General features: G+C 44.6%; 1 protein-coding gene across 3 annotated transcripts; it reads left to right on the forward strand.

Moving 5' to 3' along the window:
• Positions 1–29557: 29557 nt before the first annotated feature.
• Positions 29558–60620, forward strand: ATF1 (activating transcription factor 1). 3 transcript variants are annotated; one of them, XM_040340809.1, is made up of 8 exons: positions 29559–29820; positions 49529–49624; positions 51128–51253; positions 51343–51440; positions 52663–52781; positions 55853–56026; positions 56164–56323; positions 59258–60620. In XM_040340809.1, the coding sequence occupies exons 2-8, from the start codon at positions 49535–49537 to the stop codon at positions 59400–59402; spliced, it is 912 nt and encodes a 303-aa protein (XP_040196743.1). In that variant the 5' UTR covers positions 29559–29820; positions 49529–49534; the 3' UTR covers positions 59403–60620. The 3 variants fall into 3 exon arrangements, with proteins under 3 accessions (XP_040196745.1, XP_040196743.1, XP_040196744.1); XM_040340810.1 differs by having other exon boundaries at positions 29559–29801; XM_040340811.1 differs by lacking the exon at positions 51128–51253 and having other exon boundaries at positions 29558–29820.
• Positions 60621–61416: the final 796 nt, after the last annotated feature.

Below are 61416 nucleotides of genomic sequence, written 5' to 3' on the forward strand. Positions count from 1 at the left end.
TTCAGTGTCTGTAAGTGAAAGTATGAAGTAGCTGAAACTTTTGGCAGGGCATGTGAATTCAAAGGGGAAAAGGATGTTCTCATTGACTTCATTGTTAAAAAAACGGTCTTAAAAGCTAAAAATTTATAAAAGTGTAAAAAGTAGGAAAAAACTTGAACAAGTCCCATCATTTGCTGAAAGAGACGAACATTTTTACAGTTGAATGGTCTCAATAGCTGAAAGTATGCCGAAGTTACGCAGAACCAAAAAACGTAAGGAATAATAAGATTACTAAATTTACGGATATCAATACTGGAAATGTTTATTAAAGCATTCACACTAATTAAGATTAATACATTTACGGGTATCCATACTAGGAATGCTTATTAAAGCATTCCCACTAAGTATCACACAGGCATGATTTACAAGCAGTAGTGGTAATAGTAATACATAGCATAAAAACACTTGGGGAATACTTTACAGCATCAGTAGTGGTCATAGTAGTCAATAGTGTACCAAAAAATTGGGACACAGGTGTCTTGACTGAGCTGTAATAGTAGTAATCACTCGGGCAAGAGGTGCCATGATGAACAGCAGTCTTAATAAGAGTATATAGGGTGTGAAATAACTGCTGACATAGGTGTCTTGACTGGGCAGCAGAAGCAGCAGTAGTAGTATTAACAGTAGTAGTTGATACAGAGTCATATCACATGGGCAGGAGGTGCCATGATGAACAGCAGTAGGAATAGGAGTATATAGAGTGTCAAATAACTGCTGACATAGGTGTCTTGACTGGGCAGCAGCAGCAGAAGCAGCAGTAGTATTAACAGTAGTAGTTGATACAGAGTCATATCACATGGGCAGGAGGTGCCATGATGAACAGCAGTAGGAATAGGAGTATATAGAGTGTCAAATAACTGCTGACATAGGTGTCTTGACTGGGCAGCAGCAGCAGCAGAAGCAGCAGCAGTAGTATTAACAGTAGTAGTTGATACAGAGTCATATCACATGGGCAGGAGGTGCCATGATGAACAGCAGTAGGAATAAGAGTATATAGAGTGTTAAACAACTGCTGACATAGGTGTATTGACTGGGCGGCAGCAGCAGCTGAAGCAGCAGTAGTAGTATTAACAGTAGTAGTTGATACAGAGTCATATCACATGGGCAGGAGTTGCCATGATGTACAGCAGTCTTAATAAGAGTATATAGAGTGTGAAATAACTGCTGACATAGGTGTATTGACTGGGCGGCAGCAGCAGCAGAAGCAGCAGTAGTAGTATTAACAGTAGTAGTTGATACAGAGTCATATCACATGGGCAGGAGTTGCCATGAAGTACAGCAGTCTTAATAAGAGTATATAGAGTGTTAAACAACTGCTGACATAGGTGTATTGACTGGGCGGCAGCAGCAGCTGAAGCAGCAGTAGTAGTATTAACAGTAGTAGTTGATACAGAGTCATATCACATGGGCAGGAGTTGCCATGATGTACAGCAGTCTTAATAAGAGTATATAGAGTGTGAAATAACTGCTGACATAGGTGTATTGACTGGGCGGCAGCAGCAGCAGAAGCAGCAGTAGTATTATTAACAGTAGTAGTTGATACAGAGTCATATCACATGGGCAGGAGTTGCCATGAAGTACAGCAGTCTTAATAAGAGTATATAGAGTGTTAAACAACTGCTGACATAGGTGTATTGACTGGGCGGCAGCAGCAGCTGAAGCAGCAGTAGTAGTATTAACAGTAGTAGTTGATACAGAGTCATATCACATGGGCAGGAGTTGCCATGAAGTACAGCAGTCTTAATAAGAGTATATAGAGTGTTAAACAACTGCTGACATAGGTGTATTGACTGGGCGGCAGCAGCAGCTGAAGCAGCAGTAGTAGTATTAACAGTAGTAGTTGATACAGAGTCATATCACATGGGCAGGAGTTGCCATGATGTACAGCAGTCTTAATAAGAGTATATAGAGTGTGAAATAACTGCTGACATAGGTGTATTGACTGGGCGGCAGCAGCAGCAGCAGAAGCAGCAGTAGTAGTAGTATTAACAGTAGTAGTTGATACAGAGTCATATCACATGGGCAGGAGGTGCCATGATGAACAGCAGTAGGAATAAGAGTATATAGAGTGTTAAACAACTGCTGACATAGGTGTATTGACTGGGCGGCAGCAGCAGCTGAAGCAGCAGTAGTAGTATTAACAGTAGTAGTTGATACAGAGTCATATCACATGGGCAGGAGTTGCCATGATGTACAGCAGTCTTAATAAGAGTATATAGGGTGTGAAATAACTTCTGACATAATTGTCTTGACTGATCCAAAGGAGTCATGGGAGAAAATCATGTGGTCAGATGAGACTATAATATAATTTTTTGATCATAATTTCACTAACCGTGTTCGGAGGAAGAATAATGATGAGTACCATGCCAAGAACGCCAACCCTAATGTGAAGCATGGGGGTGGTAGCATCATGCTTTGGTGGTGTTTTTCTGCACATGGGGCAGGGTGACTGCACTGTATTAAGGAGAGGATGACCGGGGCCATGTATTGCAAGATTTTGGGCAACAACCTCCTTTCCTGAGTTAGAGCTTTGAAGATGGGTCGAGGCTGGGTCTTCCAACATGAGAATGACCCAAAGCACACAGCCAGGATAACCAAGGATTGGCTCTGTAAGGAGCATATCAAGGTTCTGGCGTGGCCTAGCCAGTCTCCAGACCTAAACCCAATAGAGAATCTTTGGAGGGAGCTCAAACTCCGTGTTTCTCAGCGATAGCCCAGAAACATGACTGATGTAGAGAAGATCTGTGTGGAGGAGTGGGCCAAAATCCCTCCTCCAGTGTGTGCAAAGCTGGTGTAAAACTACAAGAAATGTTTGACCGCTGTAATTGCAAAGAAAGCCTACTGTACCAAATATTAACATTGATTTTCTCTGATGTTGAAATAGTTATATTCAGCACTGTAAATACATCAGGTCCGGGGCTTCATCAGGGAATGCATGGCAAGGGACCCTTCAGCGCCCTGAACCGACGACGGGTGCCAGAAAGTCACCGCCGATCCAGGACTCATTCATCTTTATGAATGTGAGTCTGTCCACGGAGTCTGTGGACAGACGGGTCCTCTTGTCCGTGACCACCCCACCTGCCGCGCTGAATGTCCGCTCAGATAGTACGCTGGAGGGGGGGCAAGACAATAACTCCAGCGCATACTGAGCGAGCTCGCGGCAGGTGTCCAATCTGGCAACCCAGTACTCCATGGGGTCGTCGGTGCTCATACTGTCAGAAGCACCGACGGACGCCATGTAGTCTGCCACCATGTGGGCCAGCCGCTGGTGGTGACTGCTGCTGCTGCTGGTGGTGGTACTGGGTCGCTCGGTTTGGAAGAACATCCTCATCTCTTCCATTAGGTCCCCTGCTCGGCTGCAGCTGGGTGCAGCCACCTGCTGGGTGAGATGAGGGGGGACAACTGGAGGCCGGGGAGTTGCCTGCTCCAACCGTCTGACAATGGCTGCCTGCAGTTCCTCCATCCGGTGCTGCCTCCGGCTGGCTGGGATGAACTGCTCCAGTTTCCCCTTGCACCTGGGATCCAAAAGGGTGGCCATCCAGAAATCATTCCTCGTCTTGATGGTCTTAACCCGGGGGTCCCTCCTGAGGCATCTCAGCATGTGGGCAGCCATGGGGAAGAGCACAGCCCGCTGTGACTCCTCAATGCTGGCCAGGTGAATGAGGTGCGACTCTTCATCCCTGAGGCGCTGCTGGTCAAACTCAGACATGCCCAACCCCCGGACTATCGGTGCCCCCAACACCGGCTCTCCCTCCTGACCAGGCCCTGACTCCGGGACGACACCAGCAACCACCTCCTCCTCCTCTTCATCATCATCCTCCTCCTCCTCCTCCTCCTCGTCCTGGCCCTGGTCTCGGTGGAGCATTGCTGACTCCTCCTGCTCCACCAAGGCACTCTCCCCAGCCTCGAGCAGGCGATCTAGTGTCCTCTCCAGCATGAACAGTATTGGCAGCACGCTATTGAGGCCAATTTGCTCACTGCTGACCATCTTGGTCGCCTGCTCAAAGGAGGACAACACTTGGCAGACCTGGTTTATCTGCCCCCACTGCGCACAGGCGATGAAAGGGAGTTGTGGTGAAGCCCTCTCAGTGCCTAGTTCCATCAGGTACTCCCTCACCGCCCTTTGCTGCTCCCACAACCTCTTCAGCATGTGGAGGGTGGAGTTCCACCGCGTCACACTGTCCACAATCAGCCTGTGAAGGGGCAGATTGTACTTCCGCTGCAATTTGGACAGGGACGCGGTAGCGGTTGGGGAGCGCCTGAAGTGGCTGGCAATCCTACGCGCCTTTGCCACAATGTCACTCAACCCTGGATAAGTGCGCAGGAACTTCTGCACCACCAGGTTGAGGACATGTGCCAGACAGGGCACGTGCGTCAGACTGCCAGCATGGAGGGCGGCGAGTAGGTTGCTGCCGTTATCGCAGACAACCATACCTGGCTGGAGCCTTCGGGGTGTCAGCCACTTCTGGACCTGAGTTTGAAGTGCTTTCAGCACTTCTTCTCCAGTGTGTCTCCGGTCCCCTAAACTAACAAGCTGGAGCACGGCCTGACAGCGCACGTGCCCCACACTTGAGTAGCTACGGGGGCGCTTGCTGGGAGGCTCAGCAGCTGCGGAGACAGTGGCTTGAGGGAGACCAGCAGTTCTCCCCTGGACACCCCGGGGCGGCACCACAAGATCGGTTGCCGACGATCCCTCACCGACGCCTCGGAGGGAAACCCAATGGGCCGTGAAGCTGATGTAGCGTCCCTGCCCATGCCTGCTGGTCCAGCCATCCATTGTCAGATGAACCCTGTCGCTGACAGCGTGATCCAGCGACAGGGTTACATTCTGCACAATGTGCTGGTGTAGGGCAGGGACACCAGTCCTGGCAAAGAAATGGCGGCTGGGGACACGCCATTGGGGTTGGGCCTGCTCCAACATCTGCCTGAAGGGGTTGCTGTCAACTATGTTGAGGGCAGCAGATGTTGGGCAATAACCCTTGCCAGGAGCCCATTGAGGGAACGCACACGTCGGTCTCCAGGGGGGAAGGGAGTGGTGCGGTCAAAGGCGTCTGAAATCGACGCCTGGCGCCGGACGGCAGTGCGGGACACAGACGTGGAGGGTGCTGTGGAAGTAGAGGTCTGGCTGCCGGTACCAGTACCTCTACTAGAGGGAGCGGGGGGGCATGACCTGCTGGAAACAGATGAAGATGTGGCAGGGGCTGCTGTACCCTGCTCACTTGTGGTGGTGGCGCTGCTACCACCACCACGCTTCATCTCGTCATACAACGCCCAGTGGTTTATCCTCAGGTGCTGGTTCAGGGCTGTGGTACCCACCCGAGCCAAACACTTCCCTCTCTTCACCCTCACTTTACAAATCCGGCAGATGGCCACGGTAGGGTTGTCTGCCACCAGGGTAAAGAAATTCCAGACAGGTGACTTCAGCACCGCCCTCCTGTCAGATGGGGTGACGCTTACTTGCACCTGCTGGGACTCGGTGCGCACAGGTGGAGCTGCCTGCTGCTGCTGCTGCTCCTCCTCCTGACACCTCCTGCTGCCATCACCAGTGGAGACCCTGACGATGGTCTCCCTGGTGGTGACCTGGCGCACCGTTTCACCAGGGTGCCTACCTTCCCCGTCGTCACTGACGTAGTGAGCCGACGCGTCAGATGGCAACCATGATGGGTCACCCTCTTCGCCCCCAGAGATGTCAGACCAAGGGCTGAGATGTGTTGGTCTGAGGGAACCACGTGACATGGAGCCTCTAGCCTGGCTCCGCTGTCCCCTCACCCACGCCTGGGTCTGACTATGTGCTGCTGTTTCCTGCACCAAAACAGCAGCACCAGTTTGAAGGGATGTCTCTGGGATACTGCCAGCAGGTATCCCATCCTCCTCATCCATCCCTTCAAAAAGGTCCTGACCATCAGGACAGAGCTGGAGGTCTGCCTGATGCATGGCCTCCCCCAAGAGATCCCTCTCACTGTCGCTGTCGAACAGTAAGATGCTGGACTCTTGGGGGCTGGGGGGGGGTAGTACAGGCACCGGTGTAATGGTGGTACTACTGTGAGTCGGGACCGACGACTCAGTGGCACTGCTGTGCCCCATGTAGTCCACCACTACTTGAGCCTGAGATGGCAATATCGGGCGGCTGCCCGATGGGAAGAACTCCCGGATCAGGTGTACTCCCCTTGCACCCGATCCTCTACCACTAGTAGGGGCACGAGAGGTACCCCGTGCTGGCAGCGATCCAGCACTGGGAGTAACTCCCCTACCCCTGCTGCCACGGCCACGGATGCCGCTCATTATTGCTAATATGTGTGTGGGGGGGGTAAACTTTATTGGGGGGGGTAAATGTGAACAAAATGTGTTTTTGTGTATTTTTTACAAGACAGGCACGCAGACAAAGACGTACACAGACAGCTACTAAACTATAAGAAAAGTAGTACACCAGACAAGGACTACAAAATTAAAGAAAAAAAAAAAAGCACTAAACAAACACTAACTTTTTTTTTTTTTTAAACACAAAACACAGACACTAAACACACACTAAGCTAAGCTAGATGAAATAAATGTACACTAACAGTGTGTACACTTACTACACAAAATTTAACTAAACTGAACACAAAACTTTAGGGAAAACTAAACAAAATGTGAACTGAGATGCCTATCAAATATCACTGAACAGCGAACCTGCAAGATCTAACAGTAACACAAGATGAACAAAACTTAGCTTTTAGAAAAGCTCTTTTATAAAGCTCAGCAAAATGTGTTCTGAAATCTCTTGCAAATATAACTGAACAGCGAGGATTGCAGGATCAAACAGTAACACAAATGAAAAAAACAGCACAAAACAGCACAAAACGTAGCTTTGAAAAAAGCTCTTGGGTCTATTGCTTTGAAAAAAGCAGTTGATATACAGTGATACCTCGGTTCACGAACTTAATTCGTGAACTGACTCTGGTCGCGAACCGAATTGGTCGCGAACCGAGGCACATTTTCCCATAGGGTTCAATGTAAATCCAGTTAATCCGTGCTGACCTTTTTTTGGGGGTTTTTGAAGCACAAAAATATGAAAAAAATTACAATACACATTAGTACAGTATAGTAATGTATAAAGAGAGGACACTAACCTTGCTTGAGATGACTTCTGGCATGGAGGAAGGCAGGTGGGAGGCAGTTATTGTTTGGTGGGAGAGTCCCCCTCCATAAGGACATCAGGGGTATCTCCTTCAGTGAACTGTACAATACAGCAAGGACAGTACTGTAGTACAGTACAGTACTGTATGTGCTAAAAATCACACCAAAAATCAAAAAATCACTCAAAATGTTTGCAGAGTACTCACAGTACTTCTTTCTGTGTGTCTTCTTCTCTCCACGGTCTTCCTACAGAAAGTCACGACCATGTGACAGCCTGGAAATAGCATTAAAATGGCCGCGGCTCCTGTTCGTGAACCGAGGCGGAGTTCGTGAACCGGAGCATATTTTTATGAACTTTCCTGTTCGTGAACCGAGTTGTTCGTGAACAGAAGCGTTCGTGAACCGAGGTATCACTGTACTGGAAAAGATCCACTGGAATCACTAAATAGCAATGCTGGTGATGATCTAAATCAATCAAGAACAAAGACACAGGAAACCAGGAACACAGAAACAGCCTCCACACTCTATAGCCAGCTTCTGAATCTGCAATGAAATGGTGCTGGGAGTGAGCTTATATAATGTCCATGCAGGCAGGTTCCTATTGGTTGTTAACCTGTGACGAGTGTGGAAGGAGAACTCTGATTGGCTCTGATGCAAAAGGGCGGAGCAAATAATCGCGCAATATTCCTATTGCCGAATATTCGCATTGCGAATATTCGGCAATATAAAATGATCGCTTCAGCTACTCGGCCCAATGGCTCTAATCATACCAGCAATGCTTTCAGACGTCTATGGAGATCACTAGGATGTGATCTGTTTTAAAAATGAAACTGTAAAAATCGCTCTGATGCGGAAGATCGGGGCGAGGAAAATAATCGCGCGATATTGCGTTTGCCGAATAATCGCATTGCGATCTTTCTGGAAAATTCAATGAACGCTTCAGCTACTCGGCCCAGGGTCTCTAATGATACCAGCAATGCTTTTAGACGTCGATGGAGATATCTAGGATGTGATCTGATTAAAAAAAAAAATTGTAAAAAATCGAATATTCGGAATTGCGAATATTCACCGCGAATTTCGAAATATAACGCGATTTCTCGAATATGCTATATTCGAGTCGAATATTCGCAATGCGAATATTCGTGAGCAAAACTAGTCCCAGGGTGTCCAGGAAATGTGGGATGTCATCCTTATTGCGCAGTGTGGCCTGCTTGTCATCCTTGGTCACCTGGAGATAAAAAGGAAATCCCCAGCGGTAAGGCAGTCCTGCTTTTTGATCGCTGTTGCAGCCAGGCCCAGGATCTCCCTGAATACATCCTCCAATGTAGGGACAATATCCTTGGGAGCAGTGGCTTCTGGCAGGCAGCGTAAGCGAATGTTGGCCCTCCTGCTACGATTCTTAAAATCGTCTAACTGGCACAGTAAAGCTTCTATTTTCCGGTCCTGGGCGCTGCACCTGTCTTGTAGCATGGAGATGGCTGGCAAGGCCTCATCCAGTCTCTGTTCCACAGATTCTATTCTAGCCCCCAGGTGATTAGTGTCCGCTTTGAGCTGTGCTATGTCAGCTTTGAAGGCCTTCTCAACTCTGGCAGTGAATCTTTCTAGGTCCTCATGTGTGGGGGAGAGACCAGATATGTCGCTTTAAATCCCCATCACTCAGGACATCCACCATGTCGGGGCCACGGTCTTGGGAGGTAGAGGATCCCGAGGAAGGTGGGGCAGCAGTGTCACTCACCTGTTCCAGAGAGGGGATCTGAGAATCCGCGAGCCGTTGCTGCTGAGCTGCAGCTTTCTGTGCTGCCTTGGATGCCTTAGTTCCCTTCGGCGTTGGCGCCATCTTGGAAGCCTCAGGGCCCGGTCCGTGGGTCCCGCCAAAGAAAGCCTCCAGCTGTTTCTGCCAAGTCCCCTCCGCCCTCGACTGCTGGGAGAGTACCCACCGTCCCTGGGACATAGTTTCTGCCGTTGTGGAGGTGAATCGCCCCTCCGTGCTGGTGGAAAATGCAGAGGTGTACGAGGAGCTGAGGCAATGAACGTCCTCGCTCCTCCATAGCCACGCCCCCATATTTTCCCCTTTTGAGATATATGGTAATTGTTTGAAAACACTTAATGGGTGTTTTTTTGTTTGTTTTTATTCCTCTGCATCCAGAGAACAATTCCAGACATAGAATTCTGTGAATCTTAAACACTGATACTGTATACCGTGTGTAAAGTATTTAAACAGAACATATTGTTAAACCAATAAAGATGTTTTCAAAATCCTTTGTTTGTCATTTATTCTGTTAAAGCTGAACGCAGAAGTATTAATACAGCTTTATTATAGTCTTCTCCTACTTTGCACCAATATGGAGTTTTTTCTACTTAAGCAGTCACAGAACAATTTCTCTGCAATTGAGTGGGACCACTGGTCATGTAATTGCCCCTGTATGGTTTATTCCAATCAGTGGTGATGTTAGTACACTGGTCTGCTGTGGGAGGTTCTGGGTTGCAGAGACTTTCAATATTTTCCTCCCCACTTGGTATAGTTGATGAGCAGAAAAAGTCAGGCAGATCACACTAATGATCACTAATCTAGATAATGTATCTCTCTGAGTATTAAAACATATATATATATATATATATATCTTTTATTATAAAAGAAAAAGAGGATAATATAAAACTAGTGCGATATGTGACACCATTTTTGATAAACAATAATGATGGCTAATGAGCAGTTTCCCCTGTGGCTGTCAGTGAGTAGGTCCGTCCACAGGCCCTGTTCATTATAGTGGCAGGTTCCCAGCGGCTGCACCTATTCACAGCACTCTGCACAGTCAGTGATTACCTGCTGTGATTACAACTGGACACAGACAAAGTAGTAATCGTGAACGGGGCCGGCAAGCAACCCCTACCCTCTGGGAACTACTGCTGCTACAATTCGTACCAGCTCTAATCGCCAGTGTGAATGTAGCGTATGTGCTGTCTGAGGAGGTAAAGGGGAGTTGGGGGGGGGGGGGGCAAGCCAGGCCACGCCACCCCACCCCAGCACCTCCTGTGCCAAATGTCAAACTCTCTGGGACTGCAAGTTGGACACCTCTGGCTGAGGAAAAAATAAATGTTTTTGCATATTTTCCTATTAACCAAATAAAATACAAAACCGTGATATGCCCTGGCCATCCATAACATTATGACCGCTTACAGGTAAAGTGAATAACATTGATTATCTTAATACTATGGCATCTGAAGGTGGGTGACATATATTCTGTAGTAAGTGAACATGGATTAATTGAACATCCCTTCCGTGATATGTCTGTGCCCAATATATATCAATCCCCAAACATGGTTATTTACTCTTCAGCAGTTGTATTTATAATAACCCCACACAATGGGGTTGATTTACTAAGACTGGAGAGTGCAAAATCTGGTGCAGCTGATTGGCTACCATGCACCGCTGCACCAGATTTTGCACTCTTCAATTTTAGTAAATCAATCCCGATGTGTCAATATACAGTATACAAAAAGTGAGAACTTCAAATCTCTCACAGATACAACACTCAAACCTCGAATAAAACAATGTTTTAAAACATAAATTATAAAAAAAAGTGCAACATCTTGAGCTCCAAAATAAATATTCATAATCTCCTTCACTTTGCTTGTGCAGACATATACGTTTTAATAGGTGATGAAAAGACAAAAAATTCAATTCGTTCAAACGAAGTATAATTAAATCTTGTCCAAAAAAAGCCCAGTGAATCTTCATTAAATGGTGGCTTCAATCCCTTCACCCATTCTTTGGAATCTCACCAGAAATATTTGCCCGTCTCATTACAGATCAGGCTAACAGGGCTTGTATCTCCCTTTTCTGGTTTAGACAATCCACCAACACAGCCTCTGAAGCTGCAGTAATCCTTCACAGCTCTTAAAAGACCCCACATGAATGAATCAGATCATAGATCATGTAATACGGTTACCACATTCTTTATTACACATCAATAATTTATAATCATATCTCAAAATTAAAAAAACAGGCTCAGAGACACTTTAGGGGCTCAAACCAGCAAACACTGTAGCAGATCAACACTGCTGATCCCCAGCACTCAAAGCTAAGCAGGACTCACACTGAACTCCTTCAGATAGCAATGCAGTTGTAAAAGAACCCTATTTTTCTTTTTTTTTTTTACCTTTATTATCACCTGGTGATCCAGCTGGTAACCCTTCCTAGTTTATGGTGTCTCCAATTTGGATGGATGTGCAACAGAGACACCACTGAACAGCAGTATTGTCAGTCTGTGGCGAGAGTAGTTCAATGTGCTAGCAGCGTTCATTGTACTTTAAATAAGCTATTCCCATTTTGAAGTCAAACTCCAGATAACACTTTTCAAGTCATTACAGCAATAGTTTTTATCTTTTGGGATAAAAGGTTTGACACACAGGATTAAAAACTGACCATTGTAAGCACCCCTGTAGAGGGCTGCTGTTAGAAATCTTGGGGCCCCGCCCATCTGAGAAAAATGCAGCTTTGTCTTCAGGGGAGCTGCACATTTTTACCATACACCCAAACACCAGTGTAAATGAGGTCTAGGGTCCCTTTCACACAATCAGTCTGATCAGGTCCACTTGTCAGTTCTTCAGGCGGACCCAATTGGACCCTCTATTCACCTCTATGGAGTGGCAGATGTAAACAGACTTGTGTTTATTTACACCCGCCTACTTACAATCCAATTCGCTAAAAAAAAAAAACGGAAAGGAATCTGTGCTCCATCTATGCAGATCGGATCAGAGGGCAGTCGGGTGTAAACAGACAGTGTAGTCCAGTTACATCCAATCGCCCATAGAGCAGAGTGGGCTTGGTCTGCAAACTGAGCAGACACAGACCTGTTATCTGCCCGCTCTGCTCTGATCAGCAGACAAATCCCCTGCTGAGCAAAGCGGCATCCACTCCAAGTGTGATAGGAGCCTAAGGATGCATTTTACTATTCTTCCTTCAATTATCATTGTCATCATGATACTCGCACAGTACCGGTGCTGTAGCTCAAATCACCTGTACTGTGTGACTATTAGGGATGAGCTTCGAGTTAGAGTCGAACTCATGTTCGACTCAAACATTGCCTGTTAGGCGAACAGCGAACAATTTGGGGTGTTCGCGGCAAATAAAAAAAATGGCATGAAGTTCCCCCCAAAATCCATACCAGACCCCTTATCCGAGCATGCAACCTGGCAGGCCGCAGGAAAAGTGGGGGGGACGAGAGAGCGCCCCCCATCCTGAACCGTACCAGGCCACATGCCCTCAACAATGGGAGGATGCTTTGAGGGTCTGTGACCCCTCAAAGCACCATTTCCCCATGTTGATGGGGACAAGGGCCTCATCCCCACAACCCTTGCCTGGTGGTTGTGGGGGTCTGCGGGCGGGGGCTTATCGGAATCTGAAAGACCCCTTTAACAAAGGGGACCCCCAGATCCCGCCTCCCCATGTGAATTGGTAATGGGGTATATTGTACCTCTACCATTTCACTAAGGAAGTGTAAAAAATTGTTAAAAAAAAACGCACACACCGTGGAGAAAGTCCTTTGTAAAAAAAAAAAATAAATACAGCGGTGGTAATCCACTCTCGGTCTCCACTGTCGGTATCCTGTGACTGGTGATCTCTCCGCCGGGGTCCAGCGATGAGAAGATCTCTTCATCCACCGGAGACAGCCCGGCGAATGACGCGGCTTCAGCCAGTGACAGCTCTTATGTAGGTGAGGGCGGGGCCACCCGTCACCTGACCCCGCCCCCCTCTGACGCACCCGGCCTGGGCTCTCCCTTGCGTCAGAGGGGGATAAGGTCACGTGACGGGTGGCCCTGCCCTCACCTACATAAGAGCTGTCACTGCCTGAAGCCGTGTCGTTCGCCGGGCTGTCTCCGGTGGAGACAGGCGATGCGTGCGCTGGATCCCGGACCTGGATGAAGAGATCTTCTCATCGCTGGACCCCGGCAGAGAGATCACCCGTCGCAGGATACCGACAGAGTTGGAGCGGAGACCGAGAGTGGATTACCATCGCTGGATTTTTATTTATATTTTTAATAAAAGGACATTCTCCACGGTGTGTGTTTTTTTTTTTTACAATTCTTTACACTTCCTTAGTGAAATGGTAGAGGTACAATGTACCCCATTACCAATTCACATGGGGGGATCCGGGATCTGGGGGTCCCCTTTGTTAAAGGGGTCTTCCAGATTCCGATAAGCCCCCGCCGGCAGACCCCCATAACCACCGGGCAAGGGTTGTGGGGATGAGGCACTTGTCCCCATCAACATGGGGAAATGGTGCTTTGAGGGGTCACAGACCCTCAAAGCATCCTCCCAATGTTGAGGGCATGTGGCCTGGTACGGTTCAGGAGGGGGGGGGGCGCTCTCTCGTCCCCCCTTTTTTTCCTGCGGCCTGCCAGGTTGCGTGCTCGGATAAGGGGTCTGGTGTGGATTTCGGGGGGGGGACTCCACACCATTTTTTTTTAATTTGGGGTGGAGTGCCCTTTAAAATCCACACCAGACCTGAAGGGTCTGAAATGGATACTTGGGGGGGAACTCCACGTCATTTTTTTTTATTTGACGCAGGGTTCCCCTTAATATCCATACCAGAGCTGAAGGGCATGGTAATTGAATTTGGGGGGATCCCCACACTTTTTTTTTTTATGAATTACTTTTCTCTGAATTGCCGGGAGCCGACAATTCATTATAGCCGCAAGTGATTTTAAATGACTTTTTTGCCTTCAGAAATGACATTTTTTGCAGGGACAGTTCTAAGCATGGGAAACAAGCGCTACTTCACAGGCATACTATACACCCCCCCCCCCCCCAGGTACAACATTTAAAGGAATATTTAACTTTTATTGTTTCACTTTAAGCATTATTAAAATCACTGCTCCAGAAAAAACGGCTATTTTTAAAACTTCTTTTTTTGCATTGATACATGTCCCCTGGGGCAGGACCCAGGTCCCCAAACACTTTTTAGGACAATATCTTGCATATTAGCCTTTGAAATTAGCACTTTAGATTTCAAACGTTCGAATCCCATAGACTTTAACAGGGTTCTAAAGTTCACACAAACTTTTGGTCTGTTTGCAGGTTCTGGTGCGAACTGAGCGGGGGGTGGGTGTTCTGCTCATCCCTAGTGACTATCATCATGAATGATGATAGTGATGATCACATTTGACTGGAGGTCGACCGATATATATTCAGGCCGATATATCGGCCGATATTTGGCCGTTTTGGAGAAATCGGCATCGGCCAATTTTTTTCCCAAATTAGGCCGATTTTTAACATGGCCGCTAGCGGTGCCACGGCTCCGGAGCTAGGCGGATTGCCGCCGCGGTCACAGCATCAGGAAAGGCCGCGGCTTCGGCCTAGCTCCGGAGCCGCGGCCATCTTGGTACACCCAGCGCGGCAACCAACCAGCGGGCCTTTAACAGCCAATCGGCGGCCGCTGCCGACATCCACCACTCTGGGAAAAAAACATCCCCTGACGTGCTGTGCGCTCTGCCTACAAACCCCAGAATGCAGCGTGGGCCGGCAACTGCCGGCCCGCGCTGCATTCTGGGGTTTGTAGGCAAAGGCAGGACGCGCAGCATGTCAGGGGACATTTTTTTTCCAGAGTGGAGGATGTCAGCAGCGGCCGCCGCCGATTAGCTGTTACAGGCCCGCTCTGCCATCTGGGGATTGTAGGCAGAGGCGGGGCAGCACGTCAGGGCCAGGGACATTGGAACTTTCTTGTGCTGGGAGATGGAACGGAGCCTGGAGCGCTCCGCTGGTGGCAGTGAGGTGGCAGTGAATGATATTGGGCTGTACTAGTGGGCACTGATGAGGTTCAGCACTGGTTGGCACTGGTGATATGCACTGGTGGGCACTGATGAGGATATGCGCTAGTGAGATACACTGGTGGGCACTGATGAGCATATGCGCTGGTGAGATGCACTGGTGGGCACTGATGAGGGTATGCGCTGGTTGGCACTGATGAGGTGATGCACTGGTGAGATGCACTGGTGGGCACTGATGAGGTGATGCACTGGTGAGATGCACTGGTGGGCACTGATGAGGTGATGCACTGGTGGGCACTGATGAGGATATGCGCTGGTTGGCACTGATGAGGTGATGCACTGGTGAGATGCACTGGTGGGCACTGATGAGGTGATGCACTGGTGAGATGCACTGATGAGGATATGCGCTGGTTGGCACTGATGAGGTGATGCACTGGTGATATGCGCTGGTGATATGCACTGGTAGGCACTGATGAGATGCACTGGTGGGCACTGATGAGGATATGTGCTGGTTGGCACTGATGAGGTGATGCACTGGTGGGCACTCATGAGGTGGCACTGGTGGGCACTGATAGACACCAATGAGGTGGCCCTGATGGACACTGATAGGCTGCACTGGTGGGCACTAATGAGGTGGCTGCACTCCACCCTAAACAATTATCTCCTCTCCACCCTAGGTTTTTTGAGATGAGGGGAAAAAAAAATCGGCCTAAAATATCGGCTGCAAAAATCGGCAACACATATCGGCCATCGGCCGCCCCGATTTCCAAATATCGGCATCGGCCAGAGAAAAACCCATATCGGTCGACCTCTACATTTGACTGCTCCCTGCTGTATAATGAAACATAGGCAACGTTCAGGGGCAGGGCATGGGGACAGGTGTGTGTGTAGTGCATCATGTACTGTACCTTTCCTTAGACTTATGCCAGTGATCCCTCTGTGTGCACTGCTGAACTGGCCACTGAGGCTGTGTGAAGCAAGGCTTTTTTTTCAGAAAATAGGTGCAGGAACTCTCCCCTCCTCCCCTGTGGGGAAGAACAGCAAAGTAGTGCACACTGCATCATAGAGTGGGTGGGACCAAATTGCACAGTGGGAGGGTCCTAAAGGGGCATTTTTAAATAAACCTCTAAATACATAACTCACAGAGTGCAGGGCTCATGAGTGCACTACATACAAAATGCAGGATTCTGATGTGCATTACACACAAGGTCCAGGAGTGTGCTACGCACAGGGTGCAGGATTCAGGAGTGTGCTATGCACAGGGTGTAGGGTTCAGGCGTACGTAATATACAAAGTGCAAAGATTTAGGAGTGCACTACATACAGAGTGCAGGGCTCAGGCGTTATGCACAGTGAAGGGTGCAAGAGTGTATTAAACACAAGGTTCATGATTTAGGAGTGCATAACACACCACAGAGGGTTCGGGAGTGGATTATACACTAAATTCAGGGTTCAGGAGTACATTACACATTGAGTGTAGGGTTCAGGAGTATGTTACGCACAGAATGCAGTGTTCAGGAGTGAGCTACGCACAGAATCCGAAGTTTGTGAGTGCACTACGTCCAGAAAGCAGAGTTCAGGAGTGCGCTACTCCCAGAATGCAGGATTTAGGTGTGCGCTAGACCCAGAATGCAGGATTCAAGAGTGCGCTTCGCACAGGGTGCAGGGTTCAGCAGTGCGCTACGCAGGGTTCAGGAGTGCGTAATACAGAGTACAAAGATTAATGAGTGCAGGGTTCAGGAGTGTATAACACACACAGTGCAAGGAAGGTGTTATGCACAGTGAAGGGTGCAAGAGTGTATTAAACATAAGGTTCATGGTTTAGGCATGCATAACACACCACAGAGAGTTCAGGGTTCAGGAGTGCATTACACACAAAAGACAGGGTTCAGGAGTGTGTTACACACAGAATGCAGTGTTCAGGAGTGTGCTACACACAGAATGTAGGGTTCAGGAGAGCGCTACGCACAGAATGCAGGGTTCAGGAGTGCGCTACGTACAGAGTGCAGAATTCAGGAGAGCACTACGTACAGAGTACATGTGTGTGCTACATACAGAATGCTAGGTTCAGGAGTCCTTATACACAGAGTGCAAGGTTTAGAAGTGGATATCTCACACTCTAGTTTACAACCAAACTCCACCCCCAAATCTTCCATTTCAATAGGTAAGCTCTGACTCTGTAACCATCTTCTTCAGCTATGACCTCTATGCACCCCCACAGCCCTCATCTTAGCATCACTTCGTTATCACTACTCAGCAGCTGCCATGTCTTTTATTTCCCCCACTGAGAGCACACTCATTTAAGGCTCCGTCTCCCCCCCAATGGCTGTTGGGCTGCGAGCAGCAAAGGGTGTCAGCATCCGGGCACTAGGCTGCAAGTCAGCATGGGATGCCTTCCACAAACACACCTGTCCGGCAGCTCTCTCTCCCTTGTCCCTGCTCTGATTGCTGGACAGTGAGGGTTCTCTGGGAAATGTAGTTAGAAGAGCGCTGTGAGAAGGGTTTTCGTGTAAGTGACGATAAATAGCGATGCACACAGGAAAAGTGCCAGAGGTTCTGGCTGAAAAAAGCCATGTGCACATATGCTTCATGAAGCTGTCGGCTGGCTGGGCCCCCCTACAGAAGGTCCAGTGGTACCCCCTTATCAGCAGCCCTGCCCCTGTCAATTTGAAATGGATTGTCTCAACCCTCTAACTGCTACTTTTGATGGACAGCTTGGTCTGTTTACCACTTGCTGTCCTTAGGCTATATATACCGCTTCTGGAGCAAGTGGTTATACCAGAATCATGGCTGCAGTTTTTTTGAAGGAACCCAGCAGGTAGATAATTCCAAACATTTTAGAGAATCTTATGCGATATGAAAAAGGTCAATTCACTACATGTTTATGTGGTATTTACCTCAAAAACTAAGAAACACTTAGTAAATTCAGCATAAACCTAAAAGTCAATTCATTAACAAAGTAAAATAAAGTGAACAAAAACAATTCGTTAAATAAGGGTTGGTCTAGCCATGTGGTATTTAACAAAGTAGCTAATTGTTATGGAACCAGCACCCGCCAGCGTCCTTAACAACCAGTGAATAGCTGGTTGTTAAGAAGTGGTGCCCTAACAACTATGACTTATCTGCTGTCAGCAGGATGTAAACAAAAGAAGCCAGCATTACAAAAAAAAGGAAAAATAAACCGTGGGACCCCCCCCCCAAATCCGAACCAGGCCTTTCTGGTCTGGTATGGATTTTGGGAGAAACCTCAAGCCAAAAAAAAATTGGCAAGAGGTACCTCCCAATATCCATACTAGACCCTTATCCGAGCATACAGGATGGGGGGGGGGGGGGTGGTGGGCATGCGGACCCACCCCTCCTAAATCATACCAGGCCACATGCCCTCAACATGGGGGATGCCAGAGCACCTTGTTCCCATGTTGTTGAGGACAAAGGGCCTCTTCCCCACAACCCTGGTCTGGTGGTTGTAGGAGTATTGGACCTGGAAGATACATCGTGGCCCTACTTATTCACCAACAAAAATGGTCAAAGTAACAAGGAGAAACAGGAGCCAGGTTTTGACAAGTCCTTTATAAAAAAAAAAGAAAACAACAAATGAAATATCCCCCAAGGTAAATCCAGCATCAATCACAATAAACACTGGCTGATGACCTGCAAAAAAAAATTAAATAAATAATGAATAAACTAAAGGGCAAGGGGGGTGTCACCAGATGGCCTGCCCCCTTGTGACATCATCGACCCAGCATGCAGGGCTGCTACCTTTCAGATAACGACAATCGGCCGTTACAGCATGGAACATTTGGGTAATTGAAGAGGAGCGCTCAATGTCCAGAAAAACATCCCATTTGATGATTTATTATAATTGTTTATTGGAAATAAAAGAATACTAGTAGCACCAACATGTTTAGGGGCAATTGCCTCCCCCCTTTTCAGGGCTGTATTACTGGTAGAATAGTTAGGCTCTGAGAGGGTTAAATAAATTTGATTGGTGGTTCTGCAGCATGTTGGGGTGGTGTGGAGCTTTTTCATATTACAATACTGTTACACCATTTTATTATAAAATGCACCATTGCGTACTCTCATGAGAAAAATCTAAATACAGCATGTATCGACCAGCAAGTGTCAGCTATTCAGACTTAGCCCAACATGTTTCATTGCTAAAGATCCTCTTCAGGGGCCAGTGTGATGCCTACCTGTGGGGATTCATCTGACAGCCACCCTGAATAGTCCTCCTGCGTCTATGACCTTTATGTCACAGGTCTGATATCTCTGGTAAGAGGCTGCGTCTGGTATTAAAGCGCAGGAGTGTTCACGTGTAACATCCAATCAGTATTCTTCACCTGCGGGTGGACTTTATGGAGTTTTTCCATTTGTGGGACATTATTTTATATGAATGCATTTTACTGATCTGTTCACCAGAATATAAACTCACCATCCAAGTTATTAGGTATACCTTGCTAGTATTGAGTTGGACCCCCCTTTTGTATTCAGAACTTCCTTTATTATTTTTGGTAGAGATTCAACAAGGTGTTGGAAACATTCTTTAGAGATTTTGGTCCATAGTGACATGATAACATCACACAGTTGCTGCAGATTTGTCGGCTGCCCATTCATGATGCAAATCTCCTGTCCACCACATACCAAAGGTGCTCTATTGGATTAAGATCTGGTGACTGTGGAGACCATTGGAGTTCAGTGACCTCATTGTCATGTTCAAGAAACAAGTGGTGAGATGATTTGAGCTTTGCGGCATGGTGCATTATCCTGCTGGAAGGAGCCATCAGATGATGGGTACACTGTAGTCATAAAGGGAATCTGGAAATGCACCTGCATTTTTGTCTGATGTCTTCCATTGTGAGTAACATTATTATTATACAGGATTTATATGGCACCAACAGTTTGAGCAGCGCTATACAACATGAGGGCAGACAGAACAGTTACAACACAATACAATTCAATACAGGAGGAATCGGAGAGCCCTGATCCTTAGAGCTTATAATCAAGGAGACATACCTGGGAACGTTTGTAAATTGGCAGGTGTGAGAAAATGGGGGTGGGTCGGGTCTCAAAGCACTTCACTCATTGTTTCAAAACATACACTAGCTAGTTTTGGGTTGGACTCCTTTTGCCTTCAGAACTGTCTTAATTCTTCATGGCATGAATTTAACAAAGTGTTGGAAACATTCCTGTAGGTGCTACAGATTTGTCGGCTGCACATCCATGATGCGAATCTCTCATCCACCACAACACAAAGGTGCTCTATTGGATTGAGATCTGGTGACTGTGGAGGCCATTGGAGAACCGTGACCTCATTGTCATATTCAAGAAACCAGTGGTGAGATGATTTGAGCTTTCTGACATGGTGCATTATCCTGCTGGAAGGAGCCATCAGATGATGGGTACACTGTAGTCATAAAGCGGGGATATGCAATTAGCGGACCTCCAGCTGTTGCAGAACTACAATTCCCATGAGGCATAGCAAGACTCTGACAGCCACAAGCATGACACCAGAGTCAGAAGCATGATGGGACTTGTAGTTTTGCAACAGCTGGAGGTCCGCTAATTGCATATCCCTGTATAAAGGGATGGACATGGTCAGCAACAATACTCAGGTAGGCCGTGGTGTGACATCCCACAGCCGGTCCAGGCTTGGCAAGATCACGACCAGATGGTCAGGAAGGATCCACCTACATGCCTGGACTACCACCTGGTTCAGCGTCTCAGTGAGCCGCGCGGTGGGGGGGGGGCAGAGCATACAGCTGCTGGCTGACAGTCACCAGCTCTCTGCTCTGGGAGCCCTAAGTGTTAGAGCCGGCGGGGGGGCAGATGCAGCATTGGAATGATGCTGCATCCACCTAGGTGAGTATGATTGAAAATATATATACCGTATAATTATTCCCATACATCTCTTTTAAATGATGCTCAATTGGTACTAAGGGGACCAAAGTGTGCCGAGAGAAAATATCCCTCACACCATTACACCACCAGCCGTTACTACAAAGCAGGATGGATCCATGCCAAATTTTAATCCTACTATCTGAATGTCGCAGCTGAAATCGAGACTCATCAGACCAGGCAACGTTTTTCCAATCTTCTATTGTCCATTTATGTCTGACCTCTGATATCAACAAGGTATTTCCATCCACACAATTGTGCTCACTGGATATTTTGTCTTTTTCAGACCATTCTCTGTAAACCCTAGAGATGGTTGTGTGTGGAAATCTCAGTATACTGTATCTGCAGTTTTTGAAATACTCAGAGCAGCCAGTCTGGCACCAACAACTATGCCACGTTTAGTCACTTAAATTCCCTTTCTTCCCCATTATGATGCTCGGTTTGAACTTCAGCAAGTTGTCTTCACCACATCTAGATTCCTAAATGCACTGAGTTGCTGTCATGTGATTGGCTGATTAGCAATTTGTGATACCAAGCGATTGAAGAGGTGTACCTAATAAAGTGTCCGAGTGTATAGTGAGTTGTGGTATATTTTGGTTGTTTATTACACTTTTGTTGGTTCATATACAGTGGGTACGGAAAGTATTCAGACCCCCTTAAATTTTTCACTCTTTGTTATATTGAAGCCATTTGCTAAAATCATTTATGTTCGTTTTTTTCCTCATTAACCACTTAATGACCTTGCCTGTTTTTCAGATTTGGTGTTTACAAGATTAAAACTGTTTTTTTTTGCTAGAAAATTACTTAAAACCCCCAAACATTATATATATTTTTTTCTAACACCCTAGAGAAAAAAATGGCGGTCATTGCAATACTTTTTTCACACCGTATTTGCGCAGCGGTCTTACAAGCGCACTTTTTTGGGAAAAAAATCACTTTTTTTAATTAAAAAATAAGACAACAGTAAAGTTAGCCCAATTTTTTTTTATATTGTGAAAGATAATGTTACGCCGAGTAAAATGATACCCAACATGTCACGCTTCAAAATTGCGCCTGCTTGTGGAATGGCGTCAAACTTTTAACCTTAAAAATCCTCCATAGGCGACGTTTTTAGGTTTTACTTATTCTTTATTAATTTTTCATCATCTTTAAAAACAACAGTTGGTTACAATCATATATCTTTTTACCATTTCTATTTCACATATTTCATACATGTCTTCTATATTCCCCCTTCTATTTTACCCTTTTCCCTCCCTCCCCCCTCCCTACTCTAATCATCCGCTTTATTGGGTTTTCTTTCACACGGGGTATCTCATTTCTTCCAACCAAGGGTTCCACATTTTACCAAACTCCCTGATATTCCCTCTCCTTGTGTAGACCACCTTCTCCTTCCAGATTGTCTCTGTGACTACGTTGGTCCATTCCTTAACTGATGGAGGGTTCGCTGCTTGCCACCTCTGAGCTATTAGCTTTCTTGCCTGGAAACAACATCTCAACACTGCTTTTGATGTGCTGGTCATTCTACTTATTTCTTCCCCTAGACCCAAAATACATAATCTGGGGTTCATCTCCAACTTTATTTTATATATCTTGTTAATGATGTCCAGTATCCCCCTCCAATACCTGAACAGTTTCGGGCACTTCCATATCATATGCAATAAATCTCCTGTTTCTTGGCACCTGGGGCATCCTGCATCCATTCTCAATCCGAATTTAAATAATTTCTTAGGTGTGTAATATGTCCTATGTATCAGCATCAGGAAGGAAAATCTCTGTGCTGGCGAGACTGTAGCCGAATGTCCTCTTTCCAATACCTTCCTCCATTGATCCTCTGTTATAATCCCTAGGTCTTCCTCCCATTTTACTCTGCTTTTAAGTTTTTCTGGGCCTTCAATGCTCTCCTTACATATGTATGAGTAGACCTCGGAGATAAATCCCTTCGTCTTACTCCAGTTATTCAGTTTCTGAAGGATAAAGATCTTAACCCATATTGGCCCTACTCTATTAAACTGGACATCTAGTGCGTGTCGGATTTGGAGGTATCTATAGAATGTATGTTTAGGTACATCATATTCCTTTCTGATTGTGGCAAATGTTTTTATAGTTCTTCCTTCATATAGCTGTGCCAATCTAATGACCCCCTTAGCTGCCCATTCATTGATTTTCCCAACTGACTCCAGTTCCTGAAGATTCCTATTATCCCAGAGTGGTGCATTTTCTGTCATTCCTTCCTGTCCTCCTAGTATCTTTACTGCTTTCCACACTTTAAGGGCCATCTTGACCGTTGGGATTCTATTAGTAAAGGAATTGGCCTCCAGTACCTCCACCGCTGTCTTATGGGGTGCCCCTAAAAACATCAATCCCAGATTTGTATCCCCTCCTGATTCAGTTCTCACCCCTATATGCTGCAGCTGTGCTGCCAAAAAGTAGCATTGTGGGTGGGGTACTGCCATTCCTCCCTCTCGTATAGGTAATTGCAGTGTTTGCAACTTGATTCTAGATTGACCCCCTTTCCAGATTAGTTCTCTGAACAATGTATCTATTTTCCTGAACCATTTCTTATCTATCCATATTGGTGAGTTATGCAATATGTACAATAATTGGGGCATCCACAACATTTTGATCAAATTGCATCTCCCTGCCACTGATAGGGGTAGGTACCGCCATATTTGGATTTTCTTTTTGAATTTAGACAGAAGGGGTACTAAATTATACTTTATGTATTTATTGGGATCGCTTGTTATGAATATTCCTAAATATTTCATTATCTCAACTTTCTTCATCTGGGGGATTTCAACTGAGGTTTGACTCTCTATTGGATCTATCGGCATTAATGCTGATTTCTCCCAGTTTATTACCAATCCTGATAGTTTCCCAAAATCTCTAAATATAGTCATTGCTTGTTTAATGGATTGATTCGTGTCCCCGAGGAAGAGGAGAACATCGTCCGCATAAAGTGCGATTCTCTCCTCCCCTGTCGGCCTCACGAATCCCTCCATTTTTGTGTCTGCCCTTATTGCAATGGCCAATGGTTCCATTACCAGAGCAAATAATAGGGGTGACAACGGGCACCCCTGCCTCGTGCCCCTCTCTAACTGAATCTTACCTGAATAATCGTTATTGACCCTAATTCTCGCACTGGGACCGTTATAGAGCGTTTTGATCCACCTAATAAACACTGGGCCAAACCCAAAAACTTCTAAAGCGTGCCACATATACTCCCATTCCACGCTATCAAAAGCTTTTGCTACATCTAAGGACATTACTGCTCTTGTACCTTTGTTCTCTGTTGGTGTTTGTATATTAAGAAATACCCTCCTGATGTTCATGCTAGTCGATCTTCCCGGTATAAACCCAGTTTGGTCTCGATGTATTAGTCTTGTAATGATTTTATTTAGCCTAGTCGCCATTATTTTAGCCAATATTTTGGCATCTGCGCATAAAAGGGAAATGGGTCTGTATGATGTGGTCTCTAGCGGGTCCTTCCCATCCTTATGCAGTACTATTATTGTTGCTTCGGTCATCGAGGTGGGCAGTTTCCCCTCCCTCAATGACCAATTCAACACTTTAAGGAGTTCTGGGAGCAGTGTTTTCCCATAGTATTTGTAGGTTTCCACAGGGAGCCCATCCGGTCCGGGTGATTTCTGGTTTTCCATTTCTGCCACTGCACTTTGTATCTCTTCAAGAGTTATTGGGGCCTCTGTGACGGTATCGGTATGATATCCCCGTCAAGCATTCCCTCCTCTCCATACAAGAACATCACAGGATTCCCCACACATGAGTCAAGACTGGATGCTGGAACCAAGACTGATTTATTGGCAGCTTGCTGCTGGTTATAAATACAGTTTTACAAGCTAAATCCTTAATCAAGGAACAATGGGAGTTCCACCCCCTTTTCACCCACTCTGGAGTTCTCATACAGAATATAGCCAGACAATTCGGAGTCGACCTGAAAACACATTTTCTTTAGATAAGGACATCAGTGGAGTTAAATACTAGGTGTAACAGCCTGACCACAATGAAGCAATCAGACTAATTAACATGAGCCACTTATCTAATCATTGTAAACAGTAAGGCCGGTCTCCTTCCCACACACAATAAATCAATTACCATTTGAACTAGGGAGCTGGCTGAGGAAGGGTCATTAACATATCAATCAGCCTGTAACACATGAACCCTTTTTACCTCTAACACACATAATATATCTAAAACAAGCAGGGAGAATTACATGCTTCACAGCCTCCATTTGCTTTTTTTCTATCTCGGTTAGAGTTGGTATCTCTAAGTTCTTAAAAAAGAGTTCCAACTCCTCCGCTCCCACAACCCCCTGCGATTTATATAACTTGTCATAGTATTCTCTAAATATATCTGTCATTTCTGACACACGGGTAGATATTCCTCCGCTCAGTTTTTTAATAGCAGTTATTGTGGATGTGGAGGAGTTAGTTCTCACTACGTGAGCCAGCATTCTCCCAACATTTTCCCCTTCCCCAAATGCAACTTGCTTCTGGAATAATTTCTTATTCTCTGATTTTCTTATCATTACATTTTTATAATCTTGTTGCTTATGCAACCAAATTCTTTGCTTATCTAATGTTGGGTCTTCGATATATTCCCTTTCGGCATACACTAGTTCCTCTCTTATCCTTTTTTCCCAATCTCTTGATGTTTTTTTTTGTTTTTGCCACTTGTTGAATGCATAAACCCCTGAGGAATGCTTTCAACGCATCCCATATCACGTCCGGTGTTGCAGTTCCTTCGTTAATCTCTATAAACTCTTTTAATTTATCTAGTATCTCCTCTGGTTTCCCTATCAATTCAAACCACAGTGGACTGATTTTCCATATCGCATTAGACCTCTTCGTCTCTAAACCCATAGTTATTGTTACCTAAGAATGGTCTGATACCCCTCTAGGCTGGTATTCAATTCCTTTTATGACTTGAGATGCTTCTACATTACCCAATACTAGATCTATCCTTGAGAGTGTATTATAGGTGCTAGAGCAACAAGAGTATTGTAAAGCCTCTGGATTTCTCTCTCTCCAGACATCAAACAGTCCTGCTTCCTGTAGAAACTGAGACAACCGACTCTCAGAAATATTTGATTCGTTTCCCCTTGGGAATCTATCCCTGTCTTTATTTATAACCTCGTTAAAATCTCTCACTACTATAACTGGGATACCCGACTTATCTATCATAAAACTCATTAATTTGTACATAATTTCCAACTTAAATGGCGGTGGGATATATATGTTTGCTAAGACATATTCCTTGTTCTCAATTACACAATAAAGAAAAATGTACCTCCCCTCTTCATCAATACTGATCTGTCTACAGGTAAACAACACTCCTCTTTTAACCATAACAGACACTCCCCTTGAATAGGAGGTGTGTACTGAGTGGTATTGATATTGAAATTTCTTGCTCTGGACTTGTTTCTTAATTTCTTTGGTATAGTGTGTCTCCTGCAGACAGATCAGTCCTACCTCATATACATCCAGCATGTCGAATGGCGTCAAACTTTTAACCTTAAAAATCCTCCATAGGCGACGTTTAAAAAATTCTATAGGTTGCATCTTTTGAGTTACAGAGGAGGTCTAGAATTATTGCTCTCGCTCTAACAATAGCAGTGATACCTCACTTGTGTGGTTTGAACACCGTTTTCATATGCGGGCGCTACTCACGTATGCGTTCGCTTCTGCACGCGAGCTCGTCGGGACGGGGCACTTTAAAAAAAAAAAATGTTGTTTTCTTTATATATTTTTATTTATTTTATTAATTTTTACACTAAAAAAAAAAAAAATGGGTCACTATTATTCCTATTACAAGGAATGTAAACATCCATTGTAATAGAAAAAAAGCATGACAGGTCCTCTTAAATATGAGATCTGGGGTCAAAAAGACCTCAGATCCCATATTTAGACTAAAATGAAAAAAAAAAAAAAAAATATTCACTTTAAGAAGCATGGGTGGAAGTGACGTTTTGATGTCGCTTCCGTCCCGCTATGCTATGGAGACGGGTGGTGGCCATCTTGCCCTCACTTGTATCCCAGCCGAGCAGTGGTGAATCCGCCGCGAAGACCATCGTTATCGTTTACAGGACCGCTAACTGAAAAGATGGATATCTCGGTTGTGGCAGCAGCTGCTGCCGTTACCGAGATATAGATCTTTAAAGTACCAACGTATATGTACATGAGCGGATCCTTAAGTGGTTAATGTACACACAGCACCCCATATTGACAGAAAAACACAGAATTGTTGACATTTTTGCAGATTTATTAAAAAAGAAAAACTGAAATATCACAACTTCCTAAGTGCTCAGTATATAGAAGAAGCACCCTTTTGATCTAATACAGCAATGAGTCTTTTTAGGAAAGATGCAACAAGTTTTTCACACCTGGATTTGGGGATTCTCTGCCATTCCTTCTTGCAGATCCTCTCCTGTTCTGTCAGGTTGGATGGTAAACGTTGGCGGACGGCCATTTTTAGGTCTCTCTAGAGATGCTTAATTGGGTTTAAGTCAGGGCTCTGGCTGGGCCATTTAAGAACAGTCACGGAGTTGTTGTGAAGCCACTCCTTCGTTATTTTAGCTGTGTACTTAGGGTCAATGTTTTGTTGGAAGGTAAAACTTCGGCCCAGTCTGAGGTCCTGAGCACTCTGGAGAAGGTTTTTGTCCAGGATATCCCTGCATTCATCTTTCCCTCAATTGCAACCAGTCTTCCTGTCCCTGCAGCTGAAAAACACCCCCACAGAATGATGCTGCCACCACCATGCTTCACTGTATTGGACAGGTGATGAGTAGTGCCTGGTTTTCTCCACACATACCACTTAGAATTAAGGCCAAAAAGTTCTATCTTGGTCTCATCAGACCAGAGAATCTCATTTCTCACCCTCTTGGAGTCTTTCAGGTGTTTTTTTTTAGCAAACGAAAAAAAAAGCAGGCTTTCATGTGTCTTTTGCCTGACGAAGAGGTCCTGCGTGGCCTCGAAACGTTGCTCTTTTGGATCAATGGATATGCATTAAATTTTTGGACGTTTTTTTAAAATGATCCCTGGTGTGCTGGCGAATATATATATTTGCACAGAGGAGAGGCTTCCGTAGGGCCACTCTGCCATAAAGCCCTGACTGGTGGAGGGCTGCAGTGATGGTTGACTTTCTACAACTTTCTCCCATCTCCTGACTGCATCTCTGGAGCTCAGCTACAGTGATCCTTGGGTTCTTCTTTACCTCTCTCACCAAGGCTCTTCTCTCCCGATAGCTCACTTTGGCAAGACAGCCAGCTCTAGGAAGGGTTCTGGTCGTCCCAAACGTCTTCCATTTAAGGATTATGGGGACCACTGTGCTCTTAGAAACCTTAAGTGCAGCAGGATGTTTTTTTGCAACCTTGGCCAGATCTGTGCTTTGCCACAATTCTGTCTCTGAGCTATTCAGGCAATTCCTTTGACCTCATGATTCTCATTTGCTCCGACATGCACTGTGAGCTGTAAGGTCTTATATAGACAGGTGTGTGGCTTTCCTAATCAAGTCAAATCAGTATAATCAAACACAACTGGACTCAAATGAAGGTAAAACTTGAAAGATGGCTGACTAAGCACTGACATTACAGTGCGAAACGCGTCAGCTATACACCCCACTGCCTGCTGTGTTTTGTAGTGCTCCATTTTCTTTTATTATTAAAGGCCAACTTTTTAAGGATTTTGTGGAAGTGCGGCTGTCCAATTTTAAAATTTCAAGTTTTGCTCCATGCATTGCCTGCACCCACGCTTCTGAGAGGACATTGATTGCATAGTACACTCACCTGGAGCGGCAGTTCCTTACTACTCAAATAAAGGTGTAAAACCATCTCAAGGATGATCAGAAGAAATGGACAGCACCTGAGTTAAATATATGAGTGTCACAGCAGAGGGTCTGAATACTTAGGACCATGTGATATTTCAGTTTTTCTTTTCTAATAAATCTGCAAAAATGTCAACAATTCTGTGTTTTTCTGTCAATATGGGGTGCTGTGTGTACATTAGTGAGGAAAAAAATGAACTTAAATGATTTTAGCAAATGGCTGCAATATAATAAAGAGTGAAAAATGTAAGGGGGTCTGAAGAAATTTCCGTACCCACTGTATATTTAAAGGGGAAGTGCATTATGTATAGACACTCATCTGTGAGTGCTGCTTCATAAGGTTTTATTTTGGTTATTATCACCAAGCGCAGATTTGTTTTTTTTACTTTCAATAATTTTTTTTATTATAAAATTGACGATTTAAGCGGGATCAATATACACAGCATAGCAGTCAGATTTTTCAACACGCATATTCTAACCGAGGCGTGATTGAATAAAAGAAAATCTTTACGGTCATACGCTTGTGTACATGAGGCCTCATAGGACTGATGGAAGTACGTGCTCCAAGGCTTTGGCACCGCCTGCTGCAGGCACACAGGGGTTAATGTGCACAATGACTAACAGGCAGCTGTTGTCCCGCAGCGTGAGGTAAAAAAGTATGATGTCACCCTGACTACAAAGCATGCCTGCTGGTTACTACCGCCCCTCTTCCTGGAAAATGGACTCCTCCCTCCTCAACAAATACCCCGCTGTTAACTAAGCCGTACCTGGGGCTGTACCATTATTAACACAAAGGAGGGGGGAAACCGCTCCGTCCTCGCACCAGTACTCTCCCCATCCCCCATGCTTCCAGGCGAGCGCTAAGCGGAAGAGGAACTTACTCCCGCCCTTCTCTAGCAGCACGTCACCGTGGGGGTGACGTCAACAGCTACGCTGACGTCAGGCAGAGGCCTACCGGACGTCGCGGTGGGTGTCCCCCCCCTACGCTGATGAGGGCGCTCTGTCCTGCCTGGAGTCGGCCCTGCTGGCTGAGGCGGCTGCTCGGTAGTGTGTGAGCTTCTTCCTGTGACGGGATCCGGGCAGGAGGCGGCTCCCCGGGGGGACCCGAGACGTTGAACCCGGTGATTGGCTGGAGCGGGTCCCTTAGCTGTGAGTTCACAGGACGCAGGTAATTAGAGCAAACAGCCTGGGCGGAGGAGGAGCGCCGAGCGGGGACAACACCTGGCCGCCTCACCGAGCTCCTCCGCTCTGCTTGTGTCATAATGGAGGGAACCGAGGGCGCTCCATTGTGTCTGGGGGGAGGGGAAGGGAGGTACAAAGATGGCATTTCATATCCCGCTCAGGACACTTACCTGCATGGAGTTTGTATGTTCTGCCATCACTTTCCCTCTACACCCCACAGGCACCCCCCCCTATAAAGTAATCCATGTTCCCATATGGAATAATAACATTCATAATAGTGCATGGATTACTTGTATTGTAGTCTGCAGAGCATTGCAACCACGATCAGTGGGAAACCCTCCTGCAGACTCTTCCTCCAGCCTCAGGCTGGTACCTCCATCACACCCTCATAGAGGGAAAACGGTCTTTGTTGTTTTTCATTTTTGTATTATATGCCTTGTCAGGTTTTTATTGCCATCTGTGTCCCATTCAGGGGATTCGCCTTCACTTCCTGTCCCACAGCCAAACAGGAAGTGAGAGGAAATCTTTCCGAATGGTGACACCAGAAATTATTCTAACCTTATAAATATATATTTGGACACTTTTAAAGTCCCGCTTTCTCTTGCCAGTTGTTCCTATTGATATAATGGGATGTGGTGCTTTGTTTTGATTCCTCATTGCCCTTCTCATTAACATAGTATCCTCATTGGAAGGTTTCCCCTCTATTCCTGTTCTAGGGAGAACCCAACACGTGTGATGTATTTTCTTTTTAAGGGGGGATAACAGTAAACGGGACAACTAGTAGGGGTGACTCTAGTTATAGTGATTGTAAAGTCTTTGTTTTATTCTTTTTGTCAATAACAAACATGTTATACTTGCTCTGTGAAATGGTTTTGCACAGAGCGGCCCAGATCCTCCTCTTGAGTCCCTCTTCAGCTCTCCTGGCCCCTCCCCCACCCATTGAGCGCCCCCACAGTAAGCAGCTTTTATTTTGGGGCAGCCAAGGTAGTTCCCTGTGTCCATTCAGACTCCTCCCACCCCCCTTTCTCTCCTCATTGACTGGCTAACTTTGACAGCAGCAAGAGCCAATGGTGTCGTAATGTTGTCTCAGCCAATGAGGGAAGTTCTGGGTAGCTGAGACTCTCCTGGAACATCACTGGTTGCAGATGAGGCTCGGGTAAGTATTAGGGGGGCTGCTGTAGACAGAAGGCCTTTTATCTTAATGCATGAAGACAGGGGTGGCCTGCGGAGCCCTCTGATGTGGCCCGCTACCTCCTTCTCTGGGATGGCAGGAAAGCCCAAAATTGAAGCTTGCCGATCCACCATTCTAGAGTATCGGTGTTGTAAATGAAGCCAGCGGTAGAGGGAGCATAAGCCAATGCTCCTCTATAGCGCCAGCTCCTTTCACAGGTGGAGTGATGCCAAATGCACTCTGCCAGGGACAGCAACGGTTGGCGATACCTGAATGGAAGACTGTTTACAGTATGGGCATATCTGTTCTGCAGTGGTTACTGGGCTGCCTTTAAACGTCTACCCTGCACCTGCGGGTTACTTGCACTCATAGACTTCTGTTATTACCTGCAGGTTTGGTGCGCTTTCAGAAATACACCACACAACAGGGTGCATTGTGTGCAGTTGCAGTGCTGCTTCATTCGCTTGAACGAATCTCACTCGGGAAAGACAGCAGTGCCCAACAAACACAACTGGTATAATTCTGCCACAAAGCACCAAGTCATGTGTGCACCCCTGGCCCCAGCCTTTGCAGTTCAAGGGGAAGTAGTTTGGGACGGGAGGGGGGTAAAAACACGGCTCAGCTATGTTTCACCCCCCCAACTAAAAGTGTAAGTGGGCCCTAAGGGCTCGTTCCCACTTGTGGTATCGCTTCACTCCCCTCTCAAGTGATCTGTGGAGGATCACTTTTCAGAGGGGGATGGGAGGTGATATTTCACCTCCATGCCGGTTTTAACCTCTGAACCACCATGCTGTAGCCACATACATTGCGGTGCGTTTGTTTTGTTTAGCAGTGGTGCTGTCCTCTGAATGAGACATGGGGTATGCTTTTTACCAAGTCCTACATCTCCATCCAAGTCTTGTTGAAGCTGAAAATGGAGTTCCACTCGTTTTTAAGTCGGCAGCTACAAAAACGGTAGCGCCTGACTTTTAATAAACACACACACTACCTGTCCCACAATCCAGCAATGCGGCCACCCGAACCCTCGCCTTTTCCAGGTATCACAAGTGTGGGTACCCAGCTGTGACCGCTTGCTGGGTACGCATGCCCAAGTCGTGCTGCGCCTCCTCAATAGCCAAGCAATCTTCTAGGACCTGTGATGTGTCCCAGAAGATTGCAGAGAGGGGAGAACTTCCGCTCGAGTCGCCTAGGTGACCCAAGCTGAAGCGGGAGCTAGGTACCCACTCCCCCCCCCCCCCAAATAAAAATGACATGCCAAATGTGGCATGTAAGGCCGTGAGGAGTCCTTAAAGCTGAACTTCAACTTTTGGGTGGAATTCTGCTTTAAGGGAGGAAGGGGAGTTGTTGGAGGGCAATAAAACCATCCACTCAACCATCTATTTTTACCACCATCCATGTGAAGGAACACAAAACAGAGAGTGCATCCGCTTTGTGCAGAATGTTCAATGAATGTTATTAAAGTACTTTGGGATGTAATTTGAATGGGAGGGGGAGTGGCCACAACACTGACTATGGGAGATACAGGCATGTCATGCATCAGCACAGTGGCCTGTATCTCTTGGCAGCAATCCAAGGGGTGCAAACTTACCACACCAGCATGAATCTACTTTCAAGTTGACGTGGTCAGTTTAACGAGGGGAACCAAAAAACTTTACAGGCTGTATTTATTAATTACTGTAAAAATAAGGCAGCACATAAGGATCATTGACTTTTTGGGGTAATATACACTCATTTAGGGACACAAATCTGGGAACCTTGTGTGGGACCAGGTTATATAGATGTGCATTGTGTGTAGTGGCTGCACACAGAAGATCAGCTGTTCCTATTGTCTGATTGTGGACTCCTTGCCCCCCATGTTACTGTGCCTAGTATGAACAAGGTGTAAGATTGCTTTAAATGCAAAGTCTGCTTACCTCGCAGCCCCTTCCTCAATTTTCAAAAAAAAAACAGTGGAAGCAACGAATAGAAAGGTAAATGCATACCATATAACCTGGCCTCCGGCTGCTATATTGTAGGTGTTGTGAGATCACTGGGCTTGCCCATGGGAAGGCTGGAGATCCAGCATGTCAGGGGAAGATGCTTCAGCATTATGTTGGAGTCCGATCTCATTGTATTAGGATTCTTCATGAAGGCCCAGTGACACCTCCCTTTGTGTGTGTGTGTGTGTGTGTGTGTGTGTGTGTGTACATTGTATTTTCATCCAAATTCTGCTATAAAGGAATGATCATAGGAAGTATTGCATTAAACTGGGAGCAGTGTCTGCTTTTATCAAGCTGTCCATTGTCACCTGGATTTGTCCCAAAGCTTTAAACCATAACATAGTATCACACAACGAGGAGATCATAAAGTTTGCTTGTTGCCACAAAGTATAATTGACCCCATTGTTTAAAAATTACCCATCAGTAAGCCTTATTCTTAGAATCGTCTTCATTTCTTTAGCCAAGTATGTTGTCCATACGTTTAAATTCCTGAAGGTTCCATTGCCATGCACATTACAATGACGACATTCCCGTTGATGTGTGCAAGCAGGGCACGGATCTCCATGGTCATGTGCACAACATTCTTCATACATATACACATTTGTCTCTGCTGCTCTCTTCTCCTGTGAGAGTTGAAACCTGCTGATCTCGGCAGAAGAGGCTCTGCTAACTGGCATATACTTTTGTAGTCTCACACAGGAGCTTGCAGAGGAAGATGACAACACTGTGCTTGCTGACTTGGGGTCATACACACGGGTGTTCAATAATCTGCATTCTGTAATGTATATGATTTTGAGCGCAGCAGTATTTTCTGGGGGGGGTGCACTTAGTTTTTTGAGGTGGTAGGCTAGACTCAAATTGGTAAAGTCAATAATCCAGAAGCAGGGAAAGGTAACAAACGTAATGTGTTCATTTATGGGTTTAGTTATGTAGTGTTACCCAGGATTCTAGATTGGATTGCATGTTCTAGATGCACACGAAAATGTGCCTGAGCCTGTTCACCTGCTGTGTGTGTCCTCCGACGTCCTCTTCTAAACGGAGTCTGGCCGTTGATTGGATAGTTTGATAGAGCAGCCATTGGCTCACACTGCTGTCAATCGCATCCACTGACACCAGGGGGGTGGGGCCAAGTGATACAGTCGGTGGCTATACCCGCTGGCTGTATCACGGTAGCATGCCCGCAAGCTAACCCCCTTGGGAGAGAGCTTCCCATAAAGGGGGTTAGCTATTGCAGGGAGGAGCCGAGACAGCTGCCGAGGGACCCCAGAATGGACTAAAATTGCACCGCACCAAAAGTAGTGCATGTGCTACTTTAACCACTTAAAGCGGGGGTTCACCCTATATAAAAAAATTTTTTTTTTTTCCCTCTAGCATTAAATCCGGCATAGTAGCGCGAGCTACACTATGCCGGTCTTAATTTTTTTTTTTTCCCCCGTACTCACTGTTATAGCTTACATAGAAGATTCCGGGGAATGGGCGTTCCTATGGACAGGGAAGGTGATTGATGGCCGGCCGTGGCACGTCACGCATCTCCGGAAATAGCCGAAATAGGCTTGGCTCTTCACGGCGCCTGCCCATAGCCTGTGCGCAGGCGCCGTGAAGAGCCGAGACCTACTCCGGCTGTCTTCGGGGAGCGTGACGTGCCAGAGCCGGCCGTCAATCACCCTCCCTCTTGCTAGGAACGCCCATTCCCCGCGGCAGACGGAATCGTCTAGGTACGATATAACCGTGAGTACGGGGATAAAAAAATTAAAACCGGCATAGTGTAGCTCGCGCTACTATGCCGGATTTTATGCTGCATTGTTGTAAAGGAGGGTGAACCACCGCTTTAAGCCCCGGACCATATTGCTGCCTAAAGACCCAAGGGGTTTTTACAGTTCGGGACTGCGTCGCTTTAACAGACAATTGCGCGGTCGTGGCTCCCAAACAAAATTGGCGTCCTTTTTTCCCCACAAATAGAGCTTTCTTTTGGTGGTATTTGATCACCTCTGCGGTTTTTATTTTTTGCGCTATAAACAAAAATAGAGCGACAATTTTGAAAAAAATGCAATATTTTTTACTTTTTGCTGTAATAAATATCCCCCAAAAACATATATACATTTTTTTTTTTCCTCAGTTTAGGCCGATACGTATTCTTCTACCTATTTTTGGTAAAAATCGCAATAATCGTTAATCGGTTGGTTTGCGCAAAATTTATAGCGTTTACAAAATAGGGGATAGTTTTTTTGCATTTTTATTTTTTTTACTACTAATGGCGGCGATAAGCGATTTTTTTTTTTTCTTTATTTTTTTATTTTTTTTCTTTCGTGACTGCGACATTATGGCGGACACTTCGGACAATTTTGACACATTTTTGGGACCATTGTCATTTTCACAGCAAAAAATGCATTTAAATTGCATTCTTGTGAAAATGACAGTTGCAGTTTGGGAGTTAAACACAGGGGGCGCTGTAACATTTAGGGATCACCTAGTGTGTGTTTACTAGTGTAGGGGGGTGTGGCTGTAGGAATGACATCATCGATCGGGTCTTCCCTATAAAGGGAATCACCCGATCGATGCGCCGCCACAGTGAAGCACGGGGAAGCCGTGTTTACACACGACTCTCCCCTTTCTTCAGCTCCGGGGAGCGATCGCGACGGAGCGGCTATAAACAAATAGCCACGCCGTCGTCCCGGATCGCTCCCCGAGTGGACCCGACCTCCGCATGTACCGGGGGGGGGGGTCCCGATCGGACCCCCCACCCACGTCTAGCAGAGGACGTACAGGTACGTGATTGTGCCTGTCCGTGCCATTCTGCCGACGTAAATGTACATGAGGAGGTCGGGAAGTGGTTAAAAAAAAAAAAACACACACCAACCAGTTTTCATGCTACTTCAAGAATGGTTTGCGGAGCACCACATCCAGTTACAGGTGTTGACTTGGCCTCCAAATTCTCCAGATCTCAGTCCAATCAAGCATCTGGAAAGTGCTGGAAAAACTAGTCTAATTCATGGAGATCCCACCTTGCAACTTACTCGACTTAAAGGATCTGCAACTAACAGCTTGGTGCCAAATACCACATCCCTTCTGAAGTCTAGTGAAGCCCATTTCTCGATGGGTCAAGGCTGTTTTGACAGCAATGGGGGCACCTACTTGATATTGGGTGTGTGGTCATAAAGTTATGGCTGATCGGTACTGATTAGAGAGCCTTCTAATATAGAAAGATATCCATTCCAAATAGCTTGCAGCTATGAAAACAATGTAAATCTGTGTTAACCCAAATGGGGAAAGTTGTGGTATGTATTTAATCTAAAGCAGCCCTCAAAATTTCCACTTGCCTACTAGCATTTGGCGAGTGGATTTAAGCTGGGGGCGAGTGATGACAGGGCTGCATGACCAATCTCCCTCCAATCTGTGCCTACACTCAGAGTCCCGATGAGATTGGCGGCCGAAGAGGAAAGGTGCATGCTCGGGAAAAGTAGTCTGGTGAGCCGCGCACAGGCAGAGCAGTACACAGGTGCTCTCCTTACAATTCTCATTAAGCCATGGGACCTAACAGTATGACCTCTCTGAGCCTGCCCCCCTCCCCCGGGCCCCCGACCAATGTAGCTGGAGAGCAGAAAGTAATGAGTGAGGTGGAGGATTGCAAAAATCACCACTCCGGTGCAGCGCTCACTGAAAGTTGCCCTGACATGAGAGCGGCAGCCTTCTAGTTTGTGCAGTTTTCTTCTCCTTGTGCTCTATGTAAGTGTCCAACAGTTCAGCCTGAGCACTGTGAGCAGACTGGTCTCAATGTGTGCTGTGCGGTGTCAGTGTGCGCTGTGCTATGGTGTCAATGGCTGTGCAGTTGTGTGGATCTCAGCGCTGGATTGTACTCCCTCCCACTGTGCTGCAGCTCCTCTCCCAGTTCTAGTGCCCTGTCCCTCTGGTCTGCCCCCGGTGCCCTGTCCCTCTGGTCTGCCCCCGGTGCCCTGTCCCTCTGGTCTGCCCCCGGTGCCCTGTCCCATTTTGTTAAAGTTGTTGTTGGTAATATTTAATTTTGTAACTTGATTCTGCATAAAACATTGTCATTCCATGAGATAATCTACGAGGGCGTGTTTAGGGGTGCAATTAGGCGCAGGGCAGTGTATGAATTAGGTGGGGCAACTGGTGGCGAGTAACTCTTGAGGCCTGGCTAGTAGCTCAGGACTTTAAATTTTGAGCCCTGATCTAAAGTATATATCCCATCTATATTATGATTTAACTTTCTGATTTCTTTGGAATCCATAACCAGCTGAAACTTGTTCCTATATTGGGCAAACTGCTCATATATGAATGATGAAGACAATGTAATCCAATCCTCTACTGTGATTTGCCGGCTAAAAATGGCTGGGACATGTAACATGTTCCCAAAGGCAAACTTATCCTTTCATTTTAAAACAGTCTCATCAAAAGCCACATTTTACTGGAGCATGACAGTAATGTGTGTGATCACTTAAACATGCATATTGTGAACCTTATTCAGCAGAAAATAAAAGTTTTTAAAGGAGAAGTTTGGGGTACTTATAACGAATAGAAATAGGGCTTGAGGGTCCCCACAACTCAAAAGACCAAAAAGAGGGGGGGGGGCAATTGTACTAGAGGTCGACCGATATATCGGCCGGCCGATATATCGGGCCGATATTCAGTCATTTTGGAGAAATCGGCATCGGCCGATTATTATCCAAATGTGGCCGATATTTAGCAGATCTGCATCAGCAGAGTGTGGAGAAGGAAGGAGGAACATGGGGTTCCCCCTCCCTTCTCCTCACTGTCTGCAGAGCAGTGCCGTGTGTGTGAAGGAGAATGGAGCTGTCGGGCTGATGTCGGGGTGGGCGGGACCCGGGGTGGGCGGGACTCAGCTGTCCAACACCAGCCAATGGGATGAGATCATTGGCTGGATAGCTGCTGGGTCCCGCCCACCTCCAACATCACGATGAATCTGAGCTCCTCTCTCTCTCTGCTCTCACAGTTTCACAGCACATAATGTAGCTGAATGTGTGAAACTCTCTCTTCATACAGTTTCACAATTGCTGCAGAGAGAGAGAGAGGAGCTCAGATTCGTTGCGATGTTGAAGGTGGGCGGGACTCAGCAGCTATCCAGCCAATGATCTCATCCCATTGGCTGGTGGACAGCTGAGCCCTGCCCAACCCGGGTCCCGCCCACCTTCAACATCGCAATGAATCTGAGCTCCTTTCTCTCTGCAGCAGTTGTGAAACTGTATAGAGAGTTTCACACATTATCCGCTACATTATGTGCTGTGAAACCTGCCAGTGCCATCTGCTAATGCCAAGCCGGCCAGTGCCACCTGCCAATGCCATGCCAACTAGTGCCACCTGCCAATGCCAACTAGTGCCATCTGTTAATGCCATCCAGTGCCACCTGTCAATGCCATCCAGTGCCACCTGCCAGTGGCAACGCCATCCAGTGCCACCTGCCAATACCATCCAGTGCCACCTGCTAATGCCATCTAGTGCCATCCAGTGCCACCTGGCATTGCCAATGCCATCCAGTGCCACCTGCCAATGCCATCCAGTGCCATCTGCCAGTGCCATCCAGTGCCACCTGCTAGTGCCAACTAGTGCCACCTGCCAAGGCCATCCAGTGCCACCTGCCAATTAGTGCCACCTGCCAGTGCCAACCAGTGCCATCTGCCAGTGCTAACTATTGCCAATTAGTGCCACCTGCCAGTACCATCCAGTGCCACATGCCAATTAGTGCCACCTGCCAGTGCCAATTAGTGCCACCTGCCAGTGCCAATTAGTGCCACCTGCCACTGCCACCTTAGTGCCACGTGCCAACCAGTGCCACCTGCCAGTGCCATTCAGTGCCACCTGCCAATCAGTGCCATCTGCTTTTGCCAATTGGTTCCATCCAGTGCAATCTGCCAGTGCCAATTAGCGCCACCTGCCAAAAAATAAAAAATCGGCCTAAAATATCGGCCGCAAAAATCGGCATCATATATCGGCCATCGGCCGCCCCAAATTCTAAATATCGGCATCGGTATCGGCCAGAGAAAAACCCATATCGGTCGACCTCTAAATTGTACTATTACCATACAAAGTGAGTAGGTAGACTCAACAAGAGTAAGTACATAAAAAAAAATTATACATTTATTACAATAAAAGGGAAAGTCGTGACTAGCCATACATGTCACCGATACTAACAAAACCCTAAGGGATGATCATGGTAGGAGTCAGGGCTCATCCCCTTTTTTCCCTACCTGTTACCCTATTTACTTGGCACATTTTGGGTCATGCATGTGTACACTACCCCCCCCCCCCTCTCCAATAAAAATGTAGCTTTTTATTCATGGTTACGTTTAAAAAACAGTTGATAGGTCCATCTCCTCATATGGCCGCCGTGAGAGACCCCCCCCTGGGTGGTCTTGGCATTTGAGCTGATGGGACTCTTGGGTAAGCAGTTTAGCCGATATTCCCCAACATCTATATTGGATTTATGTTGCTGTTCAGATGTGCCTGTGTGAATTTTTATACTTTCTCAGTCTGTTTCAGCCATTGATTGTATGTCAATTCATTTCAGAACTTCTGACAAAGTGGCATTGGCAGTGAAACTAGTAAGGACCCTCCTTGTGACTCCTACTTCCACCGTGATTCTCCCTTAGGGGTTTATTAGTGTTTTTTTATCGGATGTAATACATTTATAATTTATGTACTTTTGTTGAGTCTACCTACTTTGTACAGTAATGGTCCAATTGCCCCCCCCCCCCTCTTTTTGGCCTCTTGGGTTGTGGGGACCCTCAAGCCGTATTTCTATTCAACATTTTTTTCTTTGGATGATGGTACTATTGGTAATAAGATTACCTGCTCTTTACTAAGAGGCTAACAATTTATCTATACTGGGGTACTAATAAGTAAAACATACATATTCATGTCCACACTCCAGCATCGGTGTGCAATGGGGCGGGTGCAGCGCTGAAGCCAGCTGTCAAACAGGCAGCTGGGTTTATCCTGACACTATTGTCAGGATGCTTCTAGAGGCTGCATCGGCTCTGTGATGCCAAACTTTTTACTTTAGCCATCTGTCTGCTGATTCTGGATCATAGGAGTGCAAACGTCGGTGCACTCCTTGGACCTAGAGAAGTATGACCAACAAAAGCTTTGGCTATACTTTCCTTATAAGTTTGTACATGGTAGATCTTCTTTCCCAATATCAGGCATTGGGGTGTACAGTATACACTGGCAGAACTCATGACATTGCAGTTTACCAAGGCAACTGGAAGGGTCTTGCATAGGTGGTGGTTCGTAGTATTTGTTAGTAATGTGTAGTATGGGCGTGCATATTTGTAAGGCCTCTAGAGGGAACGAGTATTCCCGATACGTGATTTTGCGTGTTGCATAAGGATGCCCATTTGTCAACCAAAAAGAAGCTCTTGCTCCTTTTTGGGTGACCAAGCTGCACACGATTTGTAAAGGCATGATCCTGTCATGTTACAATCCTGGCAGAATCGCATCACTTTTTGGGTGCCATTAACCCCTTGACCCCCCGATGTAACATAAATATGCGGCCCCACTGGACTGAGCTTTTTTCCATGGGGCCGCATATTTGCGTATCTCCCTTTGTGCTAGGAGTGCACCACACAGTGCACTCACAGCACAGAGACTGGGGTCTGGCCAAGAGCCCTGTTCTAACAACCAGGACCCGGAACGTGAAATTCTGGCTCACCCAATCGCTGTAAAGCCAGCCCTCTGTCTTTGTGAATGGATAAAAGATGCATTGTATCTCTCCCCCTTCTAACTGTATGGTGGATGGACTCGCTGTTTATCCCTGTCAGAACGACGATCTGCCTTGTTTACATCGGCAGACAGCCGTTCTACCTCTCTGGGGAGCGATCGCGGGTGGCCGACGAGCATTGCGTCTGCCGAGCCCGCTGATTGGCCCACACTGGCTATTGCACAAAATGTCAAACGGGTGCGTTGTTTCACGCAATAGATCCGACTTGCAGCAGTATATGTACTGTGGCTGGTCGGCAAGTTGTTAATAATATTATTATTATATATTTTTTTTTTTATCAGGGTTTGATAAATTTGCTTGGAATCTAGGAGCCAGAAAACGCACCCCGTCCCGACGAGCTTGCGCGCAGAAGCGAACACATACGTGAGCAGCGCCCGCATATGTAAACGGTGTTCAAACCACACATGTGAGGTATCGCCGCGATTGGTAGAGCGAGAGCAATAATTCTAGCCCTAGACCTCCTCTGTAATTTAAAACATGCAACCTGTAGATTTTTTTTAAACGTCGCCTATGAAGATTTTAAAGGGTAAGTTTGTCGGCATTCCACGAGCGGACACAATTTTGAAGCGTGACATGTTGGGTATCAACTTACTCGGCGTAACATTATCTTTCACAATATAAAAAAAAATTGGGATAAGTTTACTGTTTTATTTTTAATTAAAAAGTCCCCCCCCCCCAAAAAAAACTGCGCTTGTAAGACCGCTGCGCAAATACGGTGTGACAAAGTATTGCAACGACCGCCATTTTTTTCTCTAGGGTGTTGGAATCAAAAATATATATAGTGTTTGGGGGTTCTAATTAGAGGGAAGGAGATGGCAGTGAAAAAACACATTAGAACTGCTGTTTTACTTGTAATGCCACCACCAGATGGCGCCAGGTCACAGAAGGAAGCTTGGGCCTTCACAAGGCTGCAAAGCCGCAGCCTCAATTACCGGCCGTCGCAGGCCCGCTGCGATCGCTCGGTGGGTGCGCACGGAGACACCGGATCCTGTGCCTCCGTGCGCCCCCACCTCCGTGACGGCCGGTAATTGAGGCTGCGGCCTTGTAGGCCGAAAACCCACGTCCTCAAATACTGGCGGGCGCCATGTCACAATTTCTTGACGCAATTGCGACCAGGCACCCAGATTTTGTTGAGCCCTGGGCTAAGCGGTATATACTGAATGTAGCCGAAGCTACATACAGTATTACCGCACATCCAGCAGGCATCCGAGCTGATGTCCCGGCATATAAGACGACCCCTGCTTTATGGCCATTTTTTTAAGTGTAAAAGGTAGTCTTATACGCCAGAAAATACAGTAACAATATTGCTACACTTAGAGGCTCCTCTCTTCTATTTTATACTCAGTTGTGACATGACACTACTCTTGTATCAAGACATCATTTGTATATAAAGGCAACATTTTATTAAAAAATTTTGCCTGTCCTTAAAAACGCTCTCAAACCAAGTTACTCTCAAACCAAGGTTTTACTGTACCACTACATATTTAAATTCTGCATTTGAGTGCTGAACAGTAAAGGTTTAAACTGTAGTCTCAGAGTGAAATAGTTGTGATTTTTTTTTTTCTCTTCAGCCACATGGAAATGAATACCTTTCATTGTTCAGTGTTTTCCTTGATATTTTTTTTTAGAATAAATTGTCCTTTATAACCCTGTATTTCCCTATTCACGTATAGCTACACAGTATTCATTATTATGTTTTTTTTCTTTTTTTGTTTTACCACATTAAGAATAACCTCCAGGCAACGTTTTAAAGCTCTGAATGAGCTACTGATGTTATCGGGAAACATTCTAGAATTCTGAAAACTTACTTTGCTCCTTGCCCATGCAAGTTTACTGAACTGCCACCCTTAATTGTACACACTCCCTTTCCTATTTCTTCCCTGCTGCCCCATTCAGCTGTCAGAATTGATATGTAAGCTCCAAGGGGCTGACTGGAACTTGCAGAGAGCTTTTGTATGAAAGCATTAGGTGTTAAACCAAGCATTAGCCCTGCGACACTGAAGGAAGGGGACCCCCCCCCCATACCTGGCAGCATAGGTTGGGGCTCTGGTTCCAGTGGGGGAGAATAGTAGTGGAGTGGTGAGACTGTGAATCTGGAGAGCACAGCTGTTGGGTTCATGAGCAAAGCACGGGTTCACTTTAAATTCTTTACAACACTTTTAAAAATTTAATATACAGTTAGGTCCATATATTTGGACACCGACACAACTTTCATACTTTTGGCTCTGTATGCCACCAGAATAAAATTAAAACAAAACAATCCAAATAAATTTAAAGTGCAGACTTTCAGCTTTAATTCAAGGGGTTGAACATAACCCCCCCCCCCATTTTTAAAGGCTTAAATGTAATTGGACAAATTAATATAAGTGTTCCTTTTTAATATTTTGTTGCAAATCCTTTACTGGGTTGGGTTTCCTCTTTTCTGATCCTTTGCCAAGCTCTAACGGCAGCTGTCTTCAGTCATTCTGTGTGGGTCTTTCTGCCTTTTTAGTTTTGCCTTCAGCAAGTGAAATGCATGCTCTAATTGGGTTGAGATCAGGTGAGTGACTCGGTCATTGCAGAATATTCCACTTCTTTTCCTTCAAAAGCTTCTGGGTTGCTTTTGCAGTGTGTTTTGGATCATTGTCCATCTGTACTGTGAAGCACTGCCCAATCAACTTTGGTCTGGCTTTTTTATTTTTTTGGGCAAAATCTAATCTGGCTTTTCTATTCTATTCTTCAGGCTTATAAATGGTTTGCACCTTGTGGTGAACCCTCTGTCTTTGCTCCTGTTAAGTCTTCTCTTTATTGTAGACTTTGACAATAATACGCCCACCTCCTGGAGAGTGTCCTTCCTTTGTCTGAATGTTGTGTATGGGTTTTACTTTACCATAGAGAGGATCCTGCGATTATCCACCACTGTTGTTTTCTGTGGCCATTCAGGCCTTTTTTATGTTGCTGAGCTCACCAGTGTGTTCTTTCCCTCAAAATGTACCAAACTGTTGATTTGGCCACTCCTAATGTTGCTGCTATCTCTCTGATGGATTTTTGTTTTTAAAGCCATACATTGGCCATGTTTCACTTGCATGGACAGCTCCTTTGAGCGCATTGTGTAGGCACAGCAATAGATTCCAAATGCAAATACCACATTTAGAATCCACACCTTTTACCTGCTTAATTGATGAAGAAATAACTGAGTAGCCCACACCTGGCCATGAAACTGCTTTTGATTCAATTGTCCAATTACGTTTGGTCCCTTGAAAAAGGGGGGGTGGCATTCTTAAGAGCTGTATTTCCTAAACTCTTCCTTAGATTTGGATGTACATACCCTCAAATTAAAGAGTAAGTAAACCCTAATGTGTTTTACTTCCTCTTTGGCCCCTTTCACACATGCGTACAGTATGTCCGTATTTCATCCATCCGTTTTTTGATGAAATACGGACATCGATCCCTATGGGATAGTGGGTGTCAGGGGATGAACGTCCGCTGACACCCGATCTTCTCGATCCCCACTATGGTCTGTTTCTGCAGACGGAGGCAAAACCTATTTTTTCATCCGTCATCAGATCGGGTGAACCCAGACAGACCATCCGTGTTCACCTGATTTAACCCCCCCCCCCCCCCCCCCATAGAGGAGAGTGGAGATCTGACAGAGCGGGGGAGGGGACAGTCCCTTGAAATCGGAGACAGTTGGGAGGGACTTAAGTGCTGCATGTTTCTATGCACTACATCACAATCTGCTGCGGTTAATAAAGATGAATGTAATTTTATAAACCTTTCATTAAAGCTAAAAAGTATGCAATGCACCATTATAACAGCCCTCTCGTCACAGTGCACAATAGTGGCTGTGGTATACTGTGCCCACTAGTATGAACAAACTTAAACATCCTCCCTCTGCCACACTTCTGGGATCAGGTGACCGTGTTATTAAATAGTTGTATTCGAGTAGCTGCAGGTTTCACTTCTTCCTGGGTCTGCAGTGCACCAGGAAACAGCATGGTAATTTATTCATACCCACCACAGTATTTATTGTATTTCTGGAGAGTAACTCTTGCGGGATACTGTATAATCTGGAGCTGCATCTCTGCCCGGCACATAGTGTTGGGGGGGCTGTGTAGTCACTGTACAGAAGCTGCCTGGTTCTTGCTGGAAAACCTAGTCCCATAGCAAGCGACTAAATCATCCTACAATGCTGTATACAGCTTGGTCATGTGAAGGATGAATCCTTTGTATTACTGTCATGTGTCTGCACTTTCACAGCTCACAAAAATATAAGAAGTGTGCTCTTTCAATTAATCAATTTTTAAAGTGACCCTGTTATAAATATACAAATTCCCTTTTTAAAAGAAGAGGTATTATACTTGCATGTTTCCGCCACCAATGGCGCAGATCTTCTCTCTCCAAGATCTTTGCTGGATGAGCAATCTTCAGCTTCTGACAGTCTTTGAGGTGTCTGATGCCTGGTCCCTTGCTGTGTTTTATACTTCACCCACTCTCTTCAGTGTCCTGTCATGATGTTTCCAGTGGAAGGACAGCATACAGCAGATGTTCTAACCTCTCCCTACTCTACTGAAAGTGTTTTTGTGTTTCTATTGGAAAGATTTACCTTCAGTTGCCTCTTCTCCTAGTCTGATGTCACATGTGTGCACCCTGTAATAAAAGCTATTTTTATGTGGTTTAAACGCCTTCAAATCCGTGCAATACATTCATCTATGTGCATAAAGTCAAAATCTTTTAAAAAAATAATTAAAGTGCCAGTGCATGAATTACCTAGCAGTAGATGCTTTCATATATCTACAATGACATAAAAAACTGTCTAGAGTGATGAGAAAGAATCCTCTTTTACAAAGTGCCAGTGCTCAAGATTAGTTGTGAAGTGATGCTTTTCTACTTATATTAAAGTACTTTTCACCACCAACACCCCACTTTGCGCTGGTTTGTGCACCAACCCCGACGAGTCCAAACCCACCAGATGAAGGTGACCTCCTTTATCATATACAAAAGAGGGTCTCTTTCTCACAGCTCTGCAATGTGTGGCCGTTCTTCACTTACTGTCACAGAACCCAGGTGCAGCTCTCATGCGGAGAAGGATCAAACCAAAAGGATGTCATCGTGTATATCCGTTTATTTCAAATTCATATAAGATATAACAAGCACACGTTTAACAGTGCCCACCCCAGCACCCAGGAGTCATCTGCCGTTTTTTATATCGTCCACTACTAGCCGACCATAGAGATAATTTCACTTTACCACTTGCTGTCCTGGGGTCCTGCCGTTTTATAGGACAGTCAGAATAGAATGAAAGCTCCTCCTACAAGCTTTAACCAGACCGTAAAAGAGGTCACAAGACTGCTATATACTGCTGATGAGAAAAGGTATTTGGCAGTTTGTATTTACTAAAATAGAATTTCTGTGTACTGTGGGGGACCAGATATATTGAATGCAGGGTCCTGGGTTTAGTAAAGCCTTGTACACATGATCAGATTTCCATCGGACAAATCCGTGGAATTTTGTCCGAAGAGCGTTGGCCATGTACTTGTTCTGCATACTTTTTCGGCCAACATACACGAAGCAACGTGGTTTTTCAGCTCTTTAGCGCCACCCTTTGTGCAACAATGTTGTGCTATGGCTAGCATTGCTTCTGAGCATGCGTGTTTGTACTTTGGATTTTTTTTTCCCCGACGGACTTGTGTACACACGATCGGCTGATCCGACATCACATCTTTGTTGTCGGACAGTTTTAAAGCATGCTATAAAACATCTCCTGTCTGGAAAATCCGACAACTATTGTCCGAGGGAGCATACAAACGGTCGGATTTTCTGACAGAACCCTGCCACACATTTGTTGTCGGAAAATCCAATTGTGTGTACGAGGCTTAACACTAATTGTGCAAAAAGTTTTTTTGGAGAAATAGTGCATTTGCTGATGCATGAAGGTGCCTAGAAACTCCTGGGCCTTCAGCCTCCTAGTTTTAAAGCCACCTTGTAAGATCGATGGCACTCTTACCCCTGCCAGTCTCCCGAGAGTTACTGATGTGACTACTGTGAAGCATGCTGGAGAGGAATCGGCACTGTCTGCATCTCTCTCTGCTTCATTTATTTTGTGGATCTTTGCTTTATAAACCTTTTTGCTACTTTTTTGAACATTTTATCAGAACACCAGTCATCAGGAGGGCAGCTCTGACATGAGAAAGCAAAGCACTATTCCTCTACCAATACAGTCACCATCACACAGTTGCAGTGCAGAACAAAGCATGTTAAATTGGTAATTTTTGGGGAAATAATCAGTGCATTGCGCTGTGCTACACAAAAATTGTGCATACACCTGAAGATGCAGACTGCTGACAGAGCACAGCGGTCTGACAAACATCTTAATTGGAGCACCAACAGCAAACTAGTTAATAAAGTAAAGACACCTATGTTACTATGTTACTGTTAATGCATCCTGACCACAGTACAGGAATAGTGAAAACTTGGAAAAGTGACACCTTTACAACATTATTCTATGTTTCTAGATGAATTGGGGGGGGGGGGGGGTACTCATCAAGTCTATTATTGGACTATAGGAATAGGCATCTGAGGCAATATTGTTGTGCCACAAGTCAATGTAATCTGGGTTTAGTGAAGGTTACAGTCTATCAACTCTGCTTGTGAAATCGGCTTAAAAGAGATGTGAGTTTGGTAAGTAGTTGATGGTGTCCTATCCCAGGGCACTTTGTGATAGTCTCCCTTTCAGAAGACACCCCTTGATTTGTAAAATGGTTCTTGGACTGTCTCTCTTTAGAAAAAAAAAACTGTGTGGAGAGAAATGTACAACTGCGATTGCTGTTTCTCCTACCTGTCATGTAGACATTCTGATTTCAATACCTTGAGTTACTGAGCTAAGACAAGTATGCAGATTGAGCCTATTGGATGTGGTAGGTGGATTGCGCTCCCCTGGTGGTTCATCTGTCGCCACCTACTTGTTGGTCCCCAATATATATCACCTCTATTTGATAATACACCAAATAACTATAAATGTGTGTATATATATGTGCCAAAAGCCCAGTGCTTATATACAAATGTTCTTCTCAGAAAAATTGTGAAGACACAGGAAAACACAAACCCACCAAAAAACTTGCATATATCTGCTTATACGCTTATGAAATAGTGCTCATATAGAATATAAGTGCCCCTATGTCCAATATAAAGGGTCACTGCCCCAAAAACAAACAAGTATTATAATAGAGATCTATATGTATAAAAAAAGAAAAAATATAATGGGGAAAAAAGGTATATATGTGACAATAAAATAGAGGATTCCTAAATTGGTCCTCTGCTCATTTAAGTCCCAAAATAATAATAATCTGGTGCTTGTGTAACTGCTTCTCCAGTGAGGTGTTATAACACAACGAAATGTCACCACTTCTGTGATATTCCCGTCACCGCTAGAAATGGCCACTCACCAGATCTCATTCAATAAATGCCTTTGGTTCATTCCCAGGATAACCACTCCTCTTACACGTCTTTTCACCAATTACCAGATGCCTTGGATGCACTAGTGGGGTCTCTTTCCCTCCTATAATGGCTCATAAAAAAGGAGTGCTCCTCATGGTGTAGTACATAAAAGAAATTTATTGGTTGCTTAAAAACAGATACAACACTCACATTTGGTTGTGCCCGTATGCCGGCCGAGCTTCCTGAGGATGCAATATATTTTGCAAAACGCGTAGAGGCTGCTGGTACCCACGGAACCAGGCGCTGATCGTGAGACAGACGCAGGGGGAACTTGAGAGGAACGGCTTTTAGCTTCCAATTGTTTTTGCATGCACGACTGGAGAAGCTTGGTGCCGGCATACGGGCACAACCAAATGTGAGTGCAATATCTATTTTGTTTTTAAGCAACCAATACATTTCTTTTACGTACTACACCATGAGGGGCACTCCTCTTTTTTATGAGCTATTATAGGAGGGAAAGAGACCACATTAGTACATCCAAGGTATCTGGCAGTTGGTGAAAATACGTGTAAGAGGAGTGGTTATCCTGGGAATGAACCAAAGGCATTTATTGAATGAGATCTGGTGAGTGGCCATTTCTAGCTGTGATGGGAATATCACAGAAGTGGTGACATTTCGTTGTGTTATAACACCTCACAGGAGAAGCAGTTACACAAGCACCAGATTATTATTATTTTGCGGGGAGAACACAGTGATTATTGCTAGCAGCTAAAATAATCGCATACAAATCCGACAGGCTGTCTGTGCCCAAGTTGAGGTTTTCAGTCTGTCAATATGTGATTCGAACAGTCTATGGCCAGCTTAAGCAGCTTGTGGTGGTTGTTTTTGTTTAACAAAAAAGCCTGAAAGATCCCAAAATCAACACAAACTATGATTGTTTGACAGAAGATGATCGTTGGAGCAGACAGCAGTGCACACTGAACGAAACTGAACTGGTTCCTGCTGAGCTGACCCACTTTCGCTAAGAGTGTAATGGGTTTTAGACTACATTCACACTTGAGCTTAGTGTATTCAGGTGATTTTCTTTTTTTTTTTTATACAGTACTGTATGTTTGGCATAAGGAAATTTTTGTAGCTCCACCCATTACCTTTTTTTTTTTTTTTTTGGAAATCCCTTATGTTCTAAGATGCTGAGTAGATAGATTTTGGTTCATTATAGCCTACCATTCGGTGGCTTGGTTATATGTGATCTTATTTGAAAAACCTTGACATACTACTGAAAGAAAGCACAAAGTCGATAAATCAGAATGTTTGCATAAACATATTTGTGTAAGAGAAAATGGCTTATTAAGTTACTTTTAATCTTTCTTTATAGTTTATTATGGAAGAAGTCTCTAAGAAAAGCAACAGTACAGAGACTATCCAGACCATTTCCTTCTCAGCCTTCCAAGCTGCCCAACTTGCTCAACAGGTACAGCTGACTTTTTGTTTTGTTTATTACTCTGAGCACTAGTAATGCAATAAAACTAAAAACATACATATATTTTAACAGACCCTCTATCCTCGCTTGGTACTTTTATTAATTAGTTTAGTGTTACTTGCTAGAAATGTTTTAGACTAGACTGTGCTTGCTACAAGTGTTTTGGCATAGCTAACACTGCAAGAACAAGTTCTGAGCCAACAGCATTGTCTATAGTGCCCAGATTATTTCTCGTGTTTTTAGGATACACTGGAGAATGGATGGGAGACATTTAATTGCTATAGGCTTCCCTAACTCTCCTCATACCACTTCTGTAGTTATGAGCCTGTATTTAATGGGATATTGTAGTAATCCCCATTTGTAAATGGCCTTGAGGAGACTCAAATTAGCTCTAATCATTACAAAAAACTTTGGGTGGGGGTTAGTGGGGGGGGGGGGGGTGTTTTGATGCACAAAGCCTACTATGTACTGGATGTGCATAGTTTTCCAGAGACCATATGATGACAGCCAGGTTTTCTCACTAGTAGATAAGCATAGCGAAATCAAAAATAATTTAAGTGCAAGAATACACTTTATTACAATTGTAAAAATGCCAAAAACGGCAACTCAGACACTGGAAGTAGGGGGTGCGTTTTGCACTAGCGCCTCCTCATGACTCGCAAACACGGGACAGGTCGCTCCTTAAAATGCAGTTTCCGAGAACATTTATAAGGCACAACTGTGACTGGTCTCTCCTGATTGCAGTTCTGCCAGATACATGCTTTGTGCACACACAATCAAATGCAAACCATAATGGCCAACAAAAATGTATTGCATGTAAAGTGCGAAGCCTGGGGGGTTTGCAAGAAATGGATCCGACCTGGCACCAATATAAATGTCACTCATATACGTGATATAACAACACTAGAGTGGTCCACAGCACCACACACCAAGGGCAACACCACCATTACCCATTCATAAAAAACATCACAACCCAGTATTCAACAAGGACTCAGAACTATCTTAGGGTTCATGCACATTGTAGCTCCTGCAGCTTTTGAACTTTTTTTTTTTTTCTGCCTAGAAACTCCCCTCCATGTTAGCCAGAGTGTCCATGCACACTTTGTCTTTTTCAGGCATATGCTACTACAGGCATAAAAAACCCACAACTCTCACTTTTGAGAGGAGCTAGTGCCCCAAACGGCTCAGAAGAGCTTGAAAATGTTTATTCCAGCAGTGTGCATGACCTCTTGGAGATATCACAATACTATACAATTATAAGTAGTTCCAGGAGCAAAACCAGTGTGAACAGATTATGTTTAACTGTGTGTATAGAGAGGCTTCCAGTGACCATATAATGACAGCCATGTTTTCTCAGTAGTAGATCTATTGGCTCAAGTCCTTACTTGCATATGAGCACTAATGTTTTGGTCATATACACTGGATTTAGTTTGTCTTTTATACACTGTATTTACTCTTTGGTTAACTGCTTTCATAACTGCCATCCTGTTCTAGATGTCTCTAAGAGGCACAGCTCCCGTGACTGTTGTTCTTCCTGGGGATCAACAAGTCCAAGTTCAGGGTGTAATTCAGTCAGCACAGTCATCGGTCATTCATTCTCCTCAGGTTGCTCCGTCAACGGTAATTGCTTCTAACAGATAATCTTGGTCTGTGTTGTGTAGGATTGAAGTCACATAACCAATAAAATATGCCAATTTCTTCACCTGTAGGCTTCTTCAATATCAGAAAGTGAGGACTCTCAGGATTCGTGTGACAGTATTGACACCCCCAGGAAAACCCGCATTTTATCTCATCGGCTGTCATATGGGTAAGTGGAAACTCAAAGCTGTTAGGCCTAATTTAGATGTGTGGTTTGGGCTGGTAAAAATGGACAGTTAAAGCGGGGTTCCACCCAAAAATTGAACATTTCGCTTTTCAGAACCGCCCCCACCCGGTGTCACGTTTGCCACCTTTTTAAGGGGGGAACAGATACTTGTCTAATCCAGGTATTTGCTCCCACTTCTGGGCATAGATCGCCGCAAGCTCCGGGACGAACTATGCCATGTACGCCCACCCTTGCACCCCCCCCCCCCCCCCCCCCCCGGTCTTCTGGGAGACACAGGTCGCAGAAGAAGCGGGGACCAGTTAGCGACATGTGCAGTAGGGAACCAGGCTGTGATTCCCTTACCATAGTTGGCGGCACCTCCACTCGAGAGCCAGGGGAATAGATCGGCTTCGGGTGAGGACATTGCGGGTGCCCTGGACAGGCAAATGTCCGTATTTTAACGGTCACCAGCTGCAGTATTTGTAGCTGCTGACTTTCATTAAATAAAACATTTCGACAAACCACATTTCAGTGGTAATTTAGTCAACAAAAATCTTTTTGTCAGTTTTCGTGAGCTGCATGGTTTTGGTGACAAACGAGCATTTATTTTCTTTTTTCTTTTTTTTTTTAAGTTGCACTTCTGTTTGTCAAAAAGCAATATTTTTTTTTCTTTTCCTATTTATTAAGTTGTTCTATATCACAATGGCTAAATCTATCTGTAGTGCATGTTTTAACCCGAATACCTTAAATGTGTTTAGCTTTTTACTCCAAAAGTATATAATAAGTTTGGAAATTCTAGAGAAATGCTTAATCTGACAGGAAGCATGAGTAGAAGGTAGTTCATTTACAACTACAAACCGACAGCCGCAAAGGCTGCTGGACCTTGTAGATTTCCATGCACAGTGCCCTGTCGATTGGTGACGTGGACAGTGCCCTGCTTGGCCACTTTTTTTTTTTTTTCCTCCTTGTGACAGCTAGCGAGGAGGGAGAAGAACCATGATAGCTGTCACAGCGGGGATCAGGGAGGTGCCGGTCCATTGCCACGAAAGGTGACTTTTTCACATTAACCTTTTCTGGTCTAGAAAGAGGAGTAATTTTTCCTGTTTCCCTTTACTTATATTTCAGATTGGGAAATAGACCATGGTATTGATGCTTTATTATAAAGGTATTAAGTATTTTTTTATATTTTTAAATGTGTGTTTTTTTTTTTATTATTATTTAAAAGGCAAATTTTAAAAGATCTCTCTTCTGAAGACACTGAAGATAGACGTGAAGACGAAGGAACAACTGTTGCACAAATGTCTGCTGCCACTACAATATATCAGACCAGCTCTGGACAGTATGGTGAGATTTAAATTGCAGAATAGTACAGTTCATTAAAGGGAAATCACTTTTTTTTCCCCCTATCCCAATATTGTTTTCTTTAGCTATACTGTAGGCTCCGTTCACATGATTCTGTCTGCAATTCCAAATCGAGGGACATTTGTGCAATGCCATTACTTCTCAATGGCACCCCCAATCGCGCTGTGTGGAAAATCGCATTGCGCATTTTAATTTCCCTGTGATTGCAGCTCGACAATCGCAGTAAAATCGTGGCGCGACTAGGGTGCTATTAAGAAGTAATGGCGTCACACATGCATCCCGCCATTTGGAATTGTGGACATTTCACCCGCGATTCTAATCGCCCAGGTGTGAACTGATCCTAAAAGCTGAACTCAAGCCTACAGAACACCTAAATATCTTGGTGCGATACACATGAGAGCCGTTTTACCTGGAGAGAGATTTACATTTCTGTCCATCCATTCCTGAAATATAGATACGCCAGCAGGGCCACATTGGTGGCCTGCCTTTTGTGTTTTTTTTTTTTTTTTTTTTTTACAGTTAAAACATAAATACACCATGCTCACCTCATTTCTTCCAGCTTGTGGTTATACAGTGAAGGAGTACCTGCACCCCTCTGTTCACTGTCTTTCTTCCTATCAGAATGTTTCTTGCCAGCTCATGTGCACTGCTCTACTCCTGACTGAAGGATTTGGAGCGATTTCTCTTCACTTCTGTCCTGTATACCCCACAGGATGTGAGAAGAAATCTTTCAGTGATTGAGCATATTCCCCCTCAGGTAATTTGCACTGAAACAGTTGGGACTTCCCCTGCTATTCGTTTTCTTTTAACAGCCAAAAATTTGGGAGATTCGAAATAAATAAATAATATATATATATTTTTTAAATATATCTCTGAGCCGGTTGTTCCTGCCCCCTTCAGTCTGGCACGCACTGAGCTCTGGAGAGGCAGAGCGGTGACTGACAGCTTTGTGCTCAGAACGGACCTGAGAGCTGAGCGATCAAAGACCACTGATCAGGCCTCTCCAGTGCTCTTGATATAGAGGCAGTGGACAGATGCAGCATTGAATTGATGCTGCATCCCCATGGGTAAGTATGATTTTTGCGGTCGATTTTCCCAAAACGTACAAAACCTGGTGCAGCTGTACGTATTGGCCAATCGGCTTCTAACTTCAGCTTGTTCAATTTTAAGATTTGACAAGAAAACCTGGAAGCTGATTGGTTTCTATGCAGTGCTGCACCAGATTCTGCACACTCCAGTTTTAGTAAATCGACCCCACTGTGACAGCTGTAAAGCTGCAGGAGGGAAGCAGTGGTTGAGAAATGTTTGAAATTATAAGTACAGGTGAAACTCGAAAAATTCAAATATTGTGCAATAGTTCATTTAATTCACTAATGCAACTTAAAAGGTGAAACTAATACATGAGATAGACATTACATGAAAAAGAAGATAGTTCAAGCTGTGATTTGTCATAATTGTGATGATTATGGCTTACAGCTCATGAAAACTCCAAATCCACAATCTCAGAAAATTAGAATATTACATGCAATCAATAAAACAAGGATTGTACATAGAACAATATCTGACCTCCTGAAAAGTATAAGCATGCATATATACTCAGTACTTGGTTTGGGCCCCTTTTGCAGCAATTACTGCCTCAATGCGGCATGGCATGGAAGCCTGTGGCACTGCTGAGGTGTTATGGAAGACCAGGATGCTTCAATAGCGGCCTTCAGCACTTCTGTATTGTTCGGTCTCACGTCTTTCATTTTTCTCTTGGCCATGCCCCATAGATTCTCTATATGGGGTTCAGGTCAGGCCAGTTTGCTGGCAAAGCACAGTAATGCCACGGTCATTGAACTAGGTTTTGGTGCTTTTGGCAGTGTGGGCAGGTGCCAAGTCCTGCTGGAAAATAAAGTCAGCATCCCCATAGAGCTAGTCTGTGGAAGGAAGCATGAAGTGCTCCAATCTCCTGGTAGACGGCTGCGTTGACCCTGGACTTGATGAAGCACAGTGGACCAACACCAGCAGATGACATGGCTCCCCAAATCAACACAGACTGGAAACTTCACACTGGACTTCAAGCATCTTGCAGTGTGCGCCTCTCCATTCTTTCTTTATTCTCTGGTTCCTTGGTTTCCAAATGAGATGCAAAATTTGCTCATCAGAAAAGAGGACTTTGGACCACTGAGCAACAGTCCAGGTCTGTTTTTCTTTAGCCCAGGTAGGACGCTTCTGATGTTTGTTGTTCAGGAGTGGCTTGACAAGAGGAATACCACATTTGAAGCCGATGTCCAGGATCCGTCTGTGTGTGGTGGCTCTTGATGCACTGACTCCAGCCCCAGTCCACTTCTTTTGAAAGTCCCCAACACTTTTGAATGGCCTTTTCCTGACCATCCTCTCCAGGCTGCGGTCATCCCTGCTGCTTGTGCACCTTTTTCTTCCACACTTACCTTCCACATAACTTTCTATTAATGTGCTTCGTTACAGCACTTTGGGGAACATCCAACTTCTTTTGAAATGACCGTTTGAGGCTTTCCTTCCTTATGGAGGGTGTCGATGATGGTTTTCTGCACAACTGTCAGGTCAGCAGTGTTTCCCATGATTGTGATTCCTACTGAACCAGACAGAGACCATTTAAATTCTCAGGAACCCTTTGCAGGTGTTGAGGCTTAATTAGCAGATTAGATTGGGACACTTTGAGCCTAGAATATTGCACCTTTTCACAATATTCAAATTTTCTGAGATTGTGGATTTGGGGTTTTCATGAGCTGTAAGCCATAATCATCACATTTACGACAAATCACGGCTTGAACTATCTTGCTTTGCATTTAATGAGTCTATCTCGTATATTAGTTTCCACTTTTACGTTGCATTAGTGAAATTAACTTTTGCACGATATTCAAATTTTTCACCTGTATATTTGCAAGGTAATCTTGTTAGTTTTTCGTGTTTTTACACTTTTTTTTTTTTTATGTTTACACTTTTTGTATGTCATTTTGCACAGTGCCATAAAAATATAATTTTGTAGTGATTGTCTCGGTTTTAATATAATCTCATTCTGTACCTTCTAGTCACTATTGCTCCCAATGGAACGCTCCAGCTTGCTGCGACAGATGGAGTACAAGGGTTGCAGACATTAATGTCCAATGCTGGCAGTAACCAGGGTGGTACAACTATACTACAGTATGCCCAGACATCTGATGGCCAACAGATTCTTGTTCCAAGCAACCAGGTGGTTGTACAGAGTAAGTAATGTCCTGTCACTCTGGTCCAGGAAAAAGTGGTAATCATTGAATTCATAAATGTGGGTTATGTTTTGCCCAATGATGTTAAATTTTTTATATATTGTATATATATATTTTTTTTTTTTTTTTTTTTTTAGCTGCTTCGGGAGACATGCAAGCTTACCAGATACGGACCACATCAACCACCACCTCCCTTCCACAAACTGTGGTAATGACTTCTCCTGTTACACTGTCTTGTCAAACTCCAAAGAGCGATGACCCACAGCTAAAGCGAGAAATAAGATTAATGAAAAACAGGTGAGAAGATAAGCAGAGAACATAATCTGATGTTTCTAAACTTCTATATGTATATTTTATTGCAAAATGTGAGCAAGGTTACGCCAGAAGTTGTATACCTGGTGGGCAGAGGGGGCAGGGGCATATCAATTTCTCAGTTCCCAGCCCAGTTTTTGTAGGTTCTCGCACTCCCTAACCACCGGACCTATTTTGGCACTTCTCTCTCCTTTATGTAAAAATCACAATTTTTTTGCTAGAAAATTAATCAGAACCCCAAACATTTATCTATCTATCTATCTATCTATCTATCTATCTATCTATCTATCTATCTATCTATCTATTAGTTTGGGGGTTCTGAATAATTTTCTAGCAAAAAAAATATATAAATAAATGTTTGGTAGCAGACACCCTAGGGAATAAAATGGCGGTCATTGCAACTTTTTTTTCTCGCACGGTCTTTGCGCAATCATTTTTCAAACGCCTTTTATGGGGGGGAAAACTGTTTCATGAATTAAAAAATAACAAAACGGTAAAGTTGGCCCAATTTTTTTATATAATGTGAAAGATGTTACGCCGAGTAAATAGATACCTAACGTCACGCTTTAAAATTGCGCACACTCATGGATTGGCGCCAAACTTCGGTACTTAAACAATCTTCATAGACACTTTCAATTTTTTTTACAGGTTACTATTTTCGAGTTAGAGGAGGTCAAGTGCTAGAATTGTTGAACAAGCTCTAACGCACGCAACGATACCTCACATATGGGGTTTGAACGGTGTTTACATATGTGGGCGGGACTTGAATGTGTGTTCGCTTCTGAGCGTGAGCTACCGGGGTTTGGGGCGTTCAAAATTATTATTTTTTTTACTTCACTTTTATTCCTATTACAAGGAATGTAAACATCCCTTGTAATAGGAATCACTGTGACAGGTCCTCTTATGGAGAGATGTGGGGTCAATAAGACCCCACATCTCTCCTCCAGGCTAATAAGCATGAGATTGTGAAAAAAAATTCACAGATCTCATGCAGACAGCTGCGATTGCAGCTTTGTTTACTTCCGGGTACCCGGGCGTGACATCATAACGTCGCGCCCGGGCCTCCGACAGTCATAGAGATGACTGGTGACCATCATCTCTGCTTCCCAGCCAGCGCTGGCCGATTCATTCTTCCGGGCCCACAATGGCACGGGAGAGCCCGGAGAAGCACCAGATGGAGGGGGACGTCCCCTCCGCTGCCTATAAGAACGATTAAGCGGCGGAACTGCCGCTTTGATCGTTCTTATCGTGCAGAGAATCGCCGGCTGAAGACGCGATATCTGAATGATGCCTGTAGCTGCAGGCATCATTCAGATATCACCGCTCAAAGTTGTGGTAAAAGTGGAGTTCCACCCAAAAGTGGAACTTGTGCTTATTCGTTCCCCCCCACACACACACATTTGGTACTTTTTTTAGGGGGGAACGGGGACCTGTTTTTTGAATGGTCCCCTTACCCACTTCGGGGAGACGGGGCCACGGCAAAGTACATCAGCAGCTCGGCTCCCCTTTTGCCAGGCCAGTGAGAGCACATGCGCAGTAGGGACCCGGCCATGAAGCCGAAAGGCTACACTGACGTGTTCCCTTACCTTATGTTAATATCGGTTGCGGTGACGAACATCGATGGACTCCAGGACAGGTAAGTGTCCTAATGTTAAAAGTCAGCAGCTACAGTATGTGTAGCTGCTGACTTTAAATTGTCGAACCACTTAAGACCCGGACCATTATGCAGGTAAAGGACCTTGCCCCTTTTTGCGATTCGGCACTGCGTCGCTTTAACTGACAATTGCGCGGTCGTGTGACGTGGCTCCCAAACAAAATTGGCGTCCTTTTTTTCCCACAAATAGAGCTTTCTTTTGGTGGTATTTGATCACCTCTGCGGTTTCTATTTTTTGCGCTATAAACTAAAATAGAGCAACAATTTTGAAAAAAATTCAATTATTTTTACTTTTTGCTATAATAAATATCCCCAAAAAAGATCTGAAAAAAAAAATACTTTTTTTTCCCTCAGTTTAGGCCGATATGTAATTTTTGGTTAAAAAAAAATCGCAATAAGCGTTTATCGATTGGTTTGCGCAAAATTTATAGCGTTTACAAAATAGGGGATTTTATAAAAAAAATTTACTACTAATGGCAAATTTTTTTTTTATTTTTTTTTTTCGTGACTGCGACATTATGGCGGACACATCGGACAATTTTGACACATTTTTGGGACCATTGTCATTTTCACAGCCAAAAGTTCTATAAAAATGCACTGTTTACTGTGAAAATGACAATTGCAGTTTAGGAGTTAACCACTAGGGGGCACTGTAGGGTTTAAGTCTGACCTCATATGTGTTTCTAACTGTAGTGGGGCTGGACGTGTGACGTCAGTGATCATCTTTCCCTATATCAGGGAAGAGACGATCACTGACAGTGCCACAATGAAGAACGGGGAAGGTGTGTTTACACACACCTCTTCCCGTTCTTCAGCTCCGGTGACCGATCGCGGGACACCGGCGGCGACCCCGCGGCTGGGCTTAAAGAGACACATACAGGTACGTGATTGTGCCCAGCCATGCCATTCTGTCGACGTATATCGGCGTAAATGGGTCCTTAAGTGGTTAAAGGGGCATAAAATACACCAACAATAAGGATAGCTGATGAGCAGAAAAAGTCGGGCAGATCACAAGCTAGCGATCACCGATATACATTTTAAGTAAGTTTACATTTTTGTGTTGGACAACATTCATAGCCGTCTTGGGCCGCAGGTTGGACTACCCTGTTTTACAGCTTTCTGTTCAGATTGTAAATAAAGATTTACCTTCTCAAACCTGATGCAATTTTTCTTTAGTTGACAAAGTTGTAATGTCTACATTTTTGCCTCATGCCATGTTTTGTTAGATTCGATAAGTGTACTAATGATGTGTCCTTGACTTGCAGGGAGGCTGCCCGAGAGTGCCGGAGGAAAAAGAAGGAATATGTTAAATGCTTGGAGAACAGAGTTGCAGTGCTTGAAAATCAAAACAAAACATTAATTGAAGAGCTAAAGACTTTAAAAGATTTGTACTGTCACAAAACAGTTTAATCTTTTTGTTAGTTTATCTACCTTTTTAGATGAGTTTTTCTTTTATACCAAAATTTTCTAAATTTTACATGAGGCCACAGGTAAAGCCTTTTTTTTCTATTTAGTCTTCAAACTTTTAAAGAGGCGGCGTATTGAGATTGGCCACCATGTGCTAATCATGGAATATTTGATTGTCAAAGGTTAAATAAAAAAAAAATATATATATATATTAAAAAGAACTTTAGTTGGTCATTAGAGAAGAGTAATTTATGAAATGTGTGTTAGACATCGGTCTCAAATGATATGAATTAGACTCGGCAACCTATGGCTGTCTGACTTTGTAAACCAAGTCTGAGCCAGCAGTATGCTGGGATTTTTAGTACACCAGATGGAGAGCCATGACCAGCCCTACTTCTAAGTGTAATAGAATTGGTTAAAGTGGACCTATCGGACATATTTTGTCACTCCCCCCCCCCCCCCCCCCCCTTCAATATTTACTTGAAGTTGGCACCATCTGGCCAGATAAGTTGGGTGAGACTGAGCTGCCATTTACTGGCACAAAACATGCTTGCTGTGTTTCTAAGAAATCTCCATCCCTCTGGAGGGATCTTGTTTTGCACCATAGACCCCCCCATGTGTTTTTGAATGATAATCCAGTATAGTGCTGTTAGCATTTCATGGGCAGAGTCAATTAAGAAGATATTTGCCGTTGATGTTCCTCATGAAATGTTGGTGTGACTGTATTGATGCACTGCATTTCAGCTTTTACTCAGCCTCTAGTACGAATGTTAGATATTGCAATTTGACATGATAGGTTCTCTTTAATGTGGTAAAATAAAGGATTGACAGAAAGTGGAACATCTTTTCTCATGTAACAGTGTTTTTTTTTTTATTGTAATTGTATGTACATATTTTACCTCTTTTGGTTAGTCACAGTTTCAGGTTAAGGCTTACTTTTACTATAAAGTATAACTTTTACAGTAAATGCTCATTTTGGCTGGCAATATTGTAATTATGTTTGTGGTGTTTACTTTATGAAGTATCCATCAGGGTTTTAAAGGGTATTTTTGACTATTACATTTGTCACCTAACTTAATAGCCAGATGGCTCTTAATTCATCCAGTTGACCTGTTGCTGGTTACTGGGTGGGAAAGGGTACATTTTTGAATTGTGTTCAAATTTTTTGGCTACCAGGTATGATTTACATTTCTATAAATAAATGTGTGATTATTTACTTAATTGTATTGTTTCAGTGTTTGTTTTTTATTTAGTTTTAACACCACAGAAATTAGCAATCTTAACTAGTATCTCTATTTAAACTAGATTGTCTGTCTGTAAAACAGAATACAGTTGCTGCTGTGCAAAACTCTAACCACAATATTTCCTATTTGAGGTTGGTACTAAAAGGCTGATCTTGGCTATGGAGTTGATACACTAGTCAGTTTCTCCCAATTGCTCATGTACAGGGGTCTAAAAAATAATGGATTTTCTATCTAGTGTGGCCTTTACCAGTGGTTAAAGTTTTTAATAAATTGATGCTATAATTGGACTTCTGTACATTGAGATTTTAATTGTTTATGTTGCCTGAACTAGGAGATGGCATATTTTTCTGTTTTTATGGATCATTTTTATCTCTGGGACCACAACGTTTAGATCATCAAGCCATTCCACTACTTAATAAACAGGAAAATTGGGGATTATACGGTTAATCAACAATTTTTAAGGTTGCAAGTCTCCTCATAGGCCCCATGCACACTGGGATTTTTATATATATATATTATAATTATATTCAATGCCTTGCGAAAGTATTCGGCCCCCTTGAACTTTGCGACCTTTTGCCTCATTTCAGGCTTCGAACATAAAGATATAAAACTGTAATTTTTTTTGAAGAAGCAACAACAAGTGGGACACAATCATGAAGTGAAACAAAATTTATTGGATATTTCAAACTTTAAAAAAAAAATGAAAAATTGGGCGTGCAAAATTATTCAGCCCCTTTACTTTCAGTGCAGCAAACTCTCTCCAGAAGTTCAGT

This window comes from Rana temporaria, chromosome 2, assembly GCF_905171775.1.
Source record: "Rana temporaria chromosome 2, aRanTem1.1, whole genome shotgun sequence".
Classification (NCBI taxonomy): domain Eukaryota; kingdom Metazoa; phylum Chordata; class Amphibia; order Anura; family Ranidae; genus Rana; species Rana temporaria.

Excerpts from the sequence above, each read along its gene's own strand:
- ATF1 (XM_040340809.1), top strand. The coding sequence starts at position 49,535 with ATGGAAGAAGTCTCTAAGAAAAGCAACAGTACAGAGACTATCCAGACC. Across the intron at positions 51,254-51,342 it reads CTCAGGTTGCTCCGTCAACG|GCTTCTTCAATATCAGAAAG; the intron begins GTAATTGCTTCT and ends CTTCACCTGTAG. Across the intron at positions 51,441-52,662 it reads TCTCATCGGCTGTCATATGG|GCAAATTTTAAAAGATCTCT; the intron begins GTAAGTGGAAAC and ends ATTATTTAAAAG.